General features: G+C 41.2%; 4 protein-coding genes across 6 annotated transcripts in view; 1 reads left to right on the top strand and 3 right to left on the bottom strand.

Moving 5' to 3' along the window:
* The window catches only part of ATP5MG (ATP synthase membrane subunit g), an 8,188-nt gene extending 322 nt beyond the window's left edge, over positions 1 to 7,866 (bottom strand). Inside the window, exons 1-2 of the mRNA XM_004456317.4 lie at positions 7,516 to 7,866; positions 1,641 to 1,801 (exon numbers count right to left, since the gene is read on the bottom strand). Coding sequence (XP_004456374.1) covers positions 1,641 to 1,801; positions 7,516 to 7,567 — 213 coding nt within the window. The 5' untranslated portion in view covers positions 7,568 to 7,866. The remainder of the gene's footprint in view (positions 1 to 1,640; positions 1,802 to 7,515) is intronic.
* A 5,061-nt stretch (positions 7,867 to 12,927) lies between these two features.
* Positions 12,928 to 47,394, bottom strand: UBE4A (ubiquitination factor E4A). 2 transcript variants are annotated; one of them, XM_012524366.3, is made up of 21 exons: positions 47,162 to 47,346; positions 43,583 to 43,747; positions 42,389 to 42,550; positions 36,513 to 36,686; positions 35,794 to 35,906; positions 35,070 to 35,222; positions 34,402 to 34,561; positions 33,874 to 34,076; positions 33,453 to 33,644; positions 32,414 to 32,747; positions 31,138 to 31,258; positions 29,238 to 29,542; positions 27,783 to 27,915; positions 26,101 to 26,288; positions 24,426 to 24,526; positions 24,218 to 24,331; positions 22,688 to 22,862; positions 20,064 to 20,244; positions 19,257 to 19,404; positions 17,945 to 18,102; positions 12,928 to 15,905 (listed from the first exon to the last, which is right to left on the bottom strand). In XM_012524366.3, the coding sequence occupies exons 3-21, from the start codon at positions 42,507 to 42,509 to the stop codon at positions 15,776 to 15,778; spliced, it is 3,204 nt and encodes a 1,067-aa protein (XP_012379820.2). In that variant the 5' UTR covers positions 42,510 to 42,550; positions 43,583 to 43,747; positions 47,162 to 47,346; the 3' UTR covers positions 12,928 to 15,775. The 2 variants fall into 2 exon arrangements, with proteins under 2 accessions (XP_012379820.2, XP_004456375.2); XM_004456318.5 differs by lacking the exon at positions 43,583 to 43,747 and having other exon boundaries at positions 47,162 to 47,394.
* Positions 47,395 to 50,148: 2,754 nt separating this feature from the next.
* CD3G (CD3 gamma subunit of T-cell receptor complex) lies at positions 50,149 to 59,493 on the bottom strand. 2 transcript variants are annotated; one of them, XM_004456320.2, is made up of 7 exons: positions 59,386 to 59,493; positions 57,742 to 57,765; positions 54,907 to 55,128; positions 54,203 to 54,334; positions 53,026 to 53,069; positions 52,572 to 52,651; positions 50,149 to 51,984 (listed from the first exon to the last, which is right to left on the bottom strand). In XM_004456320.2, the coding sequence occupies exons 1-6, from the start codon at positions 59,438 to 59,440 to the stop codon at positions 52,586 to 52,588; spliced, it is 543 nt and encodes a 180-aa protein (XP_004456377.1). In that variant the 5' UTR covers positions 59,441 to 59,493; the 3' UTR covers positions 50,149 to 51,984; positions 52,572 to 52,585. The 2 variants fall into 2 exon arrangements, with proteins under 2 accessions (XP_004456377.1, XP_012379821.1); XM_012524367.2 differs by lacking the exon at positions 57,742 to 57,765.
* A 1,429-nt stretch (positions 59,494 to 60,922) lies between these two features.
* On the top strand, positions 60,923 to 67,488 carry CD3D (CD3 delta subunit of T-cell receptor complex). Its single transcript, XM_004456322.3, has 5 exons — positions 60,923 to 61,033; positions 62,655 to 62,885; positions 63,315 to 63,446; positions 63,709 to 63,752; positions 63,929 to 67,488. Exons 1-5 carry the CDS (start codon positions 60,979 to 60,981, stop codon positions 63,992 to 63,994), a joined length of 528 nt encoding a protein of 175 aa, XP_004456379.2. The 5' UTR covers positions 60,923 to 60,978; the 3' UTR covers positions 63,995 to 67,488.
* Positions 67,489 to 70,570: the final 3,082 nt, after the last annotated feature.

Below are 70,570 nucleotides of genomic sequence, written 5' to 3'. Positions count from 1 at the left end.
CTATTCTTCTCCAGGATTAAATGAGAGAATATAAGGATGCTATTCAAACTAGAAGGCAATTTTAGTCAAAGTCAAGATTCAGCAAGGTTAACTTTCGCTCAACTGCCAAGAACCCTTGAACTTTCGATTGTGTAAGGTAAGTAGTTCAGAGCGTATAAATTCTTCCCAAGCATTCTCTAAAGATATGAACTGATTTAACCCTTTCATTATTAGCTTATGAGATACTTTATGAGCCCTAAAACAACCCACATCCTGGAAAGAGCTGACACATTTAGACAGGGCATTCATATGAAAGGATGGCCACAGAAAGGCAAATCTCTGGATAGACATTTCTGTCTGGCTGAAGAAAATCTGTTGAAAGATGCCCGTCTTCCTCTTTAGACATCATTTTTATTCATATTATGTGGCTTAACTCTTCCCAAGTATTCAGCTGCTATTCAGTTTGTGAAACTCTTAACGTTTTCTTAGTGTGAAGAGAAAAAGTTCACATATGGTTCCAGGAAAAGTACTGTTTCATCCAAGTACCAGCTTCATGGATCTCCATACCCCAACTGAAAAAATGCCTTCCCACAACAAAACTGAGCCTCTTCTTTTCTTTTATCCCCCCTTGCGGCTTTTTATTTTTTATTTATCCCCACCCCCCCACCCAGCCACGGCTTGCTTGCTATCTGTTCTCTGTGTCCATTCACTGCGTGCTCCTCTATGCTTTTGCTTGTCTCCCTTTTTCTTGTTTCGCCTTGTTGAGTTGGCTCTCCATGGCGCTTGTGGGCTGGTGGCACTCCGCGGTGCTTGCGGGTCAGGTGGCACTCTGTGGTACTTGTGGGCCGGGCAGCGCTCCGTGGCGCTTGCGGGCGAGCCTGCCTTCAGAAGGAGGCCCCGGAACATGAACCCAGGGCATTCCATATGGTAGACGGGAGCCCAACTGGTTGAACCACAACTGCTTCCCTGAGCATTTTCTTTTTAGCATTTCTAGAAGTGAATTTTCCCCTTCAAATTAGACAGATATTATTGGAAGTCTTTCGAAAAATAACTATGTTTTTCATGGATATACATCTTCAAGAAAGCAATAATTTAGTTCTTTAGGTTTATTGTATCCTGTGCCTGGGTCAAGCAAGTAAATATAAAATTAAAGTTCCAATTCTTGTAGTCTTTTGATCTTAGTGCAGTTCAATATTTCTTCATATCATATTATATGTTTGTCAGGTTTGGTGTTTTTTTCCTCTTCCACATGAATGTTACCTTCCTGACTGATATAGTCCAAGAGATCTTTTGGCCAAATTGGGGCGAATTCCAGGGCTACAGATGGAAAAAGGTACTGAATCAACAAAGCAAGTCATCCTATTTTAGTATACTAACCAAATAGGAAAGATGAAAAAAGTCACCCAGTAAAAATGCTTACTTCTTTGTTATAGGATACATCTACCTGGAAAGTAAGACACAAAATGGCCCAATTATTTCTACCCAGATGACAAAATTAGAAAGGTAAATATCTTGGTAGGCAGTCAAAAAAAGAGATAATCTCTCATTATGTTGGGTTCAGTCGTACTGGAAACTACATATATTAATCAAAACAATCAGAAAAATCCCAAGGGAAGACATTTTCTCTGATGCATATACATTTTCATTTAGTCCATGGTTACCTTAACTGTGAGCTGTTTGAAGCTACCAGTCTGAGCACTTCTGACTATTTTTTTTAGGCTCTGAATAGCTGTAGGGATCTCAGCAGGGGTTGGAGGAACCAGCTCAACCTTGGCATAATGCCAAAATGTGGCCAATCGAGGCTTCGAGTAAGTCACAGCAGCTGGAAAAAACAAAACAAAACAAAAACAAAAAAACCCAGGATGAACTCACTAGAGACTGAAAGAAGCAGATGTGTGGGTTGGACACAAATATTTATTCATGCATCACATTCATTCACTGCTTATACCAAATGTGCACCCAGTGTGAAAAGTCAAAGCTGCTCCCTAGTAACAAGAGGCTTTTAAAGATGCAGAACACCTGTGTCACAGGGGAAGTTCAACCAGGCAGGAAGCCTATAAGGCACATTCAGTTATGCCAGGACTTCACTAGTGGCCAGCTAGTACTATTACTTCATTTATGAATGGCAAATCCAGTTAACTGTAAAGTTACTAGGAGTTGGATTCAAAAACAAGAAAATAGCATTTCTACCGTATTTTCTTGGTGGAAAGACCAGACAATTTAGCGGAAAAAGGGGCAAGAAAGGAAGGGAAGGAGCAATGTTAAAGGAACCCTTAAGATTAAAACTTGCCACAATATTGGCCATAAATCCAGATGGAATTATACCAATTAGCACACATTTTTGGTATCTTCATCGATATGTGCTAGATTAAACCTCTCTTTAACAAAAGCACAGCTGCTCCTCCTTCAGAAACACCACAAACAATCAAAGTTAAGCCTACATTTATTGTTAGGAGCAGCAAAATCTTGAATCTATTACTAAGCTGAAATTCCTCAAGGTTTTCCTGTTTCAAGAAAAAAGATCCTTAACATACGGGGTTAAATGTGAGACTACGGTAGTAATTTCAGGAAGAGAAAGGCATTTTATAAAAATAATTTCAAGAGAAACCTAATAAAAAGTAGCATGAATACATGAACATCCATAAAGTATCTACCGTTCAAAGATGGGTCATCCAAGATTTTTGTTGCTTTTCCTATTACTAATTGGCTGTATTTGGGTATTTCACTACTTTTAGTATTACTATCTCCATCATTCTCTGTGCTTGGAGATTTGGGTAAATCTTTAAGCCAACACAAAACTCTAAGATAGTTTTAAATAGAACTGTCCAAAACCTGTAAGATAGGGCAATTAAAAAGTATAAAGTTGGGAGCGGATGTGGTTCGCTGAGTTTGGTTCCTGGTGCCTCCTGAAAAAAAACAAAAACAAAAACAACAAGCAAAACAAATGAAAAAAAAAACTACTCAGGGAAATTGATGTGGCTCAGTGGTTGAATGCTGACTTCTCATATGCGAGGTCCCAGATTCAACCCTGGCCCCCGGTACCTCAAAAGACAAAACAAAACAAACAAAACAAAACAGGGAAGTGGCTGTGGCTCAAGCTTTTGGGCTCCTGTCTACCATAGAGGAGGTCCAGGGTTCAATTCCTGGAGCCTCCTGGTGAAGGCAAGCTGGCCTATGAGGCATGCTGGTGCAGTAAGATGATGCAACAAAAAGACACAGGAACAGCCTTGAAGAAAATACTGCCCAAGTATCATGAAGAATAAGAGATGCAGCAGACCAAGGAGCTGAGGTGGCACAAGAGATTGAGTGCCTCTCTCCCACTCCAGAAGGTCCCAGGATCGGTTCCCAGTGCTGCCTAAAGAGAAGACAAGCAGACACAGAAGAACACACAGCGAATGGACACAGAAAGCAGACAGCAAGCAGAAAACAACAATGGTGGGGGGGGGGAGGGGGAGGGGGAGGGGGAGGGGGAGGAATAAACACATAAATCTTAAAACACTAAAGTCTTTAGGAATAGTTAACCAATTGTGTCTAAAACTATCTTTAACATACATGTATTTCATTCTTTAAAGAATGAATCAGCATACTGCACATAAACACTGGTAAATCTGTTTCTCAGGGAAACAGGCTAAAAAATTTGCAACTGCTTTACAGGTTTACAGGATATGAACAAAACTAAGTGAATGAATGGTGGATGGTGAGACTACATTTCTCACTAAAGGAGAGGCAAGTTACAGATAAGCAAGAAAAGAAGCAAGAATGAACCCTGTGGGAACCGAGAGTGCCTATAACTGCAAGCATGAGAATCATATCCATCAGCCATGTGAGATTCTAAGCCCCCTCTCAATTTAGAGGTGGAGTGGACATCACCATCCTAGGGTCCACAGGATGGAGGAATATAATATGGATTGGAGTGGACTTGCTGGTATTCTACTACAGAACTGTTATGACGCTAGCAATGGGCCAAAACCCACTGGATGGACTGGGGGAGAAGTGTGAACTACAATAAAAACTACAGTCCAAGCGGTGTGGCAGTGCTCCAGGGTGTATTCATCAAATGCAATGAATGTGCCTTACTGAAGAAAGTGGATGTTGAAGTGGGAGAAACAGGGGAGAGTGGGGGAAGGGGTGGGGGAATATATAGGAACCTCTTATGTTTTTTAATGTAACATTTGGTGTGATCTATTTATCTTAAAAAAAAAAAAAAAAAAGGGTGAACCCTGTGGTACTGGGTTAGAGTTAGAGACACCTGTATGAATGCATGTTCAGCAATACACACATGGATACAGACAGAAACCATTCTAACATGTATATATACATGGGTTAGCAGAAATATATATAGTAGCTAGCTCTATCTGCTGAGGGAGTCTAGAAACAATGATATCCTAGGAGCAAGGAACACACCCAGTGCTCAGATTTTACTTTGTAATTACCACCGTCCAGTTAAAGGAACCAAGGCTCCTTGACGAAGTGGCTGATTCAAAGGCTGAGGCAGGGAAAATACAAGCTAAGTGCGAATGAAGCATCTTGTGGTACCAGAAAGTAAGGAAAGGCTAAAAAATAAACAAACAAACAAACAAACACAATGTAAGGACTGGAGCATGTCGAGGAGACAGAGATACCAACCTGAAAGCATTCCCAATGGTCAAGCCTGGATCAATTTGAGCAACAACTTTACTGGAATTGTAGTTGGTGTTGGGGTTTAAGATATATTTAGGGGATTTGAATCTCTGGACTGACAATATGATAGCCAGGCCCTGAGCCTCAACAGACTCCAGCTCCTACAATCTGATTTATTGGACTCACCTCACTCAGCTAAGATGGAGTTGAAGAAGGACAACCACCACACCATGGAGCCTAGAGTGCCTACAACTGAAAGCAGGAGGATTGCATCCAGTATCCATGTGGAATCTGAGCCTCCTCTTGACATAGAGGTGCAACGGACACAACCAATCCAAGGTCCACAGAGAAAAGGTGGCATTGGAGTGGGAAAAGTGGACATGGTGGCTGATGGGTATGGGGAATGGCAGGAAGAGATGAGATGTGGAGGCGCCTTTGGGACTTGGAGTTGCCCTGGATGGTGCTTCAGGGGCAATCACCGGACATTGTAAATCCTCCCAGGGCCCACTGGATGGAATGGGGGAGAATATGGGCCATGATGTGGACCATTGACCATGAGGTGCAGAGATGCCCAGAGATGTACTTACCAAATGCAATGGATGTGTCATGATGATGGGAGTGAATGTTGCTGGGGCGGAGTGGTGGGGTGGGGGTGGTGGGGTTGAATGGGACCTCATATTTTTTTCAATGTAATATTTTTACAAAATCAATTTTTAAAAAATTTGAGCAACAAAATGTACAAGTTCGTATAATAAATAAATGGGGAAGAGACAAATCCATCTTACAGAAGAATTTCACTTAATATATGTAGGAGATGGAACTTACCCTCCTCCCTATTACCCTGCTAGGCAAGAAGATAGACCTACTTTCTTCTAAAAAAAAATAGAGTTTGGAAAGGGAAAAATAGTAACTTTACAGTGGAGAAACATATCAAATACTATTTTAACCTAATGAAGGTTACTATTACCTATGATGTCAGGTGGATATCATATACCTCCCAATATGATGTGATAAGGCCACTTGACATCTGTAGTATTCTTTCCAAAAACCTACAGCTCCAGTCTAATCCTGAGAAAAACACCAGACAAGTCCTGATTGGGGGACAGTCTACATGATACTTGGGCAGTATTCTTCAAGGCTATCATGATATGAAAAACAAGGGTAGACTGTGCAATTGTCACAGACCAGAGGAGACTGAGGAGACCTGACAACTAAATGCAATGTGGTACCATGGATTGGCTCTGGAACAGAAAGAGTAATGGAAAAACTGGTCAAATCCAAATAAAACCTCTCTAGTTAATAGGAAAAACAAAACAAAACAAAACCCAGACTGACCTATCTGGGGATAGGTTGAAGATAAAATTACTTATTTCTGACAGTTTCTTTGATCCCCAGGAGAATTAACAGATAGAGACCATAATTTTCTTAGGCATTTAAAGTTTACATTTAATACACTAAATTATGTTATAAAGCAAAATATATTTCCACTTTGTTAGCATTCTGGCCACAGGGACTCCTCCTTTTTGAGTACTTTTGGAAAATAGCAACAGTTTGCTTTCAATTATTCATATTAGTGGAAGTAAGGGCTTATACAATATAGTACATAACAAAAGTTATTTTGATATTACTTTTATTTTTTGGATTTTATCATTTAAATTCGTTTGCAATTCCCCAAGACACAGCATCTAAAAGATATGAAAGCCATGCTATGAAAAAAAAAATTGAAAATGAAAAGATCTGCTTCAAATAATCCACAAAATCTAAAGACTGAAGCCTTTAATATTTCTTTTTATTTATATAAAATTGTAGAGTTTTATCATAACGGATATCTTGATGACCTAAGGTTGAGTAAAAGTTGCAAACCTGAGAAATTTTGTGGGAAAAATGTGCAAAATGTCTTTACTAGCGTATGGGCTTCTGTAGGAAGAGAATCAAGTATCTGGCACTCTAAAGCCTTCAACAACTACTCATTGTTTGGCTGCTAACGGAAATAAGGTGAGAACGAATAACAATGTACCAACCACATAGTGAAATAGGTTAAAAAACATTAGACGTATTTTTTAACATGTATTTTAAAAATCTTTCTATTCACACATAATCAAATTTGCGCGAATTCTGTTTAGAGAGATCTGCCCTCCAACCACTTAGTAGACTTTAGCCCACCTAATAAAGAAACTTAACGTCAATTTATCTCACAGCGGGAATAAAATGAATAGCTTGCTATCCAGCAGACGCTTGAAATACTAACACAACAGACTACTATTCAGGGCTATGAAAGAGCGGTTTCCAGTGAGGCTTTGGCTCTTCAAACGGAAAACAAAGAAAACAAAAACCCACAAAAAACTCCACGAATGCTAACCTGTAATAATTAAGATTAGTGTTTATACGCTTTCCGTTCTAGGCTTACTGGAACAGGGACACTCACCCCTAAAGTGCAATTCCACCGCTTAAAGCGGAAAGGATCTGAGAATTTGGCCAAGGCAGAAAGCAAAGTCAACGTTCATAAGCTCATCCATTCCTGGAGACTTCCAAATACTCCATGGAAAACCATACAATCTGATGAGGCCGAATTAGTGTGCTTGTACACGACTCTGCCCTTCCTTTTCCTAGCTCTTCTAAAAGGGCCAACCTTTCCAGATTCAATTCCCAGAGATGCAAGGGGGCTCATGGCGGCGGGTGCCGATCAACTCCGGCTCCCTTCCCACTACTTCTCTTTATCGTCCCGGTTAAAATTCAGGAACTTCTAGGTTGTATCAAGTCTAAGCTGCAGCCTAGGAAAGCAGAACGCTAGAGAAAACCTGTCTGCTGCTCTCTCCACCTTCGCGTCGTCCCCGGCTTCCGCAGGCCCTGCAGAGCCATTTTCTCACTCGCAGGCGCTCGCACGCGCCTTCCCGTCCGCCCAGATACCCGCCTCACCGTTGACCAGCGCCGGAGCCTTCTCTGCGAGGTTTCGGACAAACTGGGCCATGACTCTAGAACCGAGAGTCTGTCAGCGCGAAGAGCCCGATGAATGTCACCTCCGGGAAGGACCCGCTGCAGGACCCCGTCCCTCTTCCAAGGTCAGGCCTCCTCTTTCCGCGCCGGTCCAAGATATCCAGGTGTCCTACTATCTTTCCGGAATCCAGTTAGTCAGTGTTTTTCTTCAGTCATGGGGGAGAAAGTGGATATACAAAAGATGAGATCTCAGATCGCGTAAAGGACGATGGGAATCATCACAGGAACAGGCACTGCTTGGGACAGCCACACGCTGAGGTCCCGAAGGCCGGCGAGGTGAGGAAAGGCGCATGCGCCCTGAGCTCCCGGTTCTCTCCTTGGCGCGGAGCTCATCTTTTTTGCGTGTGGTGCTTTCGCGGTTATTTTGAGAGAATGTCGGAAGTAAGGACCGGAAGGCACTGTTTGATTTTCTGGGCCAACACCACAGTTCCTCAAAGACAGAGAGGGTCCATCGCCAAACATGAAGTTAGGGGCAGAGCAGGTACTCCATAACCTAAACTATTTAATTCAGCCCATGCCTTGCTTTAGCTGGTTTTTTGTAATCCAGTCTCCTCCCAACCCCACCTCCCACATCCTGTATCTGGGTTGGAATCCGATTCCCCGAATTCCCTAGTCAGCCACACTGAGCTATGCGGATGTGAAAAACAAAATCACATTCCAGAGGGCCTCCCGTACGCCAGGCATTTTGAAATGTAAAGAAAGCCTGTGTTAGGTGTTGTCTCTTTTGAGCCTGGGATTGATAACGATGTGTCCAAGGCCACATAGCTAGTGAGCGGCAGAATTGGGATCTGTAAAGGTTGCAATATAAACAGATGGGGCATCAGTATCATACAAGGCATGCTGCTGATATAGGAAGATTTCCTAAAAGAAGAGACCTTAAGATGATGTATAAGGGAACAGACTTATGTTAATACTACAGAGGGTTGAAACTTAGCAATTTAGTTTAATATGACTGGAAGAAAAAAAATGTATGTAGGAAAGTGACCTTTGATGAGAAGGACAGAAAGATATTGTTTCCCGGGAGGCCTTGAGCAGAAGTAAACTCTGGTTGTGGGGATGGTTGAAGAGGTGAGGAGAAAAAGTAGGAGTGATACTACAGGAGCCAAGGGCAGCGTTTCAGTGTAGGAGTGATTTGGCTGCCCTAGATAATGCAGCAAAGTCAAATGAAGGGAAAGTTAATTTAACAATATGAAAGTCTTTGACAACATTACCCAGAGTTTCAGAGTAATAGGATAGAAACCAGAGTGAATGGGTGAAGGAAAGAAATGTGGTTGTAAAGGAATATAAGTCAGAAAGCCAAAGAGAGTTTGGAGATAGAGAGGAAGGGGATTAATAAGATTCCTGATGAGGCAGGAAGGGTGGTGAAAGAATTAGCCTTAGAAAGGAGGGGCCTCATCCAAAGATGGGGTGATGGGAGGGAAGCTTGAGAGTGGAGATTATGAAAGTCTTTATCTTCCCAGTGAAGTTGAAGGCAAGGACATCTGAATGTGAAGGGTGATTGTAGATGGCAGAGAGTTGGAGCAAAGAGGTTAATTTGGAATCGCTGTTGAAGTTAAGGGCAGACAGAAGGGCTGTTAGGTAATGTTAGAGACCAAAGTTTGTGGTCACACCACTCTAAAGATTGTGTCATATTTCTCCAAAAGTGGTCTATAGTTTGGGTATTAGAGCAGAGGGAAATGGTTGGGTTAATTTAGGCTGAGGTTTGGGATGGCAGAGGTCATACAAATAAGAGGCAAGAAAGGGGAACATCATAGTGAATTAATAAAGTGAAAGACTTGGGGTTTAGACCAGGTAAGAAGAAAAGTAATGCCAAAAAGGAGCTGATAAGGAAAAAACATTCCCTGAGACTCATCCTCTAAACCAGGGATTCTTAACCTTTTTTGTCCCACAGACCCCTTTGCCAGCCAGGTGAAAATCATGGACCTCTTCTCAGAATGCAGCAACTGATAGTTTTATGACACTCAACTAGTGTCAGGTCTAACAGCTACCGTAATCTTGAAGTATGGATGAGTGTTAAGTAATTTTTCAAGCTATGCAACAACTGTAATGTGATATCAAATGAATACTACTGTAATTTATTACATACATTCATAAATGAAGTGTGAGATTTCAGTTAAAGGTCAGAGAAAATAAAGAGAAGTTGATTTTTTTCAATTCAAGCTCATGGATCCCTTGAAATCTTTCCATGGACACCTGATCAAGAACCCTTGCTCTATATAGAACCCCATGGTCTCCTCCAGAATCCTGGTAAGGCAGGTTAGATAAGCCAGGTCACACACATTTGATACCACCTTTTTTTTGTTTTTTTGTTTTTTGTTTTAAAGATTTATTTTTATTTTACTTAATTCCCCACCTCCCCCGGTTGTCTGTTCTCTGTGTCTATTTGCTGTGTCTTGTTTCTTTTGTCCGCTTCTGTTGTCGTCAGCTGCACGGGAAGTGTGGGCGGTGCCATTCCTGGGCAGGCTGCACTCTCCTTCACGCTGGGCGGCTCTCTCTACGGAGCATTCCTTGTGCGTGGGTCTCCCCTACGCGGGGTGGGTCTCCCCTACGCGGGGTGGGTCTCCCCTACGCGGGGTGACACCCCTGCATGGCAGGGCACTCCCTGCGCGCATCAGCACTGCGCATGGGCCAGCTCCACACGGGTCAAGGAGGCCCGGGATTTGAACTGCGGACCTCCCATGTGGTAGACGGGCGCCCTAACCACTGGGCCAAGTCCGTTTCCCCTGATACCACCTTAAAGAAAAGGGGGGAAAGCAGATGTGGCGCAAGTGATTGAACTACTACCGCCTACCACATGGGAGGTCCTGGGTTCGGTTCCCAGAGCCTCCTGGAGAAGGTGAGCTGATGTGATGGGCTGTCAACAACAGGATGATGCAACAAAAAAACAGAGGAAAAACAACAAACCAGGTTGCTGAGGTGACTCAAGCGATTTGAGTGCCTCTTTCCTACAGGGAGGTCACAGGTTCGGATCCTGTTGCCTCCAAAGAGAAGACAAGGAGACAGTACAAACAACAGGGGGTGTGTTAATAAATAAATAAAATAAATCTTAAAAAAAAAAGTTTGAAGCTCACAATTGCCAAATAGTAGAAATAGGAGGCTCCATCAACAAAAGATGGATTAAGTAAAGTGTGGTATGTACATAGTGGAATGTCATTCAGCCATAAAAAGGAATACATTGAAAGGAATTCTGGTACATACTACAACATGGATGAACCTTGAAAACGTTATGTTGAGTAAAATGAGAGACAAAAAAGGACAAATACTGTATGATTCCATGTACATAAAATATGTAGAATAGATAAATTCATAGAAGCAGAAAGTAGATTAGAGGTTAGGGGAATTATTGCTTAATGGGTAGAGAGTTTTTGTTTGGGGTGATGAAAAAGTTTTGGTAATAGATGGTAGTATAACATTGTAAAGGTAACTAATGCCATTGTATACTTACAAAGGGTTAAAGTGGCAAATATATATATATGTTGCCACAATACAATAAGAAAAAGTAAAGGTCATAGTTCTGTAGGGTTTCAGAAATATTTCTGAAATTGCCTTTTTTTTATTAGAGAAGTTGTGTGTAAACAGAATAGTCATGATAAAATACAGGATTCCCATATACTACGCTATTAACAACTTGCACTGGTGTGGAATATTTACCATCAATGACAGCACATTTTTATAATTGTACTTTTTTTTTTGGTAAGATTTATTTATTTCTCTCCCTTTCCCCCCTCCCCACCCCAGTTGTCTGTTCTCTATTTGCTGCATCTTCTTGTCCGCTTCTGTTGTTGTCAGCGACACGGGAATCTGTGTTTCTTTTTGTTGTGTCATCTTGTTGTGTCAGCTCTCCGTGTGTGCATGTGTGCGGCACCATTCCTGCATTCCTGGGCAGGCTGCACTTTCTTTCGTGCTGGGCAGCTCTCCTTACGGGGCGTACTCCTTGCACGTGGGGCTCCCCTACGCGGGGGACACCCCTGTGTGGCACGGCACTCCTTACACGCATCAGCACTGCACATGGGCCAGCTGTACACAGGTCAAGGAGGCCCGGGGTTTGAACCATTGACCTCCCATGTGGTAGACGGACGCCCTAACCACTGGGCCAAGTTCGCCACCTAATTGTACTATTAACTGTAGTTCATGGTTTAACTTAGGGTCTACTCTGTAGTATAGTTCCATGGATTTTTTTTTAAAATTTACTTTTACCATATATACATACAATCTAACATTTCTCCTTTTTAATCACATTTCATATATATAGTTCAGTGCGGTTATTTAGGTTCACAGTGTTGTGCTACCACCACCACAATCCATTACCAAAACATTGCCATCCTTCCAAATAGGAACCTTGTATATTTTAAGCCTTAACCTCCCATTCCCTATCCCTAACCCATCCCCTGGTAATCTATATTCTGACTCTGTGACTACTTATTCTATTTATTTCAAATCAGTGAGATTATACAGTATTTGTCCTTTTCACTCAACAAGATGTCTTCAAGGTTCATCCATGTTACCACATGTATCAGGACTTCATTTTTTTTTTTTTTAAAGATTTATTTTTATTTATTTAATTCCCCTCCCCTCCCCCGGTTGTCTGTTTTCTGTGTCTTTTTGCTGCGTCTTGTTTCTTTGTCCACTTCTGTTGTCGTCAGCGGCACGGGAAGTGTGGGCGGGCGGCGCCATTCCTCGGCAGGCTGCTCCCTCCTTCGCGCTGGGCGGCTCTCCTTATGGGTGCACTCCTTGCGCGTGGGGCTCCCCTACGCGGGGGACACCCCGGTGTAGCACGGCACTCCTTGCGCGCATCAGCACTGCGCATGGGCCAGCTCCACACGGGTCAAGGAGGCCGGGGCTTGAACCGCGGACCTCCCATGTGGTAGACGGACGCCCTAACCACTGGGCCAAAGTCCGTTTCCCTTCATTCATTTTTATAGCTGAATAATATTCTATTGTATGTATATACCACATTTTATTTATCCATTCATAGGTTGATAGGCACTTAAGGGTCGCTTCCATCTTCTGGCAGTTGTGAATAATGCCGCTATGAACATGGATGTGCAAATATGTTTTGAGTCCCTGCTTTCAATTCTTTTGGGTATATACCTAGTAGTGGGATTGCTGGGTAATATAATAGTTCTATACTTAGTTTTCCAAGGAACCATGTTAGATAGCAGCTGCACCATTTTACATTGTTACCAGCAGTTAATGAATGTTCCTATTTCTCTGCATCCTCTCCAACACTGGTTATTTCCCGCTTTTTTCTTTTTTAAATAGCAGCCATTCTAATTGGTGTGAAATGGTAGCCACTAGCTTTTAATATTGTGATAAAATAAGTGATGACCAAGATTGTATGTAAGTCAGGCGTTCATTTATTAAATACAAGTTTTGAACAAATACCCCCAGGCAAGTTTGACAAGAAATAACCTTCCTGGAATGTTTCAAAATACAGTTATGTTCATCAAATTTTGTCAACCTTTTTGTTCTTCATTTCCTTTGTTTCTGGGTTCCTTTCTTACTTAGCAGTTAGAGGATGCCTGTTATTTCCTCACATGACATCAACAGTACAGCATCAGCCTCTGGCTTGTGAAGGCACCCAGTAGACTTATGCTCTGTGCAATGGCTGCTTAGCAACCAGCAACAAATAAGTAAGAAAGCTTTTGTAGATGTGATACCAAATAGCAACTGGCACCTTTACCTGCATCATTAAAAAACCTTTAAAGTTTCCTTCAGTTTTCACATATCCATTAAAAACTATATTAAAAAAAAACAACAACTCAGACTGCTTGATTAAACTTACTTAAATAATGATCCAAGTTTAACATTACCCTCTTGGTAAGTTGTGAACAATACGAGAGCTGATAAAAAGCCTTCATTTTCCTATCATACTCCAGCAAAGCCCACACATAACTAGGTATGTCAGAAAGTCTGCTCTAATAGTTTCAGAACTGCTTCTGAGTTCCAAATAATAAAACACCTCTTTACGCTTCCAAGTATGTATATACACTATATTGTACCAAGGTTAAGTTTTAAAAGTCTCATTTTTTGTATAACCTTAAATTACTTCACAGCTAGAAAGAAAAAAGGCACAAAGGACACTTGGTTTGCTTACCAATAGTGGCCTTAAGCTATATACTTGCCTTTGTGACAAATTTAAAGATATCCAGCAGCATTAATGGTACCAAAGCCATTCGTAACAAGTTTCAGGAAGAGTTAAAAAAAAAAAAAGCTTGCCAGAAAGGCTTACAATCTAAAACCTAAACACAGAAACAGAATAGACAGATACTAGAGGCAGCATAGAGGTTGTTAACTAAAAAGCTGTTGGGAACAGCTGCCTTCTCTAAGGTTTTGTGCCCACTTTTCCTCCAATTTTCTTCTGTAAAACTCTGGTTCTACATCCCTTCTTAAAAATGGGATCCCTTTTTAAATCCCTTTTTAAAACACCCTATTGAATTGGGTATGGAAGATAAACGCAAGTAGATAGCTTATTTTTTATACATAGTTCATCCTCAGAAAGGGGGAAGATTAATAAATACAGTATGAAGCTCATTTTAAGAAAATAAACAAATCCTGTCAACCCATGCATTAAAGGCCCAGTTAGCACAATGAATTACATTTTGCCATTTGCAAAAGGGTCCTACGCTTTTCATTTATAAGCACGGCAAAACCAAACCAAAGATAGAATATAAGCATGGCAACAGACAATTATATCTAATGTGGGATGTCCTCTGATTTGAGATCTTCCAGCTGTACCATCAAAAAACACATCAAGGACCACTTATAGCAACTTGTGTTGGAGTATCATAAAACTATCTTATTTTAGAGGCTTATGGTTAACAGTAATTTCTAAATGAAGCAATGATCCTTCTTTTCAGATCACATCAGTTTCCTGGTCTCTTACTATATACTCAGGCTTAAAGGGATAGTGATAGGAAGTCAGTATGCCTCATTGAGCATGCTGAGCTGCACAATTGAGTAGGGAGCTCAAGCTCAACTTGTAAAACTAGGGCCCATCCACTTACTAACTACACAAGGCTAAGTGGATATTTGAAGTGGCTTGCGGACAAGGTTGTGCTCAAAGTCCTACTTTGTTAATTGATGACCTAAGGCCGAGGTAGAAGCAGCTCTTAGAATTCAGGTCACAAGCCCAAACAAACATTAACTATGTACATTTTATAGTTTCAGAACTTTATTTATCTAGAATGAGTGTTAGCAAACATGGCCACACACCACATACATTTTACCATGTAGGAGACAATATAAAGTGGTAGTTTACACTAGGCCAATATAAAAAAGTACAGGGTATATACATATACTAAGATATACTATTGATATTAGTCTCTTAAAATGACATTCTTCATGGTTACATTTGTTTAACTTTTCTGCTCAGGTCTATTCCTTGAAGCAACAGCTTTTTATGGGAGAAAAAGGGTTCAGCATCCTATTTATTTCCTCACTCCAGCACTTTTCAAAGTGTTACAGTTGCAAGTTTGCCTTACCAATCTTTATAAAAATACTGTAGGCCTAAGTTTTCAGTGGAGAGTGTTTGTCTAAGATGGTATCTTTGAGTTACAAGATAACATAAAATTAAGGGCTACCAACAGAAGTTGCATAAGATTTCCTTTTTTCATCTTGTCTAGCATTTCATTCAAAAGGGATACAGAAATATCAGGTATCTGCTTTCATATGAAAAGTTATTTAGTAACATTAGAGAGATGTAACAAGGAAAAAGGCCAGTTCCTGAAGGCTAGTTAAAACCCTGGTAACACAGGTCTTTCTGATGACATTAGCTATCACTGAAATATTTGAACATAAATTTAAAAGCAGTGCTCACCAAAAATGTTTGAGCAGTACTTGGTGGGAGGAAATTTTAGTAGTTGAAGTTTTTATAGATTACTTTATGATAGGAAAAGGAAGAACAAAGAATAGGAAGAGAGAACAAAGGGTGAAAATTTGTGATGATTTCAAAACTTGGTGATACTATAATAAGTATAATTTTCTGCAAGCCAGGGGAGCACTATAAAGTTTTTAGGAATCTTAATGATCATAATTTCAGTAAGAGCAGTTCTCTAATTTAGTAAAGAAAAAAAGAAAAAAAAAGAAAAAGAAAAGGGAACAGAACCAGAGAGAGAGAAACCACAAACAATTGTTTATCTACACTCTGGGGGTGGTTTTTGGTTTGTTTAGTTCACAGTATTTATTCAAGTTGTTCCTTTTGTTGTAGTTTCCTCTCTGCAAGCCACCGCTGGATTTTTTCTTTTAGTTCTGTGTTTGGCCGGATCTGGTCCATTGTGAGGGGACTACGGTTAAAGGGATCTGTTTGGTCACTGTGTCAAAGAGAGAAAGGAAAATAGGGTTATTTCCATACATTTTGTCCTAAGACAAAAAGAGAAGAAAACCTAGGCATCTCACTTTGACTGAGACTGAAGCTAGAGTGTCTAGCACATTATAACTTGAGCAGTGCGAACCTGGCATTAGAAAGAATGAGATAGAGAGAAAGAGTGATTGATTCAGGAGATTTTGTTTTCTTGTTTTTTTTTTTTTTTCTTAAAGGTACAAATTACTTAGCTACTTTGTCTCTTTGTCTCTTAACAAATTTTATCTTGACACTTTATCTTATTCAGTTGATATTTGATTCCAGTGGCTTTAAAAAATGCTATTCTTCTGTCACTAACCTTTAAGTTTCCCTAAGGCACAGAGACCTTTGTACACTCATGTCAGTGTAAAGAGCTGTTTATAGTTTTAAAGTGACAGGTTCTTGAAACAGTCTAAGACATTTTAATTATAATGTTTGTAGTTAAAAACAAAAAGGGACAAAGCCTTATAGATTGACACTGGATTTAGCTAGCTGATTGATTGCTATTCAAGTAAATGAGTATTATGGTTTCCTGGTAAGGTATGAAGGTTTGTGACTTACTTTCAGGTTTAATATATTTTTTCTCTGTAATCTGAGGGCACTATAAAATATAAATTTTCACTGACACTTTCTGTAAGACATATCACCTAGCACAGCATCAAGGATACGGTGACTGCTTAATGCTGAATGCCATGAAGTAGAAACTTCTGTCAATATTTTTAAAAAGCTACCACTTATTACTACATTCCTGTTTTTTCTATAAATATCAGGGGCAGACTGTCCACTGAACAGACAAGTAAGGGAAAATTCATGGCTAATACCGCTGACTACATAATAGCAGCATAATAAGGGTTAACCCATATGCTAAGTATAGGATAAAACCTGAATTTTTGAAACACTTTTTGTCTTTGAAACTAAATTATGGTTTCCTAAGGCTGTAGGGGTTAGGAGGAAATGGAGAATAACAGCTAATGGGTGTAGGATTTCTTTTTGGGGTGGTGAAAATGTTCTAAAATTTACTGTAGCAATGGTTGCGCAATTCTATGAATATACTAAAACCCACTGAATTGTACACTTTAAACGGGTGAACTATAAGTTATGTAAATATTTTAATCAAGGTGTTTTTAAAACTTTGAGATGATGCAAATATGGCAATATGTTACCTAAAATCTAGGTGTAGGATATTTTGGTTCCTGTTATATATTTTTTTCCCTAATTTTCCATATGCCTTAAATATTCCTAATAAAACTAGGTTGTTTTTTTTTTTTTAAAGGCTTTTAAAATTTATTTCTCTCCCCTTCTCCCCCCATTGCCTGCTCTCTGTGTCCATTCGCTGTGTGTTCTTCTGTGTTTGCCTGCATTATCAGGCGGCACTGGGAAACTGTGTCTCTTTTTTGTTGTGTCATCTTGCTGCGTCACCTCTGTGTGTGTGCAGCGCCACTCCTGGGCAGGCTGCACTTCTTTCACGTGGGGCAGCTCTCCTTGCAGGGTGCACACCCTGGGCATGGGGCACCCCTACACGGGGGTGCCCCTGCGTGGCATGGCACTCCTTGTGCGTGGCAGCACTGCGCATGGGCCAGCTCACTATACAGGTCAGGAGACCCTGGGGATCGAGCCCTGGACCCTCCATATGGTAGACGGACGCTCTATCAGTTGAGCCATGTCTGTTTCCCTAAGTTGTTTTTTTTTTTTTAAAACAAAAACCCCAAACCTTCTGTCTTTTATATTTTTATAACTAAGATACAATTACAAATGAATTTATATTCCAGGTTGACATATCTTATAACGTATGTTGATAGAAATTATTTTCTTAAGGAAGGAAGGGGTAAGGTTGGAGCCAGCATTTCTCAATAGGCTGTCTTGTTTTGGATGTTTACATCCTGGACAATCAAGTGATATACCTCTATCAAAAAGCCCTTCTAATACATCAGAGAATCAACAATAAGGGGCATTTACTGGGTGTAGAGTATGGTTCTGTGCTCCTAAGGCTGCTTTTTAGGACTGGCATACCTGAGCAAATGTCTGGCAATGGTAGACCTATCCACAGTGACTCTGGAAGATGGCAGCACCACTGGATCAGACATCAGTGTGCTCATGATGGGATCCAGGAACTCATCACAGGCATCTGCATAGGTCTCCTCTTCCTGCTGCTGGAGATCTGCCAGGGACTGAATGCAAAATACCTGGTAGTTAAAGTGACTTTCTGGTGCAGCTGAATTCAGAAGGCTCAATCACTTTACCTTAATCTTGATCCTCAATAACCCTTGACAGTGGCAAATAATGACAAATCTCAGCTTCATTTTTTTCAAGAACAAGATGGATATTATAGGAGCTAATTTAGCATTGAGCCCTAACTAAAAATACAATTTGGCTCAGCTGCAAGTAACCATGACTGGAGGTGAATTTAAGGTTAGCAAGAAAAAAAGTACACATACAACATCCTTCTGGCAATTGTTTTGTTGTACATGCCATCATTCAAAAGGGGATGGGGGTAGGAGGGTTATTACTTGCATGATGACAGAGTCTCCCGTGTCGCCTGTATATGTAAAGCAATTTCTGGTTTTAGGTACAAAAATCTCAACAGTAGCCAGACTTAATATGGTAATAGGATTGTCAACTGTCACACATAAACTAGGCACCAAATGTGTAGGAATTTAAAAGTAGTTTCAACACTTGATTCCTTTACAACTGTAGTTCCTCAGGGATCCATCTGGCTAAGCTCTAGGCAAAGACGATGCCCAACGCAACTCAATAAATAAGTAACTTCAATGAATCAATAGGGAAAATTACTCTCAATAAGGAAAGTTTTCTATTAGACCTCTATACCAAGAATTTTCCTGTTTCATAGCAGCTAACGGAGCTCTGTCATACTCCAATCAAAGGGATTAGCAGAATACAATATTTTAATCTTTAAAATGTATGTGTATTCCAATATAAGTCAACCACAAATAGAGAACAGAGAACATCAATAAAAATCAATGACTGAAAACATCAATCCTGAATTTTATTCTAAAAAGTTCTTCTGCATTTACATCCTAGATATTCAAGTCTTTTGATAATCTTTTTCATAAAAACCTTTGTACATTCTTCTAATAGTATCTTCTTAAGTCATTCTTCTGTTCTCATTCTCATGTGAAAAGAGGAATAGTAACAAAAATAAGGTAGTTCTAGTTACTGACAGACCAAGAAGACTCATCTGTTCACATTTTCTCTAGGCAATACTTTCTTTGATCGCCCTGAAATAGGGTAAATAGCAGAAGAGCTGAGTTGACAATGTCATTTTTATTTAACATATAAACAAACAACTTCTCTTCTTCCTCACCTTGATTCTCTCTGCCAGGTTGCTGAAAGCCACAATCATGTTTCCAGGCTTATTTATTTTCTTCAGGACTCGGACTGTCTGAGCAAAGAGAGTTGGGGAATAGGAACGTCCATCCTTGGGCACAGTGGCACAGAAATTCTCCTCGTCCCTGGAAGGTCAGCATCAGAAAGAAACTGCGCATCAGGGGATAGGTCAAATGCAGAAGATAATGAATGGGTTGTGGAAAAAGGTTCCCCATCACTTAAGAGTCATGAATGTTGCTTTGAAATAGGTGTTCTAATTTTCTAGTAAGTCAAATATCTGTGGCCTTATAAGAATACTACTTTTCCAAACAATGGTACGACCAGTAAACTCTCTCTGTTATGTATAGACCATAGCAGAATGTTGGGAATCCTAAACAATGTCCCACGTAGGTCATAGAAAATCTCTTTTTCTTAGGTACTGGGGCTGGGGATTGAACCCTGGACCTTGTATGCGGGAAGCCAGTGCTCAACCACTGAGCCACATCAGCTCCCCTGAGTTGGTTTTCTTGTTTGTTTACTTGTTGTTTGTGTTTTTGGTTTTAGGAGGCACTGGAAACTGAACCCAGGACTTCCCATGTGGGAAGCAGGTGCTCAACCACTTGAGCCACATCTGTTCCTGTAAAATATCATTATTATAAAAACTAAAGAAGATTTCTTCATCAACCAACTAGAAATGAACTGTTTTTCTATTTTCACAAAATTACCAATCAGCCATTCTACTATCAAAACCCCAAATTAAAATTTTAGCATCCCCTATGGCTTATACAATTCCAATCTCAGGTACCCAAGATTTAAGTAGATAGTGCAGATATCCGAAACGAGCTGCTGTGGTTTGAAGTCAAATTCACTGAAGTCCTTGACTTTTAAGGCCCCCATTTTGGGGCCAACCAGGTGTTGCAGGAAGTAATTCAGCATGGAGATGATACGCTCAGCCAGGAAGGGGTGCACAAAGAGTGATCTGATCTCTGGAAAAAAAGACAAAGCTTCTGAAAACTCAATCAATACTAATCTTTTACTTTTTATGCCTTAAGAGTTTTACCTGGAGAACTCTGAGGACTACTATTTTTTTAAAATTACGTAAGTAATAAGTTTTCACTGCAGTTCATATTAGAAAATACAGACAAGTCAAACAAAAATAAATATCAAAATCAAACCTACTACCCAGAGATGAGCACTGTTAACTTTTAGCTATATATCCTTCTAGTTTTCTCGTATTTACATACATATGCATGTATTTATTTTCAAAGCCAAGATGATTAACATATTGTACATATTCTGTAACTTACTATTTTTTTAAATGATGCCATAAATCTCTTTCCATTTTAGTAAATATATGTCCCTGTTTTGTCCAACATGGTAGCCACAAGGTACATCTGGCAACTTAAGTTTAAAATAAAATATAAAATAAAAATTCAGTTTCCCAGACATATTAGCCACATTTCAAGTGTTCAATAGTCACTTGTGGCTGGTATCTACAGTACTGGACAGCCTAGATTCATGGAACATTTTCATCATCACAGATTTACACCATTTTTAATGGCCACATAGTTTTCCAGTTTATGGTTGTACTGTTAATTAATCCTTTATTGGTGAACATTTACATTGTTTTCATTTTTCTCCTATTACAAACATTTCATTTATTGATAACTTCATTGTATACACATCTTGTATACTTTCTTGCTTACTTCCTTATAACAAATTTGTAAGGAATCACAAGATGAAACTTCAAAAAAATTTAAAAATAAATACATATATTTAAAAAGTCAAATAGGACTATAAAGCTTGCTTAGTTCTTGATTTTTCAATTTCGTCATTATCTACTGACTCTATACCAATAAGGATTTACCTCCTATTATCCTGTTCCCTTTCCCCCAAGTACAAATTCCCCCCAATATATAATCAAATTTTTTGTTAAATAATTTAAGAGTGTATACCTTTAATACTATGTAAATATAATTCACAGCAGAGCTACATAGTGTCTCAATGATTACATAGTTTCATTTTGGCAGAGTATACTTTTATAACTTCTCAAGAAAGAGTACACTGGAAGTAAACTGATACCTTCATGTCTGGAAATGTCTTATCCTACTCTCAAAATGAACCAATAGTTTAGCTGGCTATAGGATTCTAAACTGAAAAACCATTTTCCCTCGGAAATCTGTTCTAGTTTAAAAAGTCACTGTTGGGAAATTCAAAGCCATTTTGATACTTAAACTATTTGTATAGGACTTCATTTTTCCCTGAGAGCTGTAGGATCTTTGCTTTAACCCAATTTTCTGAAATTTCATAATGATGTACTGTGGTGTAGGATTTTTCAATTCACTGTGCTGGTCACTTTTGTTAGGCCCCATTCAATCCAGAGACTGTTTTTTTTAGTATTTGGGAACTTTTTTTGGGTATTATTTCTGTTTCCTCCCTTTCATTTCTCTCTCTCTTTTTTTTTACACTTTCTTTCCTAATTTCCATCTCTTGTTCTTTCTGTTCCACTTTCATAGAAGATTTCCTTGAATTTATCTTCTAGCCATTCAAATGAACTTTAAATATTTCTAAAGCTGTATTTTCAATCTATATTGAATAAGCCTTTTTATTGCTTGTTTCATAAATGCTGTATTATTTTATCCTTCTGAGAATTTTATGAAGTTTCTTTTTAAAGTAAAAATAATTTTTTAAAAAATTTATAAATAAATTGTGTTTTCATTTTGGAGGATTTCCTCAAATGTCTGGTGCTCCTTGTTTGTCATTTCATACATAACTGAGGTAATAAAAATTGTCATTTCAATATATAATCAGTACAAAAGTTACTAACGAGATATTTTGTATTCTTTATTCTTTTTTAGACTAAGTCTTATAGTGTGTAGTTTATACTTACAGCATATCTCAATTCAGACTAACCACATTTCAAATGCTCAATAGCCCCAAGTGGCAAGTGGCTACTGAATTGGGCAGAGTAGCTTTAGGGCGAATAGAGATAAATGTTTTAGATCCACTACATTTAACCAGAACTCAAGCATATTTCTGGGTTAAAACACACACACACACATATCTCTCTGGGTGTGTGTATGTGTGTATATAATCACATATACATATATGTGTGTGTAGCCATATATACAGATATGTGTATATATATGTAGTTATATATATACACATACATGGCAAATTTACTCTCAAGATAATGTATACCAACTTGTGCTTTCTGGCAGCTATGTGAAGGTGACCACTTCCTCATTCCCATGTCAACAATGGGCATAATCATTCTTTAGAAGCATCTTTAGTGATTTTCTTCCCTCTCAGACTGTAGAGGATACTGTCACCAATGTCTGAATTTTTAATTTCTGTTGGACTGATCCCTCAAGTGAAGCAGATCTTGACCATTACAATTTTTAGGAAAGCAGTGCCTTATGGCTTTACCTGATGTTAGAAAGGCAAGGGTACCAATTGTTTCATTGGACATGATGTTATGGAAACGTGCGAGCTGTCCAAACATCTGGAGGCCAGTCTCCTTCTCTCGGCGGGCTTCGGGAGTCAGATTATCCCATTCGCCTCTATCCTTTTCAATCTGTTGAATCTTAATCTTGCTCAAATACTGTAGAAACCACAGGTAGGGTAGAACAAAAAGTGCAATCGAAGGGAAGATGACATTTAAGAGGGTCTACCTAACATCTAGTCAACTAATTTGGAAAAACCAGAGACTATATAAGAGATGTGAATCTATTTCTCAGCATAAAGCTGAAGTTATAAAAAAGAAATTGTGGCTTCATATAGATTTATTTCAGTCTGGGTAGATTCAGAGGTAATTCCCCTAGAAAAATTATGATATATGAACTAGTAAGGAGGATAAATAATATATGAAACCCAGGCAAAACCAAATAGGCTACAGTGAAAAGAAAAAAGACAAATCCTTCTTGAAATATTAAAACACAAATCCAAAAGAAAAAACTGCTTACTAAAAATCAAATATCCAAGATGACTAAAAGGAGAACTCTAATTAAAAATGCTCTACCTTTCAGCATTCTAGCTGCTGTGGTGAACAATGTGTTAAACTTACAGTCCCAGGAAAATACCATCTGTTTCATTCTTTGTGTCACACAGTTTTTGCTTAAAAGGGTCTGTTTATAACAGGACTTGCTCTCCCTTTTTAAGAAAACCTATCTTAAATCTTGAAGTACAGAACTATGACAAGAAGCAGATTAAACTTTTCTCATAAATCAAATATATATTACTCTGGGGACAGTGTCCTGTCTATCTTGCTGCATCACAGGGAAGGGAAGTTTTTATAGGAGCAATAAGTAGCTCCTTAAGAGACAATTAAGGAAATAATACACCCAAGGAGCTGAGAGGCACCTGGCTGTATTTTATACTTTGTGAATACACAGTATAGTGTGGACGTAGTAAGAAGTCTGTGATTTTCACTTGACTGGCAAAAGGGTCCGTGCAACAAAAAAAGTTAAGAACCCTTGCTTTATATGAAAAAATAACCCAAACCACAGGTTTTTTTTTTTCAAGGAGTGGTAAAAAATCAGAATCTTTTGGGAGAGGATTAAAAACTGTTGCTTTAGTGAGCCACTGTTACTGATGTATTGGGATGGAAAATGACTGAAAAGTCACTGACCAAAAGCAAGATCCTGTTTTCTTTCCATAAGGCTGGCTTCTCTAATTTCTGCCAGCTCACCCTTATTTGGCTTCATCGTACTACCTTTCCAACTCTGCCAAAGTATCCATCCCAGCCCTTAGGGTTTCCATGCCCCTTGATCTTCGTCTCTTGGAACAATAACCTAGAAAAGTCTGTAATTTTGTAAGTTTGGTGGTATGTTATTACTCACAAATTTTTGATGTTCAAGACTGACACTAGGGTAATAAAGATTTGTTCTATTATGGTTAAAGGTAAAAAGTTTACACTGGTAATTTGGTAGTATGGGGGCAATTAAATCTGTTTTTTACCTGTATGGCTTCATCCAAAAGGAAGATGGCATCATTCATTAGCAGGTTAAGAAAGCGGAGGAAAAGAGGGGGATTCATGGCTTCTAAATTCTTAGAGGCATAGTCAGCCAGATCCTGTAAGTACCACCCCAAGAGAAAACCATTTTAGTATTGAACCACAACTCACTGGGGGTGACTAAAGTAAGTGGGTTTTACCAAAAATTCTCACCTTAATGCTCTCTCGATAGGTATCTGTCCCCCACATGTACCTTAGGATGGGGTACATGGGACGGCGGTAATTAAACTTCTGTTCAAATTGATGGGGGTCTCCTATAGTAAGGCAAGAGCAAAGATTCAGCAAAGATGGTGCTATTAGAGATAGAGTGAGTTTGTGTCCATGTGGGGTATTTTCCTTCATTCTGATTTGACAATGCTACTGGCAAAATCTGTGCTGAGAATTTCTATAGCCTTGGAAGTGTGGCCTTGGAAATGTTTGCTCATTTCCTTACAGAACAGGAGGGAGACAGATATAAAGGACACCTTATTCAGCAAGGGACAAGGACCAAGTTGTAAAATAAAAGTCAAGGGAAACAAATGCTCCAACATCCAAATGCAGTGTACCTATCAGACTGAATGAGGCCTCTAAGCTGGCCACGTGGTGGTGACAGCCATGTGCAGTGCAAGACACAAGGAATGCCCACAGTCTTCATAGTCCACACTGCAACTGTGCAGCCAACTGTTCTTGATTACTCTGAAAATCAAGGGAGGAGCTAAAAAATTGAAGCTTGTATTCTTTTTGACATACCAAAGATATCACTAGAGCTCTAAGGTCAGATCATATTAACAGAGGAGAGTACAGGATATGGAGTGAGAACACCTAGGTTTTCATTCTACCTCTGCTTAAGTAAGTCACTTAACATTTTTTTTCAATTTTCACTTCCTCAAATGTGAAACAGAAATTATAATACCTACCCTACCATTACAATCTTGTAATGAGATAATGGAAACAATTTATTCTGCAATTCCTTATGTATCATAAGATTACACGTACTGTTTCACTCAATCATCACTTTGATCCAATTTACAGATGAGGAAACTAAGGCTCAGAGGTGAGCAGGTGACAAAAGCAAAATTTAATTACTGGAAAGGTAGTAAATAAAATGTTAATTGCCTCTTTAAATGTAAGTTGTATATATCACTGGATGGTAGGAGAGACCTTTTAAAAATAGATTCTAAGTTAACTGCGTAATAGTTTTTATTGGCTGAGATGGGTTACTGTTTATTCAAGCATAGGGGCTCAGGGTTAGGCCAAGAGGAATGGAATGTGCCCTTTTTATTTCTTTTTAAAATTTTTTAGAGCAGTTGTAGGTTTATAGAAAAATCATGCAGAAAAGTAACGAGTTCCCATGTACCTTCCCCTCACATACAATTTTTCCTAATATTAACTCTAACAATTAGTCTGCTTAAGATAAAAGAATCAGTCAGCACACTGTCTCAAGACCCACTATTATGCAATGTTAGGCAGAGAAAAAAATAAGGACCCAGGTTTTAATTGGACAGCTCAATTTATTTGAATATGTCTTGATCAAACAATATAATAAAGTTGATAAGTGTAGATAAGTTTTTTTTTTTTTTTTTTTTTTAGTTGGCACAGACCTGGGTTTGATCCCTGATTCTGCTACTTATTAGTTAATCTTTTTGGGCACCCATATCTTCAAATGTAAAGTGGGGATAAAATTCAGATAGTGACTAATGAGGTAATGTAAAAGAAGCACTTAGCATCAAGGCTAGACCATAGTGGGTATTCAATACGTGATGGCTGATGATATTTCTCTGACACATACTGATCAAAATCCACTGGGATCAGTTTCTCAGTGCTGGACCCAGCTTTATGACTGCTTTACCTGTAAATTCAATGTCCACAAAGACCTTGATTAGAGCTTCTGCAAGTTGGGGTGCATGTGCAAAGCTGCAGAACACACGTTTCCGGTGGAACACACTGGATACCAAGGGGTTTGGTGTCTGATCCAGGTGGGGCATCACTGCTTCCAACACCTCAGCTAGTTTGGCCCTTAGATGGGGGTTCTTCATTCTGCAGATAGGACAGAAAGTAAGATGAACAGGCAGAAGACTTAACCCCCCAATTTATGACTTTGTTCTCTCAAACATGAGGAGTCAAAATATCCTATACCACCATTACAGGAACATATCTGCTTCTAAATTTTTTTTTTTTTAAGGATTTATTTATTTATTTCTCTCCCCTTCCCTCTACCTCCCCCCAGTTGTCTGCTCGCTATGTCTATTTGCTGAGTGTTCTTCTGTGACCGCTTCTATCCTTATCAAGGGCACCAGGAATCTGTGTTTCTTTTTGTTGCATCATCCTGTTGTGTCAGCTCTCCTCGTGTGCAGTGTCATTCTTGGGCAGGCTGCACTTCTTTCGCCCTGGGCGGCTCTCCTTACGGGGTGCGCTCCTTGCATGTGGGGCTCCCCTACGCAGGGGACACCCCTGCGTGGCAGGGCACTCCTTGTGCGCATCAGCACAGCGCATGGGCCAGCTGCACACGAGTCAAGGAGGCCCGGGGTTTGAACCGCGGACCTCCCATGTGGTAGGCGGACGCCCTATCCATTGGGCGAAGTCCACTTCCCTGCTTCTGCACTTTTAAATTTGCCTATTTCTGGGGTGTAATACAAGGCACACCATTTAGCTTTTGAGAAGACAGCTTACTAAGTATTAGGGAGAGTACTTAAGGTTCTATTTAGTGCTCAGCTGTTCTTTTCCAGTTCTCTATAATACTCAATAATAACATTATTTACTGCTTATTCTCTGACAGTTTCAACTGGGTTCAGTGTGCCTTTCAAAGCTTCCTGAGGGCAAGGGCCAGGATACAATTATTCTTTATTACCCACAATGAATACCATGTGTGCCTAATAAATACTTGTTGACTTAGGATTTCTCTGCTAGGCAAAGGATTGGCTTCTACCTAGTTCTCAGAGTCATGGTGCAGGGGATGGTGGATCACTCCTTTTTTGGGGAGAGGGGCAGCAAATCTTCACTTAAATTCAAAGAATCTGTTTTCTTTGGTCTAGGACACCGGAAAAAAAAAAAAAAAAAAAAAAAGCAACTCTACAGGTCACAGTGTCTTCCTTTGGGAAAGAATACTAGAAGCTATGAGTGAGAAGACTTGAGATCAGAAAGAATATTTACCTAAGTTTACTGCTCATCCAATGCAGAATAGCAAGAGCAAGCTTTGCTATCATGCAATTATTAGAATAATTTTAGTACCTGCCTACAACTAGTAAATTTCTGGCATTATGGTAATTATCTTAACCAGGGACTAGCAGTAGAATTCCCATCAGTACCTTATATGCAGGTTCAAATTCTCTGTGGGAAAAGTCCTTTGCTTATTATGCCTCTTAACAGTGGGAGTTTTGCCTACCCAAAAGGATGATCAGGTGATTCATTAATGTTAACATAACTTCTGAAGGCAACCCCTTATGATTCAGACTTGTTTATCTCTTGGTTTAGAAGTCTTCTGAATGTTTTGCAGCTCTAAACAGTGACAGAGTCAAGCTGTTACTACTTAACCTTTCTATGCTTCCAGTGAAAACAGTGATAAAGTGAAGAACATGCTCCAGGGAATCTGCTGATGTCTCTAAGATGTCATCAGCAAAGCGGCGGAGAAAAATGAGGAAATCACCCAAGTTATCTGCAAAAAATTCTGAAAAAGGAAATATTCATGTGAATTAGTCAAACAGCTATCTGTACTAAGAAACATTTAAATTCTGCTCTTTCACCCAACTTAATAAAGGTTAAAAAAAAACAAATGTATTGTAGACAACAGAAATAGTGATGTGAATAAATGTAGAATCTCCTTAAAATATAAGTCAATTTTCTTTTTTATCCAGGTAAATATATGAATGTATATGAACCTTTTTGGGCATCCTTGTCTTCAAACATAAAATTGGGATAAATTACACATGAATGGCAAAAACCATTAATGCATCAGTGCAGTGTTAAAAACCCACCAGTTACTGAGTTTAAGAAAGTACACTAATGTTTTTTCTCACCCTCAAGGTTAACTGTGGTTTAAACAACCCTTTGGATTGATGAAGGATCTTTAATGAGGTTAACACAATAGATGTCTTTGGTAGCCAGCCTCTAGGATGGCCGCCAATGACCTTGCTTCCTGGGATCCACACCCTTGTATAGTTCCCTCCCCAACACTGTTCCATGGCATACAGCAGAACTGATGGGATGACATTCCCCAGTTTAGACTACAGCAACCTGCAGCTTCCATTTTAGTCACTTGCTCTGGGGGAAGCCAGCTGCCATACTGTGAACAGCATTGTGGAGAGGCCCATGTGGCCTGGGAAAGAGGCTGCTGGTCAACAGCCTGCAAGGAACTGAGGCCTGCCAACAATTACATGACTGGGCTTGTTAAGTGGACCCTCCAGCCCTAGTCAAGTCTTCAGATACCTACTGTACTGGCTGACAGCTTGACTGCAATCTCATGAAAAACCCTAAGCCACTTCTGGATTCCTGACGTACAGAAACTATGAGATAATAGGTTTGTTATTTTAAGTTGCTATATTTTGGGGGTAATTTGCTATGCAGCAATAGATAACTAATACAGCGATCAAGAACATAAAGCCTGATTTGATAGACAATTGCCTCATCTCTGACATAAATCCACAAAATCTCCCTCTCCCTTTGGGATTAACCAACAGGAGATGATTTTATCTCTAAAGAAAAGCACAGGGAGACTTATATAAAATTTATAAGTTGAATAACAAACAATAGTAATGACAGAAATTAACAGCTCTGAAAACCCTGACAGCAGTGGGGACGAAAAGCTGAGGATTAAGCTGTTAGTTCTCCCATACTTTCACCAGTAGCTATTATTCTGTAAGTTTGAGTTGTTTCTCCAAAAACAGGTGAATAATAACTAGGGAAGGGTATTTTGAAGATTAATCTTCCACAGTGACCCAGTTAAACTTAGATGTCTATAAATAGGAAGTTCCCAAGAGAAAGCCAGCTTACCTGGCACATAAGCCAAAGAGCTGTAGCCATCTGGCAAAGGAAAAGTTAGTTCCATTGGCTGTGAGCCTTCATTGCCTATGGCCAGCTGGACCAGTAGAACAGCCATGGACACCTGCAAATTTAGGCAGTTTTGTAGCATCTGTGGCTCGGTCATGGCAGTCTTGGTGGAAAGATAGATGGTCATCAGTCGTTCAAACTGTTCACGGAGATTGTCAGCAGCAGGGCTAGAACTTTGCTGAGCATCCCGCCAGGCAACCTGCAGCCGGTGCAGATTTTGGTTGATTTTTACCATCTGATCATGCAACCTGCCCCCAGGAAAGCAGAAGAGATTGGTTCAGGGAGGATCATAAAGGGTCCATCTACAAATCCTCATTTATTTATTCTAGAATTCTCTTTTAGGATGTAAGCAGTTGTTTTGCTATGACACAAAGGTACTCACAAAAGTTACTGCCAGGACAGAGGCAAGAGACATAGTACCAGGAAATTGTTATCAAGTATTCAACATAATTGATGCTAATAACAAATAGCAGCCTTCATTTGAAATACACCATCCAAAGAGGAGCCTGGTTGAGCACTGTGTAGAATGAACTGTTATTATGTAGTATTCTACATAATAAATAGGCAAAGTATAGGATGTCAGCAGGATAGTTTTACACAACACAAGTGCTAATGATTATACTCTGATGAGGTTATATGAATAGTCTTTCCAGGGTTAAGAGAACTAAGCTGGTGAAAAAGGACCACATATAAACTAGTAACCACTCAGGATGCAGCTTCTAGTTCTCTGTGGATCAGTATAAAATTAAATTACTCTTCATAGAGGATAGGCCTAACGTTCTCTAATAAAAGAAAACCCCAAATTCAATGTTACAGAGAACTACTTCTATGTGTACGGTCCAAAATCATTTCCTTTGGCTGGCAGATAATGTTTAGGGCTAGTCAATATGAGGAAACTAGGGGACATTCATCTCTGTGTTTGAATCTAAGAGACTGAACAAGTTAGGCATATGCTGAATTTTTATCTATTGTATCATTTGAAACGTCAGTGACAGAAAAACTCTTTAACAAGAAATGTTACTCTTTGGAGAAAAGAGATTTTGTTTTTCAAAAATATTTCTGGAAAAGACACAATTTCATTATTTTCATTTTTCCAGAAATCTGTTGATGGAGAGATTTGGGAAAGGCTCTGTGCTAACTTAAGCATCCTGAAAAAGCATGAAAATTTGCTATCCCTAATATTCCTTTCTATATCCTGTTTTAGACTATCACTGTGACTAAATTACTGTTTTTGTTCCTTATTTACTTGTAGTCACAATCAACTAAATCAGGGAAAGATAATTATAGAATGCTATATGGCTAACCAGAACCATTTTTGGAGGTCATATACTCTAGGTTCTCAAATCTTCAAACTTCTATTAAATAGAATCCTCTTTATCTTAGATACATAGATCTTCTGTGGTCCTATTTATCCCATCTGAACCCCTTACTGACATTTCCTTAATGTTGCCAATTTTGCTTCTACATTGTAGAATAGAACTTGGTCTTTCCTCCTCAGGAGTAGTATTAAGTAATGAAAATTCAAAAGCAGAAAGTGAAATGTAAAATGCAAACAATTTTACTTCCCCAGTTGGCAAGAGGAAGACAGTGATTTAAAATTTGCAAATATAGAGAAAAACACTAGTGTGTCTTTAATTTCAAAAACTTAACAGGTCAAAAATTGAAAAAAAGTTATCTAAAAAAAGCCAATTCGTATCAATACAAATAAATGTACACAATGTTCATTTCCTACTAGAGTCTACCACGAGCCTTTACAATAATAAAATGAGATCTCTAAGACTCACTTTCAACTTATTATCAACACAAATAAATAGGTCTTTCCAATCGACATCAGAGGAGTTACCTGTGAAATCCCAAGTACAAAGTATACTCTGTCAGGACAAGATTCTCTGTTACAAGGTTGTAGTTCTGTGGAAAGTTCGGCTCCTGCACAGCTGGGATCAAACAGGTTTCTTTGTCCAAACCTCAAAGAAGTTAAAAGCAACACTGAGTGGTTGGACAACTACCATGAACATCTATCTTGATCACTAGTCTGCCTTTACTTTAGCTCCAACTTTCATACTACTACCAGTGCTATCTCTTAAAAAAAAAAAAAAACTTATCACTTGTTTCAAAAGATCTTTTAGTTTCTGTCTACAGAAATACAGTTAAATCTGACCATGAAATTACCAAAAATTAAAAGGAATGCTAATACCATAGATTCTTCCAAGTGAAAACAGATTATTTGTCTCTATTCTGTGCTTCTTTGTATTTAAAATTATTTACTTATGAATGTGTATTACTTTATTTTTCTTAGGTGGTACTGGGAATTGAACCCGGGACCTCGTATGTGGGAAGTAGGTGCTCAACCACTAAGCTACATCCACAAAGTGACAGCCATGTGTCACTTTTAAGTAGAATTAGAGTCTTAACACTGGAAGGAAATATACAAAGAGTAGTTCAATTTGAGTAGTGGGATTATGAGCAATTTTTATTTTCTTTTTTGTATTTCTCTGTATTGCTCAAATTTTCTCCAGTCTGGCCCCAACCTTCTTCCTTCTCAGCCTCATTTCCTGCTACTTCCCACACCCTTTCCTCCTCCTCCCACTTGCTCTACCCACATGGAGCTTCTCACTATTACTTAGTCAAGCTTTCCATAGCATTGTACCTTTATATTTGTTATTCCCTCAGTTGGGGCCTCTCTTGCTTTTCTGCCCGGTAAAATCCAACTCATCTTTTAAGACTCTGCTATAAAGACTTCCATAACCCCCAACTCCCACAGAATTGATTATTCACTTCCTACTCTGTGCTCCCACAGCTTAGCCCTACACTGTATTATGATCTTCTACTAATATATCTGCCTTCTTCTGAAGCTTTTGAGTTCAAAAAGGCCAGGGACTGTGCTTTAATCATTTTTTAAAAGAATGAATGAATGAATACCCATGGCTGTCAAATCTAGAAAGAAGGTCTCACTAAAGCATATCTAAAAGGTACCAGTTCGTCTTTTCTTAAAACTCAAAATAGCTCTTCTCTCTGCCTCATCTTTGTGAAAAAGAATAAGGGATTGAATGCCTTGGCTCTCTCTCTCCCTCACACACAAACACTCACACACAATTTTGAGAAGCCTAGTTCTCCCCTACCTCTCATGTGTACATTTTTTATTTTTCGTTCTTCATCGTTCAACTCCTTCAGGGCACAGTAAGTAGGATTAAAGGTGAGGAGCCGAGAGGATCTGGGTTTGCAAAATGGCTGGCATAACTTCAGGAGAGCAGCACCCAGATTCAGAAAGAAGGCATCCGAGGCATACATTTGGAAGAAGATTTCTGGCATCTGATTGGCCCAAATCTTGGTGCGGCCTGCATTTGCATGCAAACAGTTTCCAAGCCAGGACAAGATACAGTGTTTGGTTTCTGGAGAGAGCTGGAGTAAGTTCTTCAGCATCTGGTAGATCTTTTCATGGAACTGAGCCATGAACTGTTTAACCAGAAAAAAACAACCACAGAACATTCCAGTTTCACAGTCCTATTTTTCACTCCCAAACCTTAGCAACTGGCGGTTTCAAAAAATATGCTAATCCTAATCCTTCCTCTCACTCTTTCTGGGCCTCAACCCCCAGTTCTGAATAAAATAACTCATATATGTATATATATATACACACACACACACACTTATGAAAGATTTCCTAATGAGATGCCAAAATGCACATTGAGAGCAGGGGTCAGTAAACTTTTTCTGCAAAGGGCCAGATAATAAATATTTTTGGTTTTGCAGGCCATACGGTCTCTGTAGCAACTACTCAAATTTACTGTTGTAACATGAAATCAATCCATAAATACATATGCAAATGGGCATGGCTGTAGTTTGCCAACCCTCGCTTTAGAGAGGTGTTGATTAAATGGTGAAATGGGAGGTTTAAACTAGGCCACATTCAGCTATTTCCTGCCTCATGTTGGCCTGACCTCTACTTATGATTTATGCTAAGAAGTCCAAACAGCAGGATATAGGTCTTAGCATATTCTTTAAGAAAAGGCAGTTTTTAACCCTGATTATGGTAGAAAGCCAACCAGATCAACTTGCTTTCCCAGAGAGGCTCAAGCAGCTGTATCTGCATCTGCTTCCTGAAGAAACTCTACTTAATCTAAGATCAGGGGGCTGGTATATCCTGATAAATAGTTCCACCTGATGGATGTTGGACTCCTGTACTTTGATCTCTTGGGGACTGGAGCGAGATGGATTCAGGAAGTAGCCATGACTTTCCACCACACCCGGAGTCTTTAACAAGCAGGAGATATTCAGAATTACTCCCAGCAAGGTCTTCTGGTACATCTGCCCATTGCTAGGGTCCTTAGGCTGAATGTATTCTACAAAAACCTGTAGGAGAAGACAAGTCCTACTTATTCTTCTATTGGGTGAGATATCAAAGATAATGGGGTGAGAGAGCTTCAAAGAGTGAAGTCTATACAACATTCAATAAATAAATCTTTCTCATTCTATAGGTAATATTTACATTAGGATAGATACCTAAAATCACCCTCAGTATAGGAAGCAAGAAGTATCAAATCACCAGCTCAACTGAATATAGAACACTGTTCAGACCTACCTTTGCTATATCCTTTTGCTTAGTGAAATACAGAAGAATATCTAGATATGCATACAACAGGATCTGGCAGAGCTCTAAATCTTTTATCCGGCCCAATAAAATATCAAACACTGGAATCATGACTTCTGGAAATGTTCGAACTTCCTCATCTGCTGTCAATGCTTCAATGACTTCTTCCAGGAACTCTGTAACATCTTCAAAATCTAAGAGAAGACAAAAAAGAAAGAAAGGAGACCAAAGGAATTTTTACATGCCTTTACACATTGGCTCTTTACTCTTCCAATACATTCAATAATTCTACATGAAATTCCAATTTTCTAATCCCAATTAGTAGGTCTATCGTCTAATCTGAAATAATACTTAGCTTTCTACCTTAACTGGTATTCAATCCCAAAGGTCAAGGTGTGAACTCTCTTCCTTAATTTATACTGGAACCATAATGGCTCTGAAATTTTCTAATGCAATTGGAGGAATTTTATGTTTGGAAATCAAAATGGAGATGCTCACAGATCTTGCTTATGTACTCACGGGCTCCTTGGATGGCTTCCAACATCAAATCTACCAGTTGTTCATGGATGTTTTGGTCAACATAGATCTCTGGAGTGAGGAGAACTGTTCGGGTATTAGACACAGTGAGGTTCCTGCACTGCACTGCAAAGGGTAGCAGGTTCTCTGGAACTTTGGTAATCTGGAAACAGCATGAAGAAGAGAGGGAAGAGTCGTTTAGCTCTATGATCTGCAACAAGGGTGGACGCAGCACAGAATGGAAGAAACGCTGTGTCCCAAAACAATATTGCTCTCCTGTGGATATTTGAAAATTCATGAGATTAATTCATTGGCTTAAGGAATCCCCTGTTAAAAGTTCCAATCCTGGAAGTGGTCATACTTAGCCTATCTATATTTACATCTCAGTGGAAATGAGTTTATTAGATCTTTTCCTAAGAATGTGCTTTGTTAAGGGTTTGTAGAGAGAATAGGAGACACTGGTTAACCAGAGTAAGAAGCAGATCATAAGTCACAGAAAGGGGGGACTAAAGCTTTAGGAGACAAACTAGCAATATTTTTAATATCCAGTTCCAGATATACTATGATGGATATAAAATTAATGTAAAAGACATTGACCCAACTCTCTGGTTTACACATTAAATTCATACTGAAGTGGATAATACATAACTCAATGGGGATTATTTCTTTACCTCCTCCTTGGCTCTTTGGAAGCAAGAGTAAAGATAATAAAAAATGTGCCTCTCCCCTGCATCTCGATCAGCAGAGAGATTCAACGTTGTAGAAGAAGTCATGTTAATCAAATGGTTGCCCGGATCCTGAAGTAATAAGCGAGTGAAAAGGGCCTGTTAAGGAAAACCAACAAAGAAAAAATGAAATCATTGCAAAGTTAATCTCAAAATATCAAGATATAAAGAGTAATTTTGACAAAGATGACCTCTAGGTAGGAAGTATTGTGAAAGTCACACATGTGGTTATAGAATGAAGGGGAAAAAAGGACCCAGTGTTTTATTATTTCAGGAAGTGTCTCTGCCTGTGGAACATTAGAAAATAATTATAGACATAAAGTTATCTTAAATCAAGTCTTAAAGGTCTAATAAGCCCTTAGCACACAGTAGACATTAAAAGAATATTCGTTGAATGGAATTGAACATCTGCGATTAAACTTGTAAGTGGAGTCTACTATTCTATATGATTGCTGACCTCATCTAGATTTATATATTTCATTGGGTCTTATAGGATGGGTAGACTTGGACATGTGGCCATGGTAGGTGAGAAGTCTTCCAAAAAAGGAACACCAGAGTATAAGAGATGGAGGTAAGCAGGTGAGAGATGGAGGTTTGAGAAAAGTGAGCAGAATTCAGCTGCATGGTCAATTTTTGCAGAGGGCACATGATAGGGACATAAAAATGGTACCTGCTCAATGTTGTTCATATCAAGCCAGTCTTGATCATCCAGGTCTACTGCCATTTCTTCCAAATATACACAACGGCTGGGGATGCCATTTCCACTTTTCAGGCTCGGGTCACCTGGAAAATGGTTTTTAATCTGCTATGTTAAGGATATTGCTTCTGTCTAATTCCTAAACTGATCTTGATAGCATTTGTCTTGAACTCCAAGTCCTCAGGTAATATCAGAATGATCCCTGTATACAAAGCGGTATCTGTAGAGATTTACTTTCTTCCCCAGTCACAGAGCATGGGCTTTGTTATAAGCCTAATAACATGATGTTTACAGAGCAAATCACAGTGATAAGACAACAGCATTAACTTTGGGGTTTAACTACCGAGGGGAATATAGGAAAAGCGCTGTCTGACTCCTCTAGGGGCTTCCATGTGAATGTTTAGATCACCTTTGGGAAGAAAATGTGTTTGGCTATTATTCCCATTTCCCTTCTAAGGTAGTAAAAGCAGGCAGTTATATGGCCCAGTCAGAAACAAAATGGAAATGAAAATTAGAACTGTACCTAAATATTGTTTTTAGGTCATACCAAAAGTTTCCCTGCAATGTAAACCCTGTGTTTCAGGTAATACTACAAATATAATTATTAAAAACAATAGGTTACTGAGAGCAAGTCCCTATTCAGGTAGAAGGGATAGAGTAATGAATAGACTGGCTAAAAGTCTATAACTCACTGTTGTCCAGAGTAATGAGGAAGATCCTTTGGATCATGTGATTGATGTTGAGTTGCTCACATATTTCCTGCTGTGAACGGAATGAGCGGCTAATCTCAGCCACAGAGTAATCAAATTCATCCAGGCTTTCTGACACACTATTATCTGAGTCATCTGGGCTAGCTGGAACTTCATCTGCAAGAAAATAAAGGCTGTTAAACACTATACCTCTCTCTTTAAACAAAGAAATACATATATTACCAAATTTGATAAATGTGAACAAGAGGAGGACAATTTGGGATGTAAAACAAGTTAATCACTTAATTAGTGAACCTGTCAAGGCAGGCAAGTACAGGATTCTGAAAACCCTGGGCTATAAATAAATACTACTACATTTTACAAAGCAAAAATTTTATTTCTACTCACAATTATAAGCCACACTGACAAAAATAACAACATTACCTTCCCGACAGCATCCTAGTAAACTAAAAATTACCTAATAGGTCAAAATATTTTTAATTATTTTCACCATATGGCTTTCCCCCCTGATTTTAAGAGAAATATTTGTTGTAATAATTCTGAATGGTACAAGAAAATGTAATATACAAAGACTGGCAAATCAATTCTCTACAACCACTTTACCAAGTGTCCCACATTTTTTCCCCTATTCCTGTGCTAATGTTTATCACTGATTTAAGGTTTTTTTTTTTCTTTTTAATGTATAGTATAAACTATACACATTGCTTTTTAAAAGTATTTATTTCTCCTCTCCGACCCCATTGTCTGCTATGTCCATTCGCTGTGCATTCTTCTGTGTCTGCTTGCCTTCTCCACAGGTGCCACCAGGAAGTAATCCTGGGACCTTCCAGAGTAGGACAGGCACTCAATCTCAAGCACCACCTCAGCTCCCTAGTCTCCTGCATCTCTTATTGTCTCTCCTCTGTGTCTCTTTTCATTGTGTTATCTTGCTGCACCAGCTCTCCACTCAGGCCACATTGCTGTACAGGCCAGCACTCAGCGTGGGCCAGCTCTCCACTTGGGTTAGCTTGACTTTACCAGGAGGTCCCGGGAATTGAACCCTGGACCTCCCATACGGTAGACAGGCATCTAATCACTGAGCCACATCCACTTTCCAATACATACTGCTTTTCAGCATACTTTTTTTTTTAAAAGGCTGTATTAGGGGAAGCTTTTTTTTTTTAAAGATTTATTTTTATTAATTTCTCTTCCCTCCCCCCCACCCCAGTTGTCTGTTCTCTGTGTCTATTTGCTGTGTCTTGTTTCTTTGTCCACTTCTGTTGTTGTCAGTGGCACGGGAATCTGTGTTTCTTATTGTTGCATCATCTTGTTGTGTCAGCTCTCCGTGTAGGTGGCGCCATTCCTAGGCAGGCTGCACTTTCTTTTGCGCTGGGTGGCTCTCCTTATGGGGTACACTCCTTGCGCGTGGGGCTCCCCTATGCAGGGGACACCCCTGCATGGCAGGGCACTCCTTGTACACATCAGCGCTGCGCATGAGCCAGCTCCACACGGGTCAAGGAGACCCGGGGTTTGAACCGCGGACCTCCCATGTGGTAGACGGACGCCCTAACCACTGGGCCAAGTCCGTTTCCCTCAGCTTACTTTTTAAACTTAATCAGTATGAACATCTTCCCTGTGAGGTCATTTATAGTCCTACCATATTCTGTTCAACAGCTTCACTGTATTAAAATTGTACGGATGTGCTGTGATTTACATAGCTACTTATCAAATGATGAACACTTGGATTATTTCCAATTTTTCACAATTTCAAACATACAGCACTGAAAATAACTCTTTTTGTGCAGTTTATGAGTGTTTCTGTAGGATAAATTCATAGAAGCAGAACTGCTGGGTCTAAGACCTTGAACATTTAAAAGTTAACATAGGGGGAAACGGACTTTGGCCCAGTGGTTAGGGCGTCCGTCTACCATATGGGAGGTCCGCGGTTCAAACCCCGGGCCTCCTTGACCCGTGTGGAGCTGACCATGCGCAGCGCTGATGCGCGCAAGGAGTGCCCTGCCACGCAAGGGTGTCCCCCGCGTGGGGGAGCCCCACGCGCAAGGAGTGCGCCCGTGAGGAGAGCCGCCCAGCGTGAAAAGAAAGAGCAGCCTGCCCAGGAATGGCGCCGCCCACACTTCCCGTGCCGCTGACGACAACAGAAGCGGACAAAGAAACAAGACGCAGCAAATAGACACCAAGAACAGACAACCAGGGGAGGGGGTGGAATTAAATAAATAAATAAATCTTAAAAAAAAAAAAAAAAGTTAACATAGGGAAGCAGACTTGGCCCAGTGGTTAGAGCATCCGTCTACCACATGGGAGGCCCGCGGTTCAAATCCTGCGCCTCCTTGACCTGTAAGCAGCTGGCCCACGCGCAGCGCTGATGCGCACAAGCAATGCTGTGCCATGCAGGGGTGCCCCCCGTGTAGGGAGCCCCACGCGCAAGGAGTGCGCCCCGTAAGGAGCCGCCCAGCGCGAAAGAAAGTGCAGCCTGCCCAGGAATGGTGCCACGCACACAGAGAGCTGACACAAGATGATGCAACAACAACAAAAAAACACAGATTCCCGTGCTGCTGACAACAGAAGCAGACAAAGAAGAACACACAGCAAATGGACACAGAGAACAGACAACTGGGGTGGGGGGTTGGGGGGTTGGGGGGTTGGGGGGTGGAGGGGAGGGGGGGAGGGGGGAAGAGGGGAAAAAAAATTAACATATACTACCAAATTACCCTTAGAAAGACTGCTCTAATTTACATGCCCACCAACAATATGTGAGAGTGCCCATTTTAAACTTTACAAATTTCATAGGTGAAAAACTTGTTTTAATTGTCTTTTCCCTAATTATTAATGAGATTGGATTTCTTAATCATTTGATATGTAAATTGCTTGTTGATCTTTTGATTTTTTATTTCTTTCTCTGGTTAGTTTTTTTGACTGAAGCCCTTTAATTTTTTATAAAGCAACTTAAAGGAATGCTTCTCAGGGAATGGATGTGGCTCAAACGGTAAAGCTCCTGCCTCCCATATGGGAGGTCCCGGGTTTGGTTCCTGGTGCCTCCTAAAAAAAACAAAAATGAACAACAAGCAAAACAAATGAGAACATGAACTCAGGGAAGCTGATGTGGCTTAGTGGTTGAGAACCAGCTTTACACATACAAGGTAGGTCCTGTGTTTAACCCCCCACCCTAGGTACCTTCAAAAAAAAATAAAAAGAGTGCTTCTCAGAATGGCACTCAAGCTGACTGACTATAAAAGTGTTATTCACTAAAAGCAGGAAGTGGATTTGGCTCAACGGATAGAGCGTCTGCCTACATGAGAGGTTCAGGGTTCAAACCCAGGGCCCCCTGACCCGTGTGGTGAGCTGGCCCACGCGCAGTGCCGATAAGCACAAGGAATGCCATGCCATGCAGGAGTGTCCCCCATGTGGGAACCCCACATGCAAGGAGTGTGCCCCTGCAAGGAGAGGCGCCCCACATGAAAAAAGCATAGCCTGCCCAGGAGCAGCGCCGCACACACGGAGAGCTGACACAGCAAGAGGACGCAACAAAAAGAGACATAGATTCCCGGTGCCACTGAAAAGAATGCAAGTGGTCACAGAAGAACACACAGTGAATGGACACAGAGAGCAGACAATGGACACAGAGAGCAGACAATGGACACAGAGAGCAGACAATGGCGGGGGGTGGGGAGGGGAGAGAAAAAAAATCTTAAAAAAAAATTCACTATGGGAAACGGACTTTGGCCCAGTGGTTAGGGCGTCCGTCTACCACATGGGAGGCCCGCGGTTCAAGCCCTGGGCCTCCTTGACCCGCGTGGAGCTGGCCCATGCGCAGTGCTGATGTGCGCAAGGAGTGCAGTGCCACACAGGGGTGTCCCCCGCGTAGGGGAGCCCCACGCGCAAGGAGTGCACCCATAAGGAAAGCCGCCCAGCGCGAAGGAGGGAGCAGCCTGCCGAGGAATGGCGCCGCCCACACTTCCCGTGCCGCTGATGACAACAGAAGCGGACAAAGAAACAAGACGCAGCAAAAAGACACAGAAAACAGACAACCGGTGGAGGGGAGGGGAATTAAATAAATAAAAATAAATCTTTAAAAAAAAAAAAAAAAAAAAAAATTCACTAAAAGCCACATATGAGTCTATATCTGCTTTTCTCTACTGACTTAAAGGTTACTTTGAAAGTCCAGACAAAACTCTCAGAAGAGTGCCTCTCAGTGTACTGAGTTCAGTAAAAGTGCAGCTCAATACAGGAGGACAAAAGTTTTGGCAGAATACTAGCTGCTGGTGGAAAACGGGTTAGGATCTGGTAGCATGATAAACCCAGAATAAGCAAACTAACATAAGGTGCCAAAATAGTAACAGAAAGGCATGTGCCCAATTTGTTCCCACTGCTTGGTGTCTGCAACACTCTCAACTCTAGCCAGCCTTATGTCTGTTGACAGCAGTCAAAAGGGTGTTCTGTCACTTTGTTCCTATACTATTATGGTCTCTGAACTCCAAGAGTGATAGGAGCTAAGAAACTGGTTGGTGAAATTTCTCTCAACCACATACCAATAAATTATACTTTCCCATTTCATTGTTTTTCTTATTCCTTACTCTCCTACAATCTCCTAATTCAGGGTTTTATATTCTCAGTCTCAATCACAGAAATCTGGGAGAGATTTCAGAGACAGAGTTGCTTCTTTCAATCGTGTTAAAAAGTCACCACCTCATGTATTTATCCCTTGTTTCCTCATCAGCCTATGACTCATGTGTCTGTCTATTTCTTTTTCTTTGATTCTACTCTGAGAGCAAAGACACAACTCAGATATGCATTCGAACATTTTTTAAAAATAAAATAAAGGGAAAGTGTTAATATTTCCCCTTTTCTCAAAAGAAAACCATCATTCCTTTTGGAGGGAGGAGAACAATTTCTGTTTTGAAAGACCATGAATTTAAAAAAAGAATTAAAATAAATTAATAAAATGGGGGGGGGGAGGGAGATAAGCTGTGAATACCCTCGGAAGACTAAGATAAACATTTGAGAATTAGAATTATCCTAATTCTTGGGGTGGGGGGGTGGGGTTGAATGGGACCTCACATATATATTTTTAATGTAATATTATTACAAAGTCAATAAAAAATAAAAAAATAAAAAAAAAATAAAAAATAAAAAAATAAAAAAAAAAGAATTATCCTAATTCTTCTAGTCATACATGTCTCCTGATGGAAGGAAAATGAACTTGATCTTAAATTTAGTCCCAGATTGGGAAAGTCATTTTCCTGATTACTGAGGTATTGTTCTCATTTTTTTTTTTTCTCCACATTATGGCTAAGGATCAATTTTTTCTCAGAAGTCTATCCTAACAGCAATAAGCTATAAAAGATACCCATCAGTAAAATGGAAGAAGTATTTCAGTTGAGGGACCTATGAAGTTTAGAAATGTGTTTAGGAACAAATCTTTGTCCATAGGCCCCAAAGCTTTTATAATTCTTCTTTTCATACATCTGTTTTCCATAGATGCATGTGACTTGTTTTCTGTATCTAAACCTCCAAGCTCAGTTTCCTATGTTAAAAAGCAGACTTACTCAAGCAGCTTTTACTAGGTAATTTTTTTTTTTTAAATAAAGCAGCATGGCAGCTTTGGGACCATGTATGGCATCTGTTACTATGGAACCACCTGTTATTCTGTTTCTTTTTATAGAGGGGGAGGGGAGGGAAAGAGAAGACCCAAAATACAAACAAACAAAAAATCAATTTATACCCTAAACAAACAAACAAACGAAAAACAACTCTGGCCTTAAATATGAATTTCAATTGTAATTAAGGAACCAAAGAACATTTAATTTGGGAAGACCCCATTCTCGGTCATCTCATCTGCTGCTATTGGCTCCTCCACTTACCAGATTGCTGCTTCAGCTGCTCTTTTTGGATTGCTGCAAACTGCTTGGCATCAGCTAGGGAGCCAAAAAGAGCAGCAAAGGGGTTACTTGAGATGTTGTTGTTATTCTCCTGGTCTGTCATTTCACTTTACAGTATACTCCATCCAGACCTAGGGGGAGGGGCTGTAGAAAGGACAGGTATTAGACCCAGAAAGGTAGGTAACACAACAGTTGTAACATACCTACCATTGTTTCTTTTCCCATTTCTTGAAAACAATATTTTTTCCAATCCTTGTTCCAAGATTCAAGTCATTTTTGGCAAAATGTTTACAAACCTACCCAACGGACAACATAGCCTGATTTGGGGGCAGCTAAACCTAAAAAGCCTAAAAAATGTTCAGCCAGAATGTATTTTATCTGTTGACATATCTTTCTACTTGTTATATACTTAAAAATAAAAACCCAAAAACAAAACAAAACAAGATAAAAAAGACAACTCATAGAGTCATAATCTAGAATACATGTTACTAGGGGCCTGTGTGGGGGTAGGAAATGGGGAATTCATACTTAAATTGTACAGAGTTTCTATTTGGGTTGTTGTAAAATGTTACTGATTGATGATGGTGACGGTAGCTCAACATTGTGAATGCAATTAACTCCACTGAATTATATTGAAATGTGGTTAAAAGGTGAAATGTTAGGTTGTATATGTGTTACAAAAATAAAAATATTTTTAAGAGAAAAAATATATATAGGTTAAATAGAAATACTTATTGAAGCCAAAGAGAATTTATTAATACTACTAATAGTAACAACAATGTAGCACTTGAAAATAATAAAACAAGAACAACTGAATTCCCATAAATATGGCCAACCAGTTTTCCTTCACCATGGGGAGAACAAAAGGATACCTACTCAATAGAGCTGCAAATTCCTCAGCTATATATAAACTAAATTTAAATGTTTTGTAGGACTTAGAAAGGCAAATTAGGACAGGAAACAGATTGGCTTTATGTTGTGGATTTTTAATAAATATTAAACAATCTATCTCCACCTCTAGGTTTAAAACTACTGACATTTCTCTACTAAAAAGTAAATGGTCTTTGCTCAATTCTATCTACCTTCTACTGCTTATCTGATTTTTATACAACACTGAGGAAACATTCAGATTTCAACTGTCAGGTACAATACACGTGATTAGAAGTGGACATACACCTTAAAGGTATTTTGTGCCGTGACTGAACTGCCTTTGCACTCTTCTGATTTGCACTCTTCAATCAAGCCTCAAGTGGACACAGTGGCACAATGGGATGAACAGAGCTCCCTGAAAGGCTTTCTCCATTTTCTGAAACTTTAAGATCACAGCATAGAAATACAACCCTGAAAATGGTAGAAGAGACAATGAGTATAAATATTCTGTTTACAAGAATGAGGAACTGCTACAAGGGCAGAGGCCTTAGGAAGAGTGGGGGTGGGGGTAATAAGAAGGGAAAAAAGATCATTTGGCCTACCTTAAGTTTAGTGAGGTAAACCATCTTTACAGAATCATATTAATAAATGCTAGTATAAGTAGGAAAAGTTAGCTTTATTTATTTGAGGAAGATCATAATATTTCTTGACAGTTCTGAGTTATCTCCACCAATTGCTTCATGCTCCTCTAAGAGCTAACGGCTAATTAGGTGTAATAACTTAGGCAGTCTAGTCTCCTCTCAGCATGGTGTAGGGCTTTATTGCTTCAAGGAATTGGACTGTTAAATGTTATTCTATGTATTTTATTTTTTGCTATATATATTTGATTTAAGCTTTAAAATGCAAAAAAATATACATTTATTTAGTGTTGGAATCAACAGTAATCTTTGGGAGGACTTTCCCCCATTCAGTTACTGCATAAGCTTAATTATTACCCATTGCTTATGCAGAGACCCCAAGAGTTGTTGCACTGTTAACTGACCATTACCCTGCCTCCATCCTAATGTACCTTGAAGTCCAGAGGAATGCAAAAAGTGTGGCATGCTCTTGTTGTTTTCTGTCTACAAAACATTATCCTCCTTTTTCACATGACATCTCACATTTTTCCTTTAGGGGTCACCCTGCCTTTAGTCTATTATTCATTAGCTCCAGGAATGGGTATATGACTCTGGCCTGGCCAAAATGAGCACAGCATCCTCTGGCTGAAGTGACTGATTCATGAGTGGACACAAGACCCTAGCAATGTCTGTGTGAACCAGAGAATATCAGCTCTAGGCCTTTGATCGAATGTACAGAAAAAGGAACTCTTCTTCTGCTTGAGTTGCTAGGCTGGTAAGATATAAACCTAAAGTTGCCATCTTTCTACCATCTGAAGCAAGTCTGACTTAAAACTAAATTCCCCAATATTTCATAAGCCAGTTTGAATGTTTTCTTTTTTTTCTCTTTTACACAACTGAAAAGTTCATACTAACACAAAGGAGATGCATCATCTGCATCACCTATGCAGAAAGAAGTAAAGTGAAAGCCAGAAATACAGAACATATGGCACAGAAAGGCTCTTAAGACCAGCAAGAGGATTTATCATCATAAATATTTCTTCCTTCTCAATACTATACTACTACATTATATAAAAAAGCTAGCTTTCAGGAAGTGGACGTGGTTCAACTGATAGAGCATCCTTCTACCATATGGAGGGTCCAGGGTTCGATCCCCAGGGCCTCCTGTCCTTTGTGGTAAGCTGGCCCATGTGCAGTGGGGTGTCCCATGTGGAAGGAGTGTGTCCTGCAAGGAGAGCTGCCCGACATGAAAAAAGTGCAGCCTGCCCAGGAGTGGTATCGCACACACAGAGAGCTGACGTAGCAAGATGATGCAACAAAAGAGACGCAGTTTCCCAGTGCCTCGTGATAATGCAAGCAGATGCAGAAGAACACACAGCAGATGGACACAGAGAGCAGACAATGGGGGAAGGGGAGAAATAAATAAATAAAATAAATCTTTAAATTAAAAAAAGCTAGCTTTCTATTACATTTTACCTATATTTTATTATAACTTATAAATTTCTACATTGTATTCCAATGCAGATCTTTTACTTTACTCTTTTGAGTTATAGGTTCATACCTGATTATTCTTTCTATTCTTCTGTGTCAGGCTTTGAATATCAAAATCACAAAATCCTAGATATGAATAACTCAACATTACATGCAATTTTACTCTTGACTTCCTTGAATCAATAGCAGTATCTAAGATCCTACTTCAGGTTAAGGGTTTTACTATTTGTCTTGGGTTCCAGAGGAAAGCCAAGCTACAGGGCCAGCCCCTGTGCCTCTTTAGTGTTTCAGCATGTGTAGAATAAGAGAAAGGAAACAAATCTATTGTCTGTGAAAAACAAAAAAGATTTTCGCCTATCTCACCAAACCAATCTTTCTCAAATCTCTGCACAACTATATCCACAGGAAAAGGGCTAATATTGTGTAGACATTTATAGAAAAGTTTTACAGGAAACAACAAGACTGATCACTTGGTGTGAACCTTTGTGGAAATGCCAGTTTAGTTATGTTCAGTGGTCTTATAAAGTCAAATGAGAGTACCTGAATATCACTCACCCCATAAAAAGGGTCTGATAAAAAAATTAAACCCTGATTTTTTGGTTTTAATATACAACACAGTTGCTTGGGAATTATAATCTCCTATTTTCAAATGTCAGAGATACAGCACCTTAGAAGTTTCTGGATTTGATTCTCTTTGAATATGTCCTCCTTGAAAACAAGTTTCTCTTATATATCCACTGCAAGAGTCTACCATTTAAGCTGTTTCCTTCTAGCTCTACAAAATCTGCCCATGAGTCAACCTTTTGTTTATAAAAAATACTACTAATCCCTTAAGAGTCATTATCAGCCCTTAAAGGGCTGAGCACACAAATATTCTACCTTCAGACTTTGTTTTGTTTCACCCAATAATCCTTTCAGGCCATCCTAATGTGGCCACAGAGCCTTTCAATACATCCGCAAGCTAGAAGGGTCTTACTGAGTCAAAAAGCAGATAACATTTATTTATTTTTAGGAGGTACGAGGGATTGACCCCAGGACCTCATACAAGGGAAGGAGGGCTCATCCACTTAAGTTACCTCTGCTTCCCAGCATTTTTTTCTTGAGTTCCATTTTATCTCAGGTGGGCTTCCAAGGGGCACTGAAACAGTCCTTGACAGTGAGACTAAACACATCCTTGCTCTGGGAGCTAAAAATTAATCCCAAAGGGAAGATCCAGGAAAACTTAAGTTTCTGAGCTTTGATTACTCAATTTTGGAAATGTCTTCTAAAAATAACTGTTGAGAGCTCATGAAGCAGAATGCCAGGAGTTTTGGGTGCAAACAGATGACTAGCCTTAAGAAATATCAACACCTTGCCATATGTATCAATGACTTCATTACTCTGCTTCTCGCATTTAATTTTTATCTTCTTTGGCACCTGGCTGTCTGTTTTCTTCTATTTTTTTAGCACTCCAGGTTCCGTAAGGGATTCGGGGCAAGGAAGGGGACCCACCCGACCCACGCACATCTAGAGTAAGGAGTTCAAAAGATATGCAAGCTTTACAAGGAATATGGCGAAGAGAGGAATGTGCAGAGACACTAGAAGCTGGGACACTGTAAGGGGTCCCAAATTAGACTGGGTCGAAGTCCATGAAGGAGAGGGTCACAGGTCAGGAAAGCACAGGAGAAGGAATCTGGAAGAAGTACAAGTGCAGAAGCCTGGACCAGAATTCAACTAGGGGGAAAACTCCCAATGCAGACGCTCCGATCCCCTCCCCTCAAGCTATTTCCACTCTTACCAGAGCCTGAAGAGCCAGCGACGACGACACGACAGAGTCTCAGCGGCCGAAGGGTTCCCACTTCCGACTCAACCTGGCAACCGGAACTTACATAATCTCTAGGCGCCGCGCTTGTGGAATCTCATCTCCGCGTCGGAAGAAGAGTTTATCGCCGCGAGGTAACTGGCGCGCAAACACCTCACGGCGCACGCGCTAGCGTGCTCGGCGCAGGCTGGAGGCGGGGCGGCGCTGACAGGAAGTGGCCCTGGGAACGGGTTCGTGGGGCGGGGATCTCGGTGGGGCGTTTTGGAGTTTAGCGGATTAAGAGGCGGGGTCTGGGAAGCGGGTGTAGACAGTACAGATATAAGAGGTCGCTTGGTATTTATTGTCCGCCGCCACGCCTGTGGGGCTCTGCTCTTTGTTCTGCCCGCCCCGGGCCTTTTCGAAGCAGCTTGTGCAACACTTTGTAGGTAATAGTAACAGCTGAAAGTTTTGAGCACGCTTTAGGTTTCAAGCAGTGTGCTAAAATGCGTTATCTTTGGGTTTCACGTCTCCATGAAATTGACAAGGTTATTGTGAGCTACAGAAGGCAGTAAAAGTAGCATGCCATTCAAGAGTAAAAAGCGCTGTGCAATGGGTATTTAGTATATTCGTTTCTTTATTCAAATATTTGAATGCTTACCATATTGGACGAACTGTTTTAGTACCTGAAGATACAGCGGTGGAGGAAGCACAAGACCATTCCTTTTCCACGTTTACAGTCTTATGAGGGTGGGGTGGCAAGGTAGCATTTAAAATCAATATGCAGGGAAGCGGATGTGGCTCAAGCAATTGGGCTCCTCTTTACTATATTGGGGTGAGGTGGGTGATGCGGTTCCCAGGTTTGGTTTCCGGGGCTTCCTGGTGAAGGCAAGCGGACCGCACTGCAGAGAGCTGGCCTGGCCTCTGACAGCTGGCCCCTGCCACCAGCTGACAGCAGCAAGACACAGCAAAAATAAAGAGACACAGAGGAAAGACAATGAGAAACACAACAAACCAGGGAGCTGAGGTGGCTCAAGTGATTGAGAGCCTCTCTCCCATGTCAGAGGTACCAGGATGGGTTCCTGGTGCCTCCTAAAGAGGAGAAGAGGAGGAGATACAGAACAACGTGCAGGAAATGGACACAGAGCAGACAGCGAGCCCAGGCGGTGGGGGGAATACATTTTTAAAAAATCTTTTTAAAAAGCCATATATTTTATGATTCCATTTTTAAAAAATCAATATACACATAAAGGATTTTTCAATACATAGTTCTGGTGGCTATCTGTTTTAAGAGTTGATCAAACTAATAGAGGATCAGGGAAAATTATGTGAGGGGGCTTTATGGGAATGCTCTTATTTTCTGCATCATTTTTCTGTAAACCTATAACTGCTTTTAGAAAATTGTTCAATAATGCTAGTCCTTATGCTCAAACTAATTCCACCTGGATCAAAGACTTAAATGTATAAAGTGAAATCAGAAAAATGCTGAAGGAATTAATGGGCAAACTTTTAAAAAAAGAATAATTTTAAAATGGGGAAGGCCTTTGTAAATATGAAATATAACCTAGAAGCCAGAAAAGAAAAGATCAGTGAATTCTGTCATGGACAGATATTTTAAAAATTCGCATGGAAAGCCAACCACAGGCAGAGTAAAAAAAACAAAATTGGAAAAAAAATCTGCAACTAATATCACAGAGAAAGAGCTACTTTCCCAAGTGTGTAAAGGGCTGCTGAAGTAAATAAAACAATCAAAGGATAGTCAATATGTCATGAAAAAGAAAAATGGCTTCCTCTCTTTTTTAAAAATTAAAAAATGCAAATTAAAACAATGGGAAGTGGATGTGGCGCAAGCTGATGGGCTCCCACCTACCACATAGGAGGTCCTGTGTTTGATTTCTAAAGATGATGAGCCAGACAGCTTGCTGGTGTGGTGAGCAGATGCAACAAGGTGGCACAACTGAGGAGACAGAAGATACAACAAGACATATAAAAAGCAGGGAGCAGATGTGGTTCAAGTGATTGGGCCCCTCTCTCCCACATGGGAGGTCCTGGATTCAGTTTCTGGTGCCTCCTAAAAAGAAGACGAGGAGACGCAGAGCACACAACAAACAGATAACAGAGAGCAGAGAGCAAGCGCAAACAACAAGGGGGAGGGAATACAAAACAAACAAAAATTACACTGGTGTGGTTGCCAGGGACTGCAGGGAAGGGGCATGAGGAGTGACTGCTTAATAGGTGCAGGGCTTCCTTTTGGGGTAATGGAAGAGTTCTGTAATGAGGTAGTGGTGATAATTGCACAACATTGTGAATATATATATTTTTTAAGATTTATTTTTTATTTTTCTCCCCCTCCCCCGTCTGCTCTCTGTGTCCATTTACTGTGTGTGTTCTGTGTCCGCTTGGATTCTTGTCAGTGGCACCAGGAATCTGTGTGTCTTTTTGTTGCATCATCTTACTGCGTCAGCTCTCCTCCGTGTGTGCAGCATCACTCCTGGGCGGGCTGAGCTTTTTTCGTGGCGGGGCAGCTCTCCTTACAGGGTGCACTCCTTGCTCATGGGGCTCCCCTACTCAGGGGACACCCCTGCGTGGCGGAGCACTCCTTGTGTGTATCAGCCCTGTGCCTGGGCCGGCTCACCACATGGGTAAGGAGGCCCTGGATTTGAACCCTGGACCTCCTATGTGGTAGGTGGGCACTCTATCCGTTGAGCCAAATCTGCTTCCCTGTGAATGTATTTAATGTCATGAATTGTACACTTTAAAATGGCTAAAATGGTAAATTTAATGTGGATTTATCCCAATTTTAAAAAATAAAACTCCACTGAGATGCCATTTTTAACTTATTAGATTGGCAAAGTTCTAAAGTTTAATCCTACATCATTGGAAAGAGTGTGGAGTAACAGGCACTCTAGTTTGTTGGTGGGAGTATATTTTTGTGCAACCTTTGAAAAGTGCAATTTTGCAATGTTAAATAAAATTACAAGCAGAGATACACTATGGCCCAACAAATCAATTTATTTGTATTTATGTTGCAAATAATCTTAACATGTTCAAAATGACATTTATTTTCAGACCTAAAACTATGAAACTTTTAGAAGACACAGGAGAAAATCTTTGTTACTTTGGGTTCAGCAAAGATTTCTTAGATATAACATAAAAAATACAAACCATAAAAGAAAAACATGATATGATGGTCTTCATCAAAATTTAAAAACTTTTGTACTTCAAAAGACACCATTGAGAAGATGGATAAGCCACAGACTGGGATTAAATATTTGCAAGTCACATATCTGCTAAAGGAATTGTATCTGGACTATATAAACATTTACAACTTAGTAAGACAACCAACCCAGTTCAAAGATGGGCAAAAGATTTAAATAGACATTTCTCCAGAGAATATATATGAATGAATAACATTTCTTAACACATGCAAATATGTTCAACACCATTTAGTCATTAGGAAAATGAAAATTAAAACCATATTAAGATAGCATTTTACAACCATTAGAATGGTTTTTAATAAAAAGGATGGTAAGAAATCTTGGTAAGGATGTGGAAAAGCAGGAAACTTCATACATTGTTTATGGGAATATAAAATGTTACAGTCACTTTAAGCGGTTTAGAAGTTTCTTGAAGAGTTAAACATAAATTTACCATATGACCCAGCAATTCTTCACTTCTGGCTCTCTACCCCAGAGCAATGAAAACAAATATCCACACAAAGACTTGCATGAGAATGGTCATAAAGCACTATTCATGATAGTCCAAAAGGGGGAAGAGCCCAAATAGCCTTCAGCTGGTGAATGGATTAGCAAAATGTGGTATATCCATATGATGGAATACTATTCAGCAATAAAAAGGAATGAAGTACTGATGCATGCTATAATATTGATGAGCCCTGAAAACCTTATGCTAAGTAAAAGAAGCAAAAACAAAACACCACATTTTGTATGATTCCATTTATTATGAAATGTCCAGAACAGACAAATCTAAGGAGTCAGAAAATAGATGGGGTGGGAACACTGTGTCTGCAAACTGTATAAGGAATCTTAAGGGGGTGAAGGAAATGTTCGAAAACTGGATTGTGGTGATGGTTGCACAACTGGGTATATTTAATAAAAATCATGGAAAACAGATGAAATCATTTTAAATGGGTAAATTTTATGGCATGTAAATTATGCCTCAAAATTGTTTTTAAAAGACATCTATACAATGTTAGTCATGGCAAGATTGTTGAAGGCAAAGGATTGGAACCAATTTAAATGTCCATCACCAGTGAACCGGTTGAAGAAATTATAGTATGTCTGTACATTGTGGCTGCAAAGAAAAAAGGGAGCTCTTTAAATACTGGTCCTTCAGGTTTTACTAGGTGAAAAGTGCAAGATGTATAGTAACATACCATTTGTGTAAAAATGGAATGTGTGTACATATAAGTGAGTGAATAATATGTACTTAAGAATTTGCTTGTATATGCCAAGAATATCTCCGCTTGGCTGTGGGACAGAGGTGGAAGCAGACTTTTTACTACATGTTTTGAACCATGTGAATTATGACCTATGCAAAAATTAAATAAAAATTTAAAAAAAAATCTATGTAAATAGACAATGATTTGACCTTTTCATTTTTCTTTTACTGAAAAATTATCTCCCAATAGGTGGCGCTCCTGAAACACCACATAAGAGTTTCTCTCTTCTTTGCATTTTATTATAAGAATAGCTCAGGTTTGCTTTGATGGCTTTTCTTCTCCATTTGTCACCTCTGGGAACTTTGAGTCTAGATTTAGAGCTCTCCAAATGATACTGATAACTGGATAGAAAGGAGAAGACCTGGATTGAAAAAAGAAAAATCGCAAATAGTTCTGTCTTCCCTTACTGAAGCTTCCGCTGCTTGATGGAATCAGAACTTCTGAGTGAGTGATTGAAAGGTTAATATGGGTCAGTGGTTCTGAACTAAGGGTGATTTGGTCCTGGAGGAGCTATTTGGCAATATCTGGAGACATATTTGTTTGTCATAACTGTGGGGATGCTACTGGCATCTAGTGGGTAGAATGCAGGAATGTGGCTAAACATCCCATAGTGCCTAGGACGGCCCCTCACCACAAAGAATTATCTAGCCCAAAATCTCAATAGTGCAGATTCTCAAAAGTGAGAATCCCTAAGATTAATATTCTGCAGCTCTATTTTAAAGGCCCTGCTCTAAGAGGATTTATAGATACACACAGCATTCACATTTTCCTAAGCTAAGAAAATCAGCACTGGCTCCAGTGCTTTAGAAAAGGGCCTCCACAATTACGCCCACACTACTGTCTGATGCTAATAGCTGCTTGAGGAAGGGAGATAGAGTTGGCAGCAGTTGGGACGGCAGGTAATGCAAGGGTACCTTCTTAGAATTGGTGTTTGAAGGATATACCTACTCTAAGTCCTGGGTTCACTTCTTCCTCAGTTGGTTTCCTTGAAGGTGGCTGTATTGGTCATCTTCCCGATCCTTGAGGGGCTGAAAGGAGAATATAGTTCATCAGCCCATTTGCCTCCATGCTCTATTAATTTGATGCATATTTATTGAGTGCTTTTTATGTGCAAGGCTTTGAGTGGGTGCTTCATGGTCCTGGGGCAGAGAGAGGGCAAGGAGATGGAGGCTGTAAATATAGTTTCTTTGTGTGCCCCTCTCAGTGTGTTCTTCAACTTTTTCTCACTAGGTCCTGACCTTAGTCTCTCTCAACCTTTCTCTTTATTTGATTCATTCTACCCAGAGGAATAGCTATCTCTTCACTGGCCTATGTATAATATCTTCCAAATAACTTGCCTTCAAATCCCAAAATTTTACCTCCACTAATGATAGCAGTGTTACTCTCATTCTTCATTCCTTACCTGGTAGAGTTGGTCATTGGGCAACAGAGTCTGCTTGTCTGAAGCTGCACAACAAACAAAAACACATACACAAGGTAGAATAGATAGTAAATTGGGTTATCTTCACATAATGGCATACTAAAAAGCAATAAGAACTAATGGACTATATACACCAAATAATATGAATAAATCTCATAAGCATCTCATTGGGTGAAATAAGCCACATACGAGAGTACTTCCTGAATGAGTCCATTTATATAAAGAACAAAAACAGGCAAAACTAATCCATGTTCTCAGAAGTCAAGGTACTGCTCACTCTTAAGTAGACATGGTGGCTGGAAGTGACCACAAGGACTGCTGGGGTGAGGTACTAGTCTCTATCTTAAAGAGAAAGAGCTGCGGGCTGGATTCATAGGTATGTTTGTTTTGTTAGCTTTTTTCCTGAGCTGTACACGTGTGATTCATACACTTTTCTTTATGTATGTTTTAAAAAGAACACAGAGAACATATTGAGGCAGGTTAGCTAGGTTAGCCAGGGAAATGAGAAGATGAGCCACAACATGGCCAACAGACAACATGGCTGCAAGACCTCGCTGAGACCTTGCATTTAACCTTGAGGTCCCAGTTTCTCTTTCCAGGACCTCCCCTTGGCTCTGGATATTCCAAACAGTCCTCACCATTGGCCCCCATCATAGGTTGGGTAACCAATAACAACTGGGGCCCATCCCCTTAGCACTAGCAAGGGGGAGGTATAATTGACAGTTTAAAAGGTAACCACACAAGGCAGAGCTTGCCGCTCTCTCTGCCTAGAGAAGCCCACACCAAATCTTGGTAGTTCCATCTTTCTCTTCCATTTCTCAGCAGGCTCTGTTCTTTCCCCCATTTCCCAATAAATTCTTTTTACTGGCTTAACTAAACTGGCATGTTCTTAAATTCATTTATGCAACATAGCCAAGAATCTAGAGGAATCCAATACTTACCCGTCTTCAGTATCACCGGGAGTGGGATCTTGAGACACATAAATATATCGTAAGACCACCAAATGTCCTTTTCTCCTGCCCCACAGAGACAAGGCCTTGCCTGACCAGGCACATTAGCAACATGTCCCAACTCATTCTCTTTTATTTGGTCTCTTTTGGTAGGAAGGAAACGGAGGGTCCCAGGTGGTGACACCTCTCATCTTAGAACATTCTTTTACCTCTTGACTGACGAGTTCCATCCTGCCCAGCAATGAAGTAGACTCCAACAGCGAGGAATAAAATGCTGACGATTTCAGCAAAGACAAAACCCGATACAGTGGCTGCATCCAGCTCAATGCAGTTCTGACACACTGTGGAAAAGGAAGGGACAAGCCTCCATCAGGGTGGGAAGGTGGTTCTACCTGGATCTTTTTTCTCCTGCCTACCAGCAAAAATGCCTCTGTCTGGGGCAGCAGGCTCCTCCCTCTGTGAGTGATATGGAAGATCCTTGGACCTGCAATCAATGCTTGATGTTCCTCAGGCCCCCAGGTGTCCCGGAGAAGCCCATGTAGTCTCCCTACTAGGAATGATATGGAATAGGAGGAAGATCAGATCCCCTTTTCCCTCCACAAATGCCCTCCACATTGCTGCTCCCCTTGTAATCTCCACCATCCCCAGACTGCCCTCTCGACTTTCAGAAAGGCTGAACTGATGATCCAGTTCATGCTGGCGACTACAGGACTGGCTATGCTTTTTCAAGAAACTGAGGGAACTGTCTTATTACATTCAAAAAGAGGCAAGCTGAGATTAGATTGAGAGCTGGATATTATACTGCTGCTCAGCAACTACTTCCACCCTCAACCCAGGCAGGAAGCTCTCTAGAACAGCAAGTACTGCATAATTTCACAACCAACCAACCAACCAACCAAAGGGGATTACATACTTCTAAAATATACTTGGAGTGGTACTAGATCATCCCCTGGTCCTTGACACCAATATATCCCTTGAGGATCCTTGTTAATACTTCCTAAATTCCACTTTCCTTCAGTTCCATTACTGATAGGCTTTCCATCTTCAAACCATGTGATAGGCTTCTTTTCTGAGGTACAAATCAGCAATACAGAACCGTCTTCTCGATTGTCATCCACTTTCACCAAAAGTTTTTCTGGAAAGGGAAAAAACATAATCTGGTATGGGTTGTGTCTCTGAAATTCTCCCCACCCCAGGATACCAGGAGAAGACCGTTAGAGCAGTGCTTCTCAAACATTAATGTGCACCTAAGTCACATGGAGATCTTGTTAAAAATTCAGGAGCTAACTTTTTTTTTTTTTAAGATTTATTTATTTTTATTTATTTCTCTCCCCTTCCCCCTGCCCTGCCCCAGTTGTCTGTTCTCTGTGTCTATTTGCTGCGTGTTCTTTTTTTGTCCGCTTCCATTGTTGTCAGCGGCATGGGAATCTGTGTCTCTTTTTGTTGCGTCATCTTGTTGTGTTACTTCTCTGTGTGTGCGGCACCATTCCTGGGCAGGCTGCACTTTCTTTTGCGATGGGCAGCTCTCCTTACGGGGCGCACTCCTTGCGCGTGGGGCTCCCCTATGCGAGGGCACCCTTGCATGGCACGGCACTCCTTGCGCGCATCAGCACTGCGCATGGGCCAGCTCCACACGGGTCAAGGAGGTCCGGGGTTTGAACCGTGGACCTCCCATTTGGTAGATGGACGCCCTATCCACTGGGCCAAGTCTGCATTCCAGGAGCTAACTTTTGTGCAAAGGACACTGTCAAGAAAGTAAAAGACAACCAAGAGAATGGGAGAAAGTATTTGCAAATTACCTATTTGATAAATTCTGTTTTTTTAAAAAAAGGTTTTATTTATTTATTTATTTCACTCCCCCCTTCCCCTCCTCCTGCCCTGCTGTTTCTACTGTCTGTGTTGTCTTCTTTTCTTCTTTTCTCCTCTCTAGGATTCACTGGGATTCGATCCTGGAGACCTCTGATGGGGAGAGAGGCTCCCTGTTAATTGTGCCACCTCAGGTCCTGGTTTGTGCTGTGCTTCACCTTGTCTCTGCCCTTGTCTCTCTTTTGATGCATCATCTTGCTGCATGACTCACTTGTGCGGGCACTGGCTCACCACGCAGGCACTTGCGCAGGCACTGGCTTGTTGTGCGGGCATGCTTTCTCTTCTTCTTTTTCGCCAGGAGGCCCCAGGGATTGAGCCCAGGTCCTCCCATATGGTAGGCGGAAACTCTACCACTTGAGCCACATCTGCTTCCCTATCTGATAAGAGTTTAACATGCAGAATATTTAAATAATCCCTACAACTTAACAGTAAAAAAACCATCCCAATTAAAAAGTCGACAAAAGACTCAAATAGACATTTCTCCAAAAAAGATACATAAATGGTCAGTAAGAACATGCAAAGATGTTCAACATCATTAGTCATTAGGGAAATGCAAATCAAAACCATAATGAAATACCACTTCCCACCCAATGGATGGCTATTAAAAAAAAAGGAAAATTGTAAGTATTGGTGAGGCTATGGAGGATTTGGAACCCTCCTGCATTGCTGGCAGGAATGTAAAATGGTACAGCCACTGTGGAAAATAGTTTGACAGTTCCTCAAAATGCTAGACATAGAATTACCATATGATTCAGGAATTCTACTCCTAGGTATATACCTCAAATAGTTGAAACCAGATATTTGCTCTCAATACTCAAAGCAGCATTATTCACAGTAGCCCTAAGGTGGAAACAACTGAGTGTCTCTGAACAGATGAATGGATAAACAAAATGTAGTATATATCATACAATGGAATATTATTCAGTCATAAAAGGGGATGGAGTTCTGATACATGCTAAAATATAGATAACATTTGAAAACATTATGAAAGTGAAATCAGGCAGACACAAAAGGACAAGTATTGTATGATTCCACTTATATGAAATATCTAGAGTAAGCAAATTCATAGAGACAGAAAGAAGATTAGAGGTTACTAGAGGCTGAGAGGAAGGGAGGAGGGGAGTCGTTGCTTAATGGGTAGGGAGTTTTTGTTTGGGATGATGAAAAAGGTCTGGAAATAGTGGTGATGGTTGTACAACAGTGTGAATGTGCTTAATGACACTGAAATGGTTAAAATTATTTCAAAAATAAAACTGATGAAAACCAATAGCTCATTTGCTAGTATTCTACCCAATGTCAGTTTGCTTGTTTCCATAATGTACCATATTTATTTATTACCATTGGGAGACTCTGGGTGAAGTGTACACAGGACCTCTCTGTACTACTTTTGAGATTTAATGTGAAACTATAATTATTTCAAAATAAAAAGTAGGAAAAAACAACAACAGGATTTGGTGAAGAATGGCTGAGCCTACTGAGAACTCTGTTCAGTTTGTTCACCAGTCAACTTTTGCAGGAATAACTGCAACAAATGACAAAAACAACAAAATTCTTCAGGTCTAATCAGTAGTTCTGGAGAGAGGGTGATATTCTGCATTTCTAGCATGCTCCCAGGTGATGCCGATGCTGCTGGCTCATGGGTCACACTCTGAGTAGCACCTAGCTGCTAAGGTCCTGTTTTCCTGTAAGAACCAATTAATTGCTTAGTTACAGGAAACCTGCCCAGAACAGGTCATGGCTGGTCATTGATTTGGTTCATAATGGAGAGGTCAGCTGTCCATTCCCCACCAGCCCATCGGTCCTAAGCTGTCCACTCCTGTAGTGGCCATATTTCTGTGAATTTACTCAGAATTTGAGGATGAAAAGAAGCCATTTCCCCTACCTTGTTTTGGTTGGGCCACAGTATCTGTAGAGACAGAAGAGAGACAGAGGATCAGCTGGGCATGGAATTGTTCAGATGCCCTGAGGTGTCATTTCCATGGTCAATTGAAGCCAAGATGGAGATCCTAATCCATAGGAAGGACACCATCTGTATCCACTTCCCAGGACTGTAGCCTCAGTCACCAAATCGTACTCAGGATATAGCTGTACAGTCCAGAATGCACTGCTCCTTGAGCTGCTAAAACCTTGGCAAGGAGTGTGTGTGCCCTAGCCAAAGAATCCAGAGCCTTTAAGAGATGAGTTACTTCTGAAACCTTCAACCTTGATGATCCATTTCTTGTAGAAACCCTAGATGTACCAGGGGAGTTAGCTATCCAATAGCCATCACCCATCAAAACTCAGAGTTCAATTCAATTGGATTCAATCAAACATTTACTAAGTACTATATACCTGACAAATTTAGGCATTGTCAAAGAAAAGGGCAGTCATAAGAAGAACTAGGCGCTACTTCCAAAGAGTTTACAATGAAGTAGAAAAATACACACACATATCATTAATATAATTGAACTTATTATATATGTTAGCATATATATGAATGCATAGGTAGGTGGGAGAAGCTATTGATTTTGCCGAGAGCAGAGGATCAGGGAAGGCTTCCTGTTTAGTTTAGGCCTCCTATTTAGTTGGTTGAAAACACTGCTGCTCTTATGGCCGTTTCTCTTCCGCTTCCTTTCCATTTATGTCCTCAGCCACCTGCACTTCCTTTCTCTGAGTCTCAGGGGGTAAGTTTACCTTCCCCTCTGTGCCCTGGATCCCACTCTGACCCCATCCTTACAAAACTGATTCCAGGATCTTGCTCCATTCCCTATTTTCTCCTTTAATTGAGAAATATGCTCAGGTTTCTCTCATCTCAAAAAAGAAAAAAAATTCTTCCATTTACTACTTAATCTCTTCTCCCTTCTCACCCAAACTTCTTTTAAGAATAGTCTACGCTTGCTGCTCTTTATCATTTGCTCTTCATCTTCTACTCATTTCCATTTGACTTCCACTTCCACTACCCTACTGAAACTGTTCTAAGTCATCCTTGACCCACTTCCTGTTGGATATTGTCAATTGAATATTGATACAGGTACCCCCAACCCAAACTGGTAACATTGAAACTGTCTCCCCAATAAGACCGTGAGTTCCTTGGGGTAGAAAACTTTTATTCATATTTCCATCATCCTGGCCTATCACATACCTCAGTCCTATTTGTGGTCTAGTTGACCAATTGACCCGCTTAGTGAGTGAACGCTTCAGAGGTCTGCTCCTCCCCAGCTCTGAGTGAGGGAGCACACACCTCTTCCTTTCAGCTTCCTGGCCTACGCATTTCAAGCCTAAGATGGCGGCAGAATGGCCCCCTCTCTAGCCAGTTAAGTTCTCTGTTTTCTCTCCGAGACAAGGACCCCATCTCTCCCTCGTAGCACTGCTCTTTAACAGAGAACACTAAGGGGCCTCATTTTTATCCCTCCTCCTCTGACTCTACTGTGACCGCTGAGGTTGGTGTGTGGTTAGAGATCTCAATATTCCTGTCCCCCTTGCTGATGACCTCTTTCCTTGAGCTGTTTCCCGGGCTGCCAGACCCTCTGGAGGAGGGGGTGCTTACCTTGAAGAAGAATGGTGACCAGCAAGAGGCCAGCCAGACCCTTCCCCTGCTCCATGTCGGTGTCCGTCCTCCCCCCTCAGGAGCTCTGAGCAGCCTCTAGCGTAGGCAGCCCGCGCAGTGGTGTGCCTGGCTCCGCCCAGCCCCTTAGGGTGGGGGCCCTTGTGAGGAGGCAAGAACACAGAGCCTCCACCCTCTGCTTCAAGTGTGGGGAGGCAAGGGCCTGAGCCAGCTGCAGGTGCAGGTGTCTTTTGTGTTCCCTTTAAGGCTCTGGGTCTGGATGTAGGGGAGGATGGTGGGGAAGGAGAGGGAGAGCAAGCTAGATTCCCATCTCAGAGATGTCCCTTTCACCGAGAGTCCTCTGTATGTTGGGTGGGAGATGGTCCTGAGCCCCTCTCTTCAGGAGGGGGATGTATTTCCCTGCTACGGGTTGTTGCTGGAACTAATGAAATTAGGTGGGGACCCTCAGGTGCTTGGAGCTGAACGGAAAGCCACGTCAGTTCTTCATTCAGACATTTTCCACTGTTCTTTTGAGATGAGGTGGTCAAAGGGGTGCCTGCCTGGAAGGGTATAGGTGGGACAAGTTCCACCAAACACGCCAGCACATCCCCAGGGGCAGGGCATGGACTGAGTTTCCAGGAGCTCTGGCCCATCTCCCTTAGCTGGTCAATCAGCGAGTCAGATGTTTCCAGAGCTCCCTCTTTGCCAGCACAAGCTGGGTGGTGGGGATACAGCAGTGAGCAAGGTAGGTGTGATCTCTGTCTTCAGGTAAATTACAGTCCACCTGGGGCAGTGCTGTGTTTCAGATCCCTAAGGGCCACAGGATGATAAAAGTCCATTTGTCTCCTGGGGAGGCTCAATTCTGCCTGCGAATCAATTATATTGTCATTAACATCTACCTCTTACTGAGCGCATAGAATGTGCTAGGCAACATGCAGTCAGTTTTTTCGAATCCTTATAGTAATCCTGGGGCAATTCAGCTCTGAAGAACTAGTTACCTGACAGGTCCTGATCCTGCAGGTAGGTGGTACTGGAGCCAGGGTTCAAATTTCTGCCTGGGTAGCTTCAAAGCCTGAACTTCCCCTGGCAAGCAGCTGCTTGGTCTGGTGGCCCAGGCTGCCCAGTGAAGGCCCCCCAAGGAAAGAGCAGAAATAGGGGGGACTGAGCTGCTTATGGCTTGTGTGAGGGGGCTCACGGCTTCTCACAAAGGATTTTGAGAAACGGCAGTTTTTAGGTAGTGCATAAGTGTTTTTTTGTTCTTAACAGGGACCCGAAGTTCTTGCTTTTGATCGGTGACTCAGGTAAGGCCATCCTAAAGCCCCTTTCATGTCCCAGAAGTTCAGGCAACTTTTCCAGTGTCTGCTTTCCCTTCTCCTCCCTGCTAGAAGAAAGAGCAATTTGCACCTGCTTCCTTCCTACCCCATCTGCAGCCTTCCCCCACCCTAACAGTGTCCCACCATCAAAGAGGTGCATGCCTTCTGGCTCCTCCCCCACCCTACCCTTTTTCCGGGTCCTTGTGAGTCAGTGAGGGAGGGCGGCTCTCACCCTGACTGGTAGTTCCGGAACCCGGATCTGCTGGATGATTTTGGCTGGAAGATGGAGCACAGCAGATTTCTAGCTGGCCTGATTCTGGCTGCCCTTCTTCTCCAAGGTAAGGCTGCTCTGGGTGGGTGGGAACCTTGGAGAAGTTTCCTGAGAGGGCCATTACCCTTGAGAGTAAGATCCATCCGAAAGTGGTCGATCTTGCTTCACTTCACCAGGCACCCCCGGGTGTCGAGGAGGCAGGGCTGGGATGTAGCACAGGGCCTGGGAAACAGGCCCTTGACTTCTGACTGACTCCAGCTGCGGGTGCATCATAGTCTTGAATCTCTCTCTGAAGGCCAGAGAGTGGTAGGAAATGGCGTGGTATGTGAATGCCTGGGCCTTGGGTGGTAGTGGCAGCGGAGCTACATGCACTGCTCCTTCTGGGGCAGATAGCTTGGCCCTTTGGCCATCTATTTCCATCATCATCTGGACCCATGCCCCCCAAATCAAGGGAATGCCTTAAGAGAAAAGTTAGCTGTAGGTTTAGCAGGAGGGAGGGCAGATTTGGGGGGGCTATTGAACAGTCAATAGGAAAACCAGCTCATCCCGGATTGTCCAGGGCTGTCCTGAAAGTCCTGGTCCCAGGAAGCTTCCCAGTCCTGGGCAAAATGGGATGATTGGTCATCTAATAGCTTCAAAGGACACCCAGATTCCACTGCACACAGATTCCCAAGGAATACACAACTGTAGGATGTGTAGAGTATAATCTATACGTGTCTCCCTGAGTGTCTTCTCACATACGCCTGGCTTCTTCAGAGGCACAAGAAGCAGCTATTTGGAAATGTTCTATGGAACTTGGAATTATCCAAATTGGTAACTGAGTATGCCCCTCAGAGATAATGCAGATTCCACTTTTCCTTGGAGTTGGAGATAAAGGTTTCAGTGCCTCATTGGGCTGTGGAGATGTTCATGGGCTGTCAGAGCAATTCAGTGGATTTTGAAAGACCCCATGCTTACCTCCAGCCTAATGGTCCCACAAGACTTGACTTGTGTGGATGGCACACAGAAGCTGGAGCCCTGAGCAAGGATTCAATAAAAAAAAATTTTTACTCTCCCTCCCAGCAAAGGTGAAACAGCTAACAATCTTGACATGGGATTTGCCCTGAGCCTCCTTCTGGAACACTGGACTGCTAAATTATACCAGTGTTCTCTGCTCCCCCCAATCCCCATCCATCAATGGGCCTGGCAAAAGCTTGGGCAATGAGAGCCCATTCCCTTGGTTTTTGTTGTGGGGAGGGGATAACAGGGAGAAAAGAGGATGAGAAGTTGAAGAGGGAGTGTTGTAGATGGCTGGGAAGTAGGATTAGAAGTTTTCTCGGAGAAAAAAACGGGGTTTCTTCAACTGAGGAACATTCAGCCTTTCCCTCTCTCTTGCTTCAGCAGTCTATGCTCCCCACTTCCAGTCAGCAGTCTGAACTTATCTCCAGGAAGGTTCTCGATCAACCCAGCTCCATGGATTCCTCTTTTGCTCTGTGTCCCTCAAGCCCTGTCCTCTGTGTGGACTTGCCTCTGCAGTACATGCGGAGCATTCTGAAGTCTTCTTCTTGTGACTTCTGTCTGTTTCTCTTGAAACCACATACTGTCCTAGACTAGGAAAGTGGTCTTTCTTGAGTATGAGCCTCAGCAGAACAAGGGGTCTGATTCAAACCAGAGGGCTGGCACCTATTGTGGTGATGTTTTTTATTTAGTTTTTTCATTAGTGAGTCCCTTCAAGATATCTGTGGAGGAACTTGAGGACAAAGTGTTGTTGAATTGTGATAACAACATCACCCGGCTAGAGGGCACAGAGGGGACACTGCTCTCGGGAAATAAACTTCTGGACTTGGGAAAACGCGTCCTGGACCCACGAGGAGTGTATCAGTGTAACACAACGGATGATAAAACCAGCCAAACATCTACCTTGCAAGTCTATTATCGAAGTATGTTCCTCCTGGGCCCTTTGGGTTGGAATGAATGGGGCCTCTGCATGGAAACTTTCTGGCTGCAGGGAACTGTGGTGAACCAAGCTGCTCTCTAAACAAATTCGGGCCACTCTTGTAATCGTCTCAGGTGGGGGCCCAGAGTGGGAGAGAGAGCTCAGCTGAGGGAGCAGGGGAGCAGGGACGGCGCTTGGTTGGGAGAGCGGTGTGGGCCACTTCCTTGTCTGAAGTCCTTCAGAGTTGAAGCTACTTCTTGGCTTTCCGCAGGGATTCCTTGGGCTGAAAGGTAGAGGTGGCCACAGCAAGGCCATCAGCATGCCTTCCTCCCCGATCTTCCTGAAGCATGAGAGAGGCTGGGGCTGCCTTGGGAGGCAGAGAAGGTTGTTCCCTGATCCCGAAGCCCTCTCCTCTCTCCTCCCTCCACTGCAGTGTGCCAGAACTGTGTGGAGCTGGACTCAGCCACCCTGGCTGGCATCATCGTCACTGACGTCATTGCCACTCTGCTCCTGGCCTTGGGAGTCTACTGCTTTGCTGGACACGAGACTGGAAGGCTCTCTGGAGGTAAGTGGAGGAAACAGAGCATGTGAATGAGCTTCAGTTCCTGCTGGGGAGTAAGGCAGGTGGAAAGGGTTGCTCTCATTCAGGAGTCACTCTCCAGTGTCCTCAGGACTCCTGCACCTGGCTGTTGAAAGAACCTGTGTGCCCATATTTCTCCAAAGACTCCCGAGGGTGTGAGCAGCTGCAGTGCCCCTGCAGTGTTCATGGGGCCTTTCTGCCCCAGCCTCCTAAGCCCCCCATGACCCTCTTTCCATGGTTCTTCCAGCTGTGGACACTCAAGCTCTGTTGAGGAATGACCAGCTCTATCAGGTGAGCCCTGAGGGGAAGGGTGGGAGAGGGTGGAGGGGCTGATCCTGGGTGTGATGTGTACTTGCAAAGGGTCCTAGTGAGGGATTCATGAGACACCAGCTCTCATCTCTGGGGCCTGCTGGGGTCTCTCTGGAGAGCTCTGACCCTGCTTCACTGTCCCCCTTCTTGCCTCTTAGCCCCTCCGAGATCGGGATGACGTGCAGTACAGCCGTCTTGGAGGAAACAGGCCTCGGAACAAGTGAACCTGAGACAGTGGCTTGTAGGAGTATCGTTTATCAATGGTACCTTCCTCCTTGCTCTGCCAACAGAAATGTCCTCTTTCACTCAGCAAGTGCCTGGGTGTTCCCAGGCTCCTGGGCAAGAGTCACCCTGACTTGGCCAAGACCTTGTCCTCCAGGCCCACCCTGCCCACCTGTGTCCTTCCCTCATCTCTTCCTTTCCTCTGCTCCCATGGATAGAGGCAGGTGGGTTACCTCCCCTCAGCTCCTGGCCTCTGGGTTTTCTAGCCCCATGGGTTCCCTGGGTGAAGTAGCCACCCCACCACACTCCTTCGGTTCCTTGTTGACTCCGGTCCCCTATCAGCACCCTTTGGCTGCCCCACCTCAGCGGAGGGCGGGCTGCAGAGTTCAGGGGCCCAGCTACATAGAGGCTGTGGGGTTTCCATGACATCATGAGCGGGGGTGGCGGAGACATCAAGGGCCCTGGGACTCACTTCTTGTCAAGACTCGAAGGTGGGTGGTGTGTGTGACCAAGTCTTCCTGCTGCTGAGGGGTTGCCCTGGCCTTCTGGCCCCTTAGCTACGAGGACTCTCAGCTGTGCCCTTTGACAGGTCCTCTCCCAGGACCTGTCCCTGCCCTGCACCTGCGCTCTGCATGATAAACTGGGATCAAAACTCCTTCACCAATGAAAACACATTATCTCTCTCCCTCCACTCGGAAGACTGGGCTTTGAGAGTGGGTGTGGCTTGGGATATTTTCAATAGGTGTCACCTTCAGGCAGTGAGTTAGTGTTGGCTCTGTAACTTTGAGAGCCTGAGGGACTTATTAAAATTGCAGCTACTTGGGTCTCACTTGAAGCAGGCATGCCTCAGGGGATGCTGATGCAGCGCAATTTTAGAGAACCTCTGGGTTAGAGGAAGAATTGAGGCCACTTACTCTCTTGTGTCCTTTTTGCCTGTTACTGGCTTTCCACAGCTGGGAACCCCTCCCTTTGTTCTCCAGTACTGAAGTATTTAAACACCATCTGAAGTAGTTTAGTGACGGGGGGGGGAAGCTTCCTGGACCAGGGTTCCCGGAAGAGAAAATAATTAAAATCACATTGCTAGAGCTCTTGATGCTGCTGCCCACTATCTCCTCCAAATACACTCAGACCCTAATTTTGTTAGAGACAGAATGAACTCCCAGTTTACACAGGCTTCATTCCACGGTGATGATTGATTCCTCCTCTGCATTCCTACCACTGTAGCCCTCCTAACCTGAGGTCCTACTTTCACATTGGATCTCTCTACCTTGGGCACCTCGCAGGCCCTGAGCTTCACCAGGACTTTCCACATCCCGCTCACCTCCTTATATTGTATTCCCCATATGGGTGTGCCCCATCTTCCCTCACATCCCCGTAGACCTCTGGTTCTCAATGTTGGCTGCACATAGGAACCTCCTGCGGAGCTTTAAAAATGCTATGCCTGGGTGCCACCCCCAGAGATTCTGGTTGAGTTGTGGAGTGCAGCTTGCGCATCAGGAATTTTAAAACTGCCTAAGGTGATTCTAACGTGAAGTCAAGGCTGAGAATCACTGCCCTCCACCTGAACCCTTCCTGAATCTTGTATCCCTTCTAACTCTCTTTTGTGCCTTAAAAAAGACATGACATATAGTTTGCAACAAACGTCTCATGACAATACAAGGTCTTGGTGGAGGGTTGATGTGTGGGACCCCTGTATGATGTTATGCATGTTTGCTTTGTAAGTTCACAACTTTTACTGTACACTTAATTGTTTATGTATGGTCATATATAAATGATCTAAAGATAATAATAATCGGATTGGTTAGGGGAAAAATAACTGTTTAGTAGTAATATTTTGACAATGTTCTTTAATCATTAGTTAAAAAGGTTTAAAAACAATGCAAGTTATTGGTGGTAGGGTGAGATGTTATATGTGTTTGATGTGATATGTTTGTTTTTTAAATTCACAACTATTACGCATTTATTGTTTATGTATGAGTGATGTATTTCAATTAAAAAAGTTAAAAAGAAACAAAAACAAAAAACACATGATGTATTATTGACATAAGTAAACTGCACATATTTAAAGTGTACAATTTGGTAAACGTTGGCATGTGCATACACAGCAAGATAGTTACCATCTCCACCACCTACGAGAGTTTCCTTGTGCCCCTTTGCCATCCCTCCCTCCACCCTGCTGCACTGCCCCCTGCAACCACTGATCTGCTTTCTGCCACTATCGGTTTTCATTTCCTAGTCTTTTATGTAAATGAAATCATATAATGGTACTCTTCTTTTGTCTGGCTTCTTTCATTCAACATAATTATTTTGAGATTCAATCATCTTGTTGTAGGTATCAACAACAGCTCATTCCTTTTTATTGTTACGTAGAATTCCATTGTATAGATGTACTATTATTTGTCCATCCATTTACTTGTTTATAATCTTTGGGATTATTTACTGTTTTGGGCTACTACAAATAAAGCTGCTGTGAACGTTCCTATACAAGTCACGGTGTGGACATATGCTTTTTTTTTTGAATAAAAATATATATTTCTCATTTAATGTACTGGATACATATAACTTTCAAAAAATCATACACTGTGTTACACAATATATTTGGTTGGACATATGCTTTTATTTCTCTTAGATAAATACTCAGGAATGGAATGGCTGAAATATATGATAGGTGTATGTTTAACCTTTTAAGAAGGTTGTTTTGACTTTTCTAAATCGTTTGTACTCTGTATGAATTTTAAAAATAAATTCTCAATTACTACAAAAAGACTGCAGGGATTTTTATCAGGATTGCATTGAATTTATAGATCATTTTGGGGGAGAATTCACATCTAAACAATGAAAATTAAGACTTTCAGTCCATGGACACATCTTTTATCAGATTTATCCCTAAGTGTTTTATATTTTTGATGCTATTGAAAATGGTATTAAACTTTTAAAAATATATAATTGTTCATTGCTAGTATATAGAAATACAGTGGATTTTTGTTGATCTTGTATCTTTTAAACTTACTAAACCCACTTATTAATTTTAGTAGCTTTTTTTTTTTAAGATTCCTTTGGATATTCTACATAGATTGTCATGTTGCCTGTGAATGAAGACAATTCAATTTTTCCCTTTCCAATTTGCATGCATTTTATTTCTGTTTCTTGGCTTATTGCAGGGGCTAGAAAATGCAGTACAATGTTGAACAGAAGTAGAATAAAATAACATCCTTGCTTTGTTTCTGACCTTAGGGGGAAAACATTTATTCTGTCATCATGGAGTATGATGGTAGCTGTAGAATTTTCCTAGATGCCTTTTGACAGGTTGAGGAAGTTCCCCTTTCTTACTAGATTGCTGAAAAATTTTTATTAAAAATAGATGTTGGATATGTTAAATGCTTCTTTTGCATCCATCGAGATGATTATAGTGCTTTACTTTTTTAGTCTAATATGGTATTTTACACTGATGGCTTGAACTGTTAAAACAATCTTACATTCCTGAAATAAACTTGGTCACCTGAGCTCCCTGGTCTGCGCGTTTCTCACTGTCTCTCTTCTGTGTCTCCCTTTGTTGTGTCATCTTGCTGCACCAGCTCTCTGAGGGTGGGCCTCAGCTCTCCATGGCATGGGCCAGCTTGCCTTCAGCAGGTGGCCTGGGGTTCGATTCCCATATGGAAGATGGGAGCCTAATCATTTGAGCCGCATCCGTTTCCCAATAATGTCCTTTTGAGTCTTCTCTTCTCCTTTGTTAGATCCTGTCTGGCATCATGTGTTGCCTTTTTTTAAGAAACTTTAAAAGAGATTTATTTCTCTCCCACCCCCGTTGTCTGCTGTCAGTGGCACCAGGAATCTGTATCCCTCTTTTTGTTGTGTCATCTTGGTGCGTCAGCTCTCCATGTGTGCGGTGCCACTCCTGGGTGGACTGTGCTTTTTTCATGCAGGGTGGCACTCCTTGTGTGGTGCACTTCTTGCATGTGGGACTTCCCTACGTGGGGGCATCCCTGCATGGCATGGCACTCCTTGCACGTGGCAGCACTGTGTGTGGGCCAGCTCACCACACGGGCCAGGAGACCCTGGGTTCAAACTCTGGACCTCCTATGTGGTAGGTGGATGCTCTATCAGTTGAACCTCATCTGCTTTCCTATTGCCTTTTATTATCATTGTCTCTTTAGTTGCTCTTTTGTAAAAATTTTTTTTTTCAAGTGATTTTTTTTTCTTTCTTTCTTTCTTTCTTTCTTTATTTTTTAATTTACATTAAAAAAAATATGAGGTCCCATTCAACCCCACCGCCCCCGCCCCCCACTCCCCCCACAGCAACACTCTCTCCCATCATCATGACACATCCATTGCACCTGGTAAAGTTCATCTCTGAGCATCACTGCACCCCATAGTCAATGGTCCACATCATAGCCCAGACTCTCTCACGTTCCATCCAGTGGGCCCTGGGGGGATCTACAGTGTCCCGTAATTGTCCGTGAAGCACTATCCAGGACAACTCCATGTCCCGAAAATGCCTCCACATCTCATCTCTTCCTCCCGTTCCCCACACCCAGCAGCCCCCATGGCTACCGTTCCCACACCCATTCCACATTTTCTCTGTGGACATTGGATTGGTTGTGTCCATTGCACACCTATGTCAAGTGAGGGCTTAGATTCCATATGGGTACTGGATGCACTCCTCCCGCTTCTAGTTGTAGACACTCTAGGCTCCATGTTGTGGTGGTTGACCTTCTTCAACTCCATGTTAGCTGAGTGGAGTAAGTCCAATAAATCAAAGTGTAGGAGCTGAAGTCTGTTGAGGCTCTGGGCCTGGGTGTCATATTATCAGTCCAGAGATTCAAATCCCCTACATATATCTCAAACCCAGCACCAACTACAATTCCAATAAAGTAGCATGCAAGTCTTGTGAAAAGAGATCCCCTCTGAGTCCAATTCCATCACGCAGACTCAAAAGAACCAATACCTGGGGTTGTTTCTACCTTATCTGTCTCTTAGACTCTGCTCAGTTGTACATAGGGGTATTCCTTGTGACAACCTCCAGACTCTTTTTTAGAGACTCACAGCCTTATAATCTCATTTCTCCTTTCCATTTCCCCCTTACATTAGGTCAAACCGCTTCCCGAAGTCATGTTATTATATGTAGACAGGCATATTCTGCTGTTCCGCATTGAATCTTTAATTCAAGGTCATTTTCTAGTTGCTTCTTCAGCTGGTATGTGGTAGTGATCCCTCGGTGCCAGGGAGGCTCATCCCCGGGTGTCGTGTCCCACGCTGGGGGGAATGCATCACATCTACACGCTGAGTTTGGCTGTGAGAGTGGCCACATTTGAGTAACATGAAGGCTGTCAGGAGGAAACCCCCAGGCACAATGCTACTCTAGGCCTTGTTCTTATTGCAGGTGTATAGGCTCAAAAGTGTAGCCATTAGTATCAAGAGCCCACTGTTGGGCCCTCCTTCCTTCCTGGTTCTTGCCGTTGCACCTGGAGGATTGCCGCTGCTCTCCCAGGGCCCACAACAGTGACCCCCCAGCTAGGAGCCCAGTACCCCCCCCAGCTGTTGTTTTTAATTGTTTCCACTATGAGTATATATAGACATTACCATATACCCTGGGCATATGCTCTGTATAACTCCCTGTCAACCATATATATCCTGTCAATAACATCCCATATCAGTATTCCTCCGCTGCCATTGTTGAACCACTCTGTGATCCAAAACTTCCCGTAAAGTGAATCCCAACATAATGTCAGCTTCAGAAGAGTCTTAGATCACCGAAATTCATATATACAATATACAGTATTTCCCCAGATCCACCATAAAACCTTTTCCCTTCCACAGCAATAATCTTTTAACTTATTCATATCATATTTCCTGAAACTGATGTACAGATTCCGAAACTATAGTTTTCAAACAAGGTAACATTTGTGCTTGAAAATTTTTTAATTGTATTTTTTTTTAAGATACATAGATCACACAAAATGTTACATTAAAAAATACAAGAGGTTCCCATATACTCCTACTCCGCCCCCCCCCCACTCCTCCCTCATGAACAACCTCTTTCATCAATGTGGCACATTCATTGTATTTGATGAATACATTTTGGAGCACTGCTACACAGCATGGATTATAGTTTACACTGTAGTTTACACTCTCTCCCAGTCCATTCAGTGCGTTATTGCAGGATGTATAGTGTCCTGCATCTGTCCCTGCAGTATCATTCAGGACAACTCCAAGTCCCAAAAATGTCACTTCTTCTTCCTTCTCCCTGTCCTCAGCAACTCCAGTGGCCACTATCTCCACATCAATGACATAATTTCTTCCATTGCTAGAATCACAATAATTCTATGGTAGAATACCAGTAAGTCCACTCTAATCCATATTTTATTCCTCCATCCTGAGGACCCTGGAATGGCAATGTCCACTCCACCTCTAAATTCTGTTCTTTCTTTCTTTCTTTTTTAAATTGCAGAAACATACGACATAAATTTTCTCATCTAATCACTTTCAAACATACCATTCATAGGGTTAATCTCATTCACTATGTTATACCATTACCAGAATGTTCCCATCTTGCTAAACAGAAACCCTACATACTCCTT

Source organism: Dasypus novemcinctus, chromosome 27, assembly GCF_030445035.2.
Source record: "Dasypus novemcinctus isolate mDasNov1 chromosome 27, mDasNov1.1.hap2, whole genome shotgun sequence".
Classification (NCBI taxonomy): Eukaryota; Metazoa; Chordata; class Mammalia; order Cingulata; family Dasypodidae; genus Dasypus; species Dasypus novemcinctus.
The sequence above is the reverse complement of the archived record's forward strand: the minus strand, read 5'-3'. Positions and strand labels throughout refer to the sequence as shown.

Bases quoted from the DNA above. Each gene is read 5' to 3' on its own strand.
- UBE4A (XM_004456318.5), bottom strand. From the start codon at position 42,509: ATGACAGACCAGGAGAATAACAACAACATCTCAAGTAACCCCTTTGCT. The intron at 35,907-36,512 runs GTGAGTTATAGA...ACCATTTTCCAG, and splicing joins CCTCATTACTCTGGACAACA to GTGACCCGAGCCTGAAAAGT. The intron at 35,223-35,793 runs GTACCATTTTTA...TTTCCTTAACAG, and splicing joins ATATGAACAACATTGAGCAG to GCCCTTTTCACTCGCTTATT.
- CD3G (XM_004456320.2), bottom strand. From the start codon at position 59,440: ATGGAGCAGGGGAAGGGTCTGGCTGGCCTCTTGCTGGTCACCATTCTT. The intron at 53,070-54,202 runs GTAAAAGAATGT...TTTGTTGTGCAG, and splicing joins TGGAACTCGTCAGTCAAGAG to CTTCAGACAAGCAGACTCTG. The intron at 52,652-53,025 runs GTAAGGAATGAA...TTCTCCTTTCAG, and splicing joins CCAATGACCAACTCTACCAG to CCCCTCAAGGATCGGGAAGA.
- CD3D (XM_004456322.3), top strand. From the start codon at position 60,979: ATGGAGCACAGCAGATTTCTAGCTGGCCTGATTCTGGCTGCCCTTCTT. The intron at 62,886-63,314 runs GTATGTTCCTCC...CCTCCACTGCAG, and splicing joins CTTGCAAGTCTATTATCGAA to TGTGCCAGAACTGTGTGGAG. The intron at 63,753-63,928 runs GTGAGCCCTGAG...CTTGCCTCTTAG, and splicing joins GGAATGACCAGCTCTATCAG to CCCCTCCGAGATCGGGATGA.